Source organism: Haliotis rubra, unplaced genomic scaffold (genome assembly GCF_003918875.1).
Source record: "Haliotis rubra isolate DU_JTF1 unplaced genomic scaffold, ASM391887v1 Scf1, whole genome shotgun sequence".
Classification (NCBI taxonomy): domain Eukaryota; kingdom Metazoa; phylum Mollusca; class Gastropoda; order Lepetellida; family Haliotidae; genus Haliotis; species Haliotis rubra.
In genome coordinates this window covers 6,505,937-6,564,618 of record NW_025764891.1, presented here as the reverse complement: position 1 = coordinate 6,564,618, position 58,682 = coordinate 6,505,937, and the positions used below count along the sequence as shown (strand labels likewise).

The following is a 58,682-nucleotide window of genomic DNA, read 5'->3' as shown; positions in this document are numbered from 1 at the left end:
TTTAGCAATATTCCAGCAATATCACGGTGGGGGATACCAGAAATGGGCTTCACACATTGTACCCATGTGGGAATCGAACCCTGGTCTTCGGCGTGACGAGCGAACGCTTTAACTACAAAGCTACCCTACCGCCGGTTTAAGAAATTAAGAGGTTACGACAATCGGAGCGCTAGGATCGGTTTCCTTTAACTGTTACTGCAACGTTCGCTTTGCTGCTACAACATCAGCAACGACGACTTTTCCCCTTCATTCTGACTGTTCTCTATTACATGCGATAGAGATGCTCTTATGGCTTTCGCATTTGGTACTACCGACTGTTTATTTTATATCCCCAGTTGTTTGTTATGAACTTTGATAAACGTATTCAGTAACTATCAAACTCGAACTGGTACACAAACTAAATCTTCTTTTGGAATGCGGCTCTTCCATACAACAGACAGACAGACGCCCATTCTTCACTCTTGCATTTCCAATGGCCTAGCGTAGACGCAATGCTTTCAATTTCAAATGCAATCAAGAGATATCGAATCTACAGACGGCAGTCCCCAAGAATTAAAGTACAGTTGGTTTAATTCCTACTTGCTCCCAGCCTGTGTGGGACTTCCTGGTCGAAATACGCCCAGTACATCATTCTTGTCAGACTCTCTGACTAAACCGTGGATCGGGTGACCAGGTTGATCGTGGTTTATCGTAATGTATAATGGGATGTAGGTGACGCCATCAGCCACTCGTTTGTCTCTTCCAGACTGACATATTTTCGCGGACAATCTACTTGATTGCGATGTTTGTTAGTTGTTAAATGCCTCACTCAGCATTTTTTCCGGCTAAAAGGTGGCGGTCTTAAAGTAATCGAGTCTGGACCAGAAAATCCAGTGATTAGGAACATGAATGTTAGGCGCTCTTATCAGTTGTCTGTTTCAACGCATAATTATTTAAGCTTTTCCGCCATATAGCTGGAATATTGCTGAATGCGGCGTAAAACTAAACTAACTCATAAGCTTTTGTTTGTTGTTTAACGCCGCACTTAGGCGTCGGTCTGTAAATATTAGAGTTTGGACCAGATATTCCAGTGATCAGCAGTATGAGCATCGATCTACGCAGTTGGGATACGATGACATGTGTCGACCAAGTCATCCAACCTGATCACCCCATCCCCTTAGTCGCCTCTTTCGACAAGCATGGGTTGCTGAAGACCAATTCTAACCCGGATCTTCACGGTTCTCAACGCATGGGCTTACTGCCGTTTTTCAAAGAGTTCTTAGTGCTTAGGTGAAGAAGGTAACTCTCATAATTTAACATAGACTTAAGGCAGTCGTAGCGCTAAAGTGGTTTCGTAAAACTGACTCAGACCTCTGGCTGCACTTGTGCCACGTCATTGTTGTGGCGACAAGGGGCAATTCCTGTCTAACAAATTAATCTTTATCCAAAGGCCCACTTCGGATTTAATTAATGCCCGATGTTCTCACACAGTGAAGAACAGTACCTAACGTGTATATCAAACAATGTCAGACAAATAATAAAACAAGTATTAAAAAACGTCATTTCAGATCTTGCACCTTTAACGTTACAATTCAAACCATTTCCGATTTCGAAGACATCGATACAGACTATTTTATTGGGAGTTTGCAGTGTTCCATTTCATGAAGATGTTACCCGAAGTTGTGTTAAAACCACTAGAAACATGAAATCGCACTGAGTGAGGTCAAATGAGCAATAGGCAGAATGGTGTCTTCACAAGACCAAAGGACGTCTCAACTTGCACATCGAAACATTCTTCGTTTATTGTGTTTACGGCCAAGAATTATATTGAATTGTGTTTGTTTCGCTTTGAAGAAAAATGTGAATAAGACTTCAAGGAATTTATGTTTCATTCCAAGAAATTCTTAACCAGCCACTTCATCTAAATGATTAAGTTAAGTGGAAGAAGCGGAGACGTCGAATCCGCCACGGCGATCTGACGTGGGTTCACAGAGTGCACGTGCAAAACATGCCGAAGGGAATACAATAGGTCACGTGACACTTTATGCGCAGTACTTTGGGCATTTTCAGATGGCGCCCAAGTATGACCTGAGTGAGTGAGTGGGTAGGTGGGTGAATGAGTGAGTGAGTTGGGTTTTACGCCGCTTTTAGCAATATTCCAGCAATATCACGGAGGGGGAGACAAGAAAAGTATGACCTTAGCTACTTCCTTAATGCGCTCTTATAAGCGAGTGGAGTGATGAGTGAGTGATTGAGTGAGTGAGTGAGGTTTCACCTTAAGCCCGCTCTCTCATAAGTAACAGGTGTGACAGTAACAATATATTCAGTAATATTTTATGAACAGGGCATTCACAGGTCTGTTTTAAGATCTACTCGAATGAAAATCGCAGAAAGTATATGATAATAGAAAATATAGAGACTCTCCCAAATCTTCCACCGGAAATCTGTCCCGTTTTTCAGCAGGTCCTTGTGTTCTGTGACATTAGACATTTATTTATTATAAAACACGATCTTTCCATGTGTGGATATTTTCTTCGATTTGCACTTGAGTCATGTGCGCATTCTAAATACGTTTTTCAACAACAATAGAAATATGTTATATTGTCAAGATAAAATATCAACATAGACATAATAACGGCAATGTAGACGTCTTCATTTGAGAGTAAATAGTGTCACGAGTTAGATTTATACGTCAACAGCCCAATAAACGCGTTATGACACAACAATGTCAACTGAAAAGTAAATGTTCATTGTCTTGTGTAGGTTAAGCGACACTATTATATATATGCCTGTCTGCGGTTCTTCAATAAAAGAGAACAATAAAAGTAATTTGTTTGAAAGCCACTGCAAAAAATCTAATACACCATGTACAGTGAAACGGCTCTGGACTGGTTGCTCTTGTGTATTGCGCTGTAACTGTGTGCCGCTGTATTAATCCTGAAAGCATCATCTGTAGATGAAGAAGAAGACAACTTTTAAAACGATTTAATGCTACATAAATACATTAAAATGAGTCTGTATTGTATACTCAGTGATGTTAACATGATAGCGAACAGTGGCATTTACATCAGCGGCCAGTCGCGACCTTGTTGTATATTCTCCTCAGGTACGACTGACTGATCCGAAGATCTAGGCAGTAATCCGGGATTATTAATGCTCATTGAAACCAAAAATACCGTCCGCGGTTCCTGCTTTGTAACCGAAGATCCATTCATTGTGAAAACGTTCAATCCCTTGTACAGAAATCTAAGACCACTCTCTGAAAATAAGATGGTTGATCCTAATCTTGTATAACATCTATCAAGAATGGAGTCAAAGCAACTGCGGGTCTTTGGGGAAAATATATAGCGTTAGTATCAGCCTTTATGAAATTAGAACTATTAGCTGCGGTTACCGTGGTCCCCAGTCCATCCATCAATTTTCTATGTCACGCTACGGATCATTCCATTAGTAAAGTCTGCCACTTCAGTGAGCTACATGTCATAAAATATTGCTAGAATCTACATACTAGCAATTACCTTAATAAGCAAGCAGTAAATACGTACAGTATCCATGGTCGGAAGAGAGATTTGACTACATAGAAAGGAGAAACCGATGGTGTTTGAGCAGAGCATGCGATATCGTTATACTTTTAGGCCCGGTTCTTTTAATGATCTGGGTCCCGATCCGCAAAGCGTTCGTAATGTTACGACCTGTCGTAACTCTATACTTTACCATTGGCTTAGGAATGTCGTAGCGCTACGAGTGCTTTGAGGATCTGGACCCTTGAATCTGTATTCAAGTATATATTGTAAATGTGTCCATGCTAGCTTATAATATTCTGTTTGGGTTCCATTGCTGGTAGTAGATATACCGTTCTTCACCACAGATCTTAGTATGGTGTCCTAACTTTGTCTAATGATGATCTATAGACAGTTTTTAAACAAGTGGCTATTGTGTTGTGTCGTTCTATAGCCATATATTTATAGTGCTCTAATAATAGGTTTGAAAACAAACTGGCATATACCAGTTGCTGTACTTTCCATCATTAAGAGATCTTGATGTACTGTTATTAATTTGTAACGCATTCTAGTCTATATGGCTGAAACACTGTCTATGTGAATTCACATATTTAACCCCGTCACTGACACTCGTAACCAAACGTGTGATTGGGGTTTGTACAGCATTTCCCTGATCAATGTCTCCACAATCTGGTAAACAGGGTGCGCACCCCCACCCCCTTTTGTCCTGAACGTTTGTTAAATGACCATTGAAACTCTCGTGAAAATGAAGTGTGTGCCGACTTCTGATACATTTTTTCCAATATTACAGTGAGTGATTTGGGTTAACTCTGTTTGAAACAGTACTTCATTTACATCATTGCCTGGTCATCAGCATGATGTTAGGGGAACACCTTGAGATGCAGCTGTAACACTTCTGTAACCAGTATAATCCACAGGTATGGTGTTGACACACACTAGGGAAAACTGGATTCGAATCCACTATCACAGGTTTGAGAGCTCCCGAATAACTGCTACTATGCACATTTGATTATGAGGCTCTAGACCACTGGATCAAAAGTATATAAATCATGTTAGTAAATATTGCTGATTCGAAATGGACTGCAGGATAAAACCATTATGATTTGAAATAAGTTTTAAAGCTAGAAATAAGAGACACTTATGTTAAACCTTTCTTAAACCGATCATCAGCACATATGTATCCTCTTGCATTATGCAAAAAAACGCTAATTCTTATAGAAACTTTATCTACAGTTATTTATCTTTGAGCCAAAAACATTTTTTCTGCATCTTGTCCTTTTACTGGTATGGACATGAAAAGCCTTAAATTACAGCTCACAGGAGACAGTTGATTGACAGTGGAATTTGAAACATTCTTCAGACTTAGTACATATTACAAAGCTTACTTCTTTGAACTTTACCAGATAGTTCTGAAAAAGTAAAAATCGAGAGAGTATAATCAGATAAGATCTAGGATTTTGTTTCAAAATGTAACCTTTAGCTTGATGAGAAAAGACCGTGATGTTTCACAATCAAATTGCAGTGCACAGATTTTCAAACAGTTCAAGGTGGTTAATGTCTCTGTATTATTTTAAAAAGAAAAAATCCACTTCTTGCTTCCGTTGAGTAATTAACATCATGACTTACAAAGCCCAAAATAGACACATAAATTACAGACTTCCTTTAATATTTTTAAGGGGATAGAAATAACCATTATTTAATCCTACCGTATGATGAGCATTTGCAACTTTGTACATGTGATTAATAGTAATCTAATGTACATCAGCATTTCGGTAATTGGACCTGACATTGTGTATGTAAACACGACAGGATTTCTGTATCCATCAATTATGACGGAGACTATGTAATTTCTGGATATTTTGGATGAAATATATAACTATCTAATGGTCTGATTGGATGAATTCTGTAATTTGACATCCAGTCTAAAAGCTTTGGCAAAAACATCAATTCTGATAAAAAATGTATGTGTGCTTCCATTTGATATGATTGAATATTATAAGATTGTCGGTTCCCATTACAGAAATATATTTCACGGAGTAATATTTGTGATATAAAGCTAGAGATGAAAGAATAATAACTTGTAGCAAATTATGGAAAATTCAGTGCCTAAAACATATCTAAAAGTTCTATATGTTTTTTTTGGCGTAACAAGTACAGTTAGGATAAAAGTATACAAATTATGTTATCAGTTTTGTTATCAGTTTCCATCAATGCTGAGATGTGATATTTTGTACTGCAGTGATATAACCTATGTTTACCCAGCAGAAAATGGGTACCCAGTGGGATAAGTCATGTGACTATTAACCTTCTTGCGCCTCACAGGCAGCTTGGATTATCTGGGTTAATAATAATCAGATTATATTTTTGAGCTTATCAGCGCTTGTGTGGAGGAAGTTAGCACTATACTAATATTCTTATCATTATTATTAGTATGCACATGAATGCACTGTATATAACAATCTATATATGCTGCATGACACAATGTGCTTTTGTTTCTTGACCTGAACCTGTATCCGTTACATCCCAAAAAATAATTAAGTAATAAATTATTTGAATTGTCGTATAATTATATTTGAATGTTCAATTGACAGGTTTTATAACAATATTTGTTATTTTCCATTTTGAGAACATGTGCTTGTCATTAAGATGGACTGTGCTTAATGGGAACAATAGGAACAGCTGATTATTGTAGGACAATAATTCGGACGGATGATCAGAGGAGCCTGGTAAGACAAGGGAGGCAACTCTACACTTCAAAATCCTGGCTCCTCAGAAACTGGGCTGTCCACAGATCACCAGATCGATGGGATCTTTTCAGGAGATAAAATGTTTTGTAAATGGTTGAGAGGTTCAACTATTCTCACCTTTGGGGAATTCAGATGCAAATTGGTTTTCATTAACCTCATGACTTTTTGCAAGAGACAATTATCAAGTTCTGTGACTTGACTGATTGCATGTGGTTGTACTCAGTGGCACGTGGAACTGATCAGAGTGTCGCTGGCCAGGGTCTCATACTGTAGCTCTCATACCGTAGGTCTCATACTGTAGGTCTCATACCGTAGGTCTCATACTGTAGGTCTCATACCGTAGCTCTCATACCGTAGCTCTCATACCGTAGGTCTCATACCGTAGGTCTCATACCGTAGCTCTCATACCGTAGGTCTCATACCGTAGGTCTCATACTGTAGGTCTCATACCGTAGGTCTCATACTGTAGGTCTCATACCGTAGGTCTCATACTGTAGGTCTCATACTGCTGACAACAGTTTAAAGAACGTTTTGTTAAAGATCGCTTGTCGAAACGAAGTCCATATCATTCAATCCCCATCCACCGGCTACCCGTGAAGATATTCCAGCTATACTACCCATCAAATGTTTAGAGTCACTAGTGTAAATGTAACCATTTACTTGGTCAACTGTTCTAAATTAGATTTTGCAAAATATTTCACACTGTTTAAAGGTATTGTTTACACATGAGCTGATGTCTTGTAAAACAAATTCGTAATGTTGAAAAGATTATTTTCATGAGTTCAATAAATCATGAAACTCAGCGAAATGGGCGAATTCTTAACAAAACTTTACACCAAAACGCACATACTTTTCAGCAATTTGATGCATGATCTTCGTGCAATTCACCTGCATTAAGTTTGCAGTTGGTTGCCCCAAGTTAGTGGAGAAATTCATCTTTGATGTAACCACATATATATATATACAGTTAACTAACATATAGTGAGTGCTTTAAGTGAGTCTAAACCTTTGATGGGTAGTATATATTGAGGAGGTCTGTAAATTATAGAGTCTGGACCAGACAATCCAGAGATCAACGGCATGAGCATCGATCTATTACACAATTCGAATACGATGACATGTATCAACCAAGTCAGCGAGCCGACCACCTGATCCCGTTAGTCGACTTTTACGACAAGCATGGATTGCTGAAGACCAATTCTAACCCGGGCCTTCATGTGTCAACCAAGTCAGCGAGCTGGACCACCCGATCGGTTAGTCATCCGTTAGTCGCCTTGACAAGCATGGGTTGCTGAAGACCAATTCTAACCCGGATCTTCATGGGTAAGGGCATTTTGGAACCACTGAGTCAAGGATGTGCAGTGATTAACAATGTGAATGTACATCAGTGCATGTGTGCATGAGTGCATGAGCTCATGCATGTGTGACTGGTTTCATAGTGCCAGCCTTAGTGTATCATGGACAGACACAGTAGAGGAGGTGTATGATAAGCCCTCACAGTTGTTTGTATAGGGACCAATTAGATTTTATAACTGGAAACATGGACAGGCTATGTTTAAAAACTGAATATGTGATAGTTCAATTCACTCTTCCTCTGGGTCCAGTCCACCATTTCAGGATTTTTCAACCAATAACTGCCTTCAACAGTGAGATCAAGCAAATCCACAACATAGCCTTATAGGAACTTAAGCAACATAATGACCGTCTAGCCCATTCTAAGAAATAATCCCCTTGAAAACTAATCATTACTTGACACTTTTGGTATTGTAGGTAAGCATGAAACATTTGCATACCTTTTTCTTTGAAGAACAACTGGAAGAACAAAAGTCTTGTCAAATTTGTTTGCCTGACAATTACTTGGTGGTGTTTCTACATCACTGGATCCAGTTTCTGAGTGAAACTCAATAAAATTGGCCCCCACAGACCAATAAACTAGACTGGAATGCTCAACCTGGCCAAGTCACCAGCTCCAAATGTAATATTTATGGAATCGGCTTACAGCAGAGCACAATAAGCTTAACTGGAGCTGTTTTCAATCAAATCTCTGACCAAAGACCTTTTTGGTCAAGGGGAACGTTTTCTTGAGGAAGAAAACCAAATTAGGTTTCAGTGTTTAAAGTCTTGGCACTACAAGCTTAACTGCAGCTGTGGGCAATGAAGACTGACCAAGGGCCTTTGTGGTCATTTGAAGGTTTTCTTCAGAAATAAACTTAAATTGGGTTTTAGGTCTTTTTATTCTCAAGTGCTGCGTGGGAGCAGCTGTGGTCATGAGTGAGTGAGTTAAAGCAGCTTTTAAAAGTATTTCAGTAATATCCACTCATCCTTGATAAAGGCATGTGGGAAAGGATAGAGTGAGTGAGTGTGGTTTTACGCCGCCTTTAGCAATATTCAAGCAATATCACAGTGGGGGACACCAGAAATGGGCTTCACACATTGTACCCATGTCAGGAATCGAACCCGGGTCTTCTGCGTGATGAGTGAACGCGTTAACCACCAGGCGTCCCCACCGCTCCTGGGGTGGGATAGAGGTTTCCCATCTGCGAAGATCTTGAAATAAACAAAGCTCAATATTTGACTGACAACCCAAAGATGAAATCAGAAAATTCGGGATTCAATAAATGCATATCTCTTTATACAACCTGTGTGAGTGGTAGCTACCAGTCGCAGAAATGGAAATAATTATACATGTATTTTTAAAACACCTGGTGTCATCACTGATTTTCAGTGATGCATGCATAACATTTTCACCACTGTTTTGCTTTGTACGCCCAATGGAATCTGTTTCATTTCATGTTATTTATTCTCTGAATTAACTTGTTCGATATATTTGAAAATACTCTATGAAGTGTTTGGATCAATAGTATAAACTGTCAAACATTTTTAGAAATCGCTTCTCCACATCCCCAAATTAGATATATGCATGGTGATAAAGAATTTTCCAAACTTGCTGTCAGCTTCCATTGATTGATAACTCTCCAAAAAGGTATATTCAGAACATTTTGAATTTATTCCACCCAGTTGGTCTTAAAAGATATAATGTCAAACTCTTGGAGAAATCGATTAACAAAAATCAATTTCAAAAACAGATAAATTAATTTAAATTCCCAAAAGTTTGGATTATTTGTATTTTATCCCAGATATTCAAGTAATACATATACAATGTGCCATTGCTTTAAGACAAGAAAAATACTCAATAGCAACTGCCCATTGCAAAATCAATATAAATGTTCCAATGCCTACTTCATAGTAATAACCTGCCACGGAGGATGGAGAGACGATGTATTTTCATCTTTTGTCTCAGTTCCACTTGCTAAGACTTCAAAATCCCTGAAGGTACAAATGCTTGGTTTTCAGAAACTGATCTGATTCCAAAATGTATTGGAACATTTGGAATGGAAAAGGTTATGAACTATTCTAACAGTAAAGTTAGAGAAATTTTGAAAATTTAAGTATTGATGAAGCAGCTCTGAAATAATGTCTTAAATGTGGTTATATTTTCATCCATTTGAACAGATTAGTGATCCACCAACCTATTCGGTATTTATTTTTTCATTTTTAAGTTCCTTACTTTATGCTTATTCTTTACAAAAAGGTTTGAAATTGTTTATGTGATTGACATTTTGTGAATTTATTACAGAAAACAAAGATCTACAAAAACTGTTGGGGGAGATAATCAGGAGTGAGTGAGTGAGTTTACTTTAAGGCCACTTTTAGCAATATTCCAGCAATATAACAGAATACTGACTATGCCATAAAATATTACTCTCATTCATTCACTCACTTATCACCTGACTCACTCATTCATGACCTCACTCACTCACTCATGACCTCAATCACCTCACAACCTCACCCACGACCACACTCACTGAATGAGGAATAGTATGGTTCACATCCAGTTGCTTTGTGATGTTATCACTCACTCACTCACTCACTCACTCACTCACTCACTCACTCACCCACTCATACCATGGAGAAAACACTATTATGCATTGGTACTCATAGGTCTTCCCTTCATTTGATGACAAAAAACATAAAAGCTAAAATATTAAAACATCTCCTCCTCCTCACTTATATTCCTAACCAATTTTGGAACTATAGAACTAGTGCCAGTTTCTAAGGCAGTGTATTATCCCGCAAAAGCAAAATCACTGCTTCCTCCTGATTAATGCTGTGAGAATAGATAAAACTTCACAGTGCTCAATACATAGCTTTTTAAATCTTTGGCATTGATTTGTTTTCTGAAGCTTACTGTGGGGCACCAGTATCCAATGACTTTCTGAAACTGGATGCGCAAAACCATTTTCTTAAATCAATTTGAGTCCCCAAGGAATATCACCTTGTAGGATTTTATGATTCTTTGGTGTAGTTGAGGCGAACTGTGGTTTAACGTTGCTTTCGAGATAATTGCACCTATTCAGTAATGTTATTATTCTGTAACACCATCAACAATAGTCCACGATGGCCTTAACGATCAGCCTTGGCAGTGCTAAATGTATAATATAAATCCAGTGACAAATTCCAGCAGTATATTGGTGTCGTCCAGTTAAAATAGACGCATTTGAGTTAAAATTCTATGAAATAGTCACTAAAATTCCATTATGAGTGAGTGAGTATGGTTTTACGCCACTTTTAGCAATACTCCAGCAATATCACGGCGGAGGACACCAGAAATGGGCTTCACACATTGTACCCATGTTGGGAATCAAACCCGGGTCTTGGCATGATGAGTGAATGCTTTAACCATTACCGCCCCTATTCTATTATGACACCAAACAACATATATACATACTGAAACTCACAGTATACAATTATCATCTTCCATTTGTAGCATTAAAAGGAACCATTGTAAAATAAATTCATCAAAGTAATGAAAAACATGTTGTGATTAAAAACATTGTGAAGGTGAAAAAATGTCTTGCTTGACAACGGTATAAGAATCGCTACCGAAACGTCGCATATATACACAAAGAACTTAGTTAAGCACCCCTGACATATCTCACGATTGAATGAGCCCCGATCTTAACCCTTTGGAGCATATCTGGGACATGATTGGTCGTCGTGTGCAACAAAGGGATCCTCCTGTACAGAACCTGGCCCAATTGGAAGCTGCTTTACACGAGGAATGGCGTAGACTGCCCCTTCAGAGGATCAGGAGGCTGACAGGGGGTATGAGGAGGAGAGTGCTGGCTGTCATACAGTCACATGGAGGTTACACTCGGTATTGACCTTGAATCGTGTAAGACACGCAAAATGACATTTTGAATGTTCACATTCACCAATAAATTCAACATTAAACATTCCAGGGCCATACTTGTACAGACATGGGTTTTGTATGAAAATCAGTGTGTTTTTTAAAATGAGCAATTATCATCATAAAATCAACATGGATTCCAATCATTTTGTCGTGTTGAAAACCTTTTTTTATGAGTCAAAGGATCATACGGGTCAGAAAACTCATGTTTTTGATCCATCGTGTCTAGTCACTTACACAAGTTTTATGTACGTGTTGAAAACCTATCATTGCAAAAATACAACAGGGCTTCTTAAAATATTTTCTTTGTGTAGAGGTGCTTCCCTTAGTTGTGCCAGGATCCAAAACTCATGGGTCTGGATCCTGCATTGCCTTCAATATGATCACTGGTGTGATAGCACCATACCAGTGCTGGTTGGTTCTAATATACCCTGCAGTCTTACACCATGCAACTTGTTGCACTGAGCAAACTGAATCAGGATCCTATAGGCTGGAATATGTATTACGATTATTTTCTTTAGTCTGTTGGTGCCATATCTGTCCAAGTTTCCCTCAAAGTGGTGGATGTCTATGATCTGTTGGATTTACCACATATCCTACACACCATGAAACGCCCTGATTGAGTCAGTTTGGTTTTATGCTCGTCATGCCGAAGACCCAGGTTCGATTCTGGTGTCCCCTGCAGTGATATTACTGGAATATTGCTAAAAGTGACATAAAACCAAACTCACTCACTCATTCACCATCAAATAGTGATGATGTAAGGTGTTGGTAAAAGAGTGAGCGTATCCTGCCCCATCAGTGCCATGCATTACAAACACATGCAAAGGCACATCAACTTCACCTGAGCAAACAAAGGAACATATCGTACAGGTAAAAATAAGGATATGAATTGAATAATATATTTGATACTGATGCTTGAGATTCAGGAATGTTCTTAATAAGTCTACCAACTTTTTCAAAGCTCTGTTAAGGCCCTGTATAAGATAAGATGGTATAAGCTGTACCAATGATGGACAAACCAATCGTTTGCATGCTATGATATGGCAGTTTTGTTCCCTGAGGCACCTCTACATCTGTAATACAGATGTTATATAAACTTAAGGATCATTTGTATGATTTCTAATTACTGCTCAGTTCCAACTGACATGCATAGGAGGCTTGATTGACATCATGTCAGTCGATCTATTGCTGATATAAAGCAGCGAAACAGAGAATCATAGACTTTACAAGTCATGTATAGCTTATGGTAAAGAGAGTAGTGATTCAATGTCTTTCCACTGTAACCCCATGTTCTTATAGTCATCAATAGAATGTTGCTGTACATTTGAAACTGACTGAAATAATAATAATAGGGATATTTATAAAGTGCCAGTGTCCACCCACAAAAGCATGCTCATGGCGCTGGGAACCTATGTACAAGGAAAATGAAGAGTCACTGGAAGGCTTTAGTGAAGAAAGGGGTCTTAAGATTTTCTTGAAAGAATCAGTTGTTCTAAAGTTTGAAATGTGGAGTGGGAATGAGTTCCATTGAGGAGCGGAGCAGCATGTTGAAAACTTTTTTTTTCGTAGGAAGAGAGGCGAGCATGTAAATGTTGCATTTGTTAACACAATAGCTCACTACCATGAAGTTTTTCTATCGATTAATGTTTTATTAAAGAGAACCAATTGTAAAATATTTAAAAATTATTCTTAGATGTGAAATGATGTGAATGAGTTTAGTTATTACATTGGCAGTCAACAAGTGCTTGTGGAACCATAAAATGCATACTTCGTTTTATTTGGACACTTAGATAAAATCATATTGATTTAGAAATACTTATCTCAGAAAATGTTAAATATTCCTAATGCAGACAAGTGATTATACAGCTTCTCTAAGGATTAATGGTAGACATATCCTGATGAGATACCTCCCCATTATAAGAAAAATATACATCTTTTACAATTTTAAAAAGGTCTTTTAAAATGCTAGTGCATCCTTTCTAATGCCATTTAAAGTGTGTTCATCTCTGTCAATAAGGCAGCCATGTTTAATATTTAAAGGTGTATACCTTCAGTGCGGTTATATTATAAAACCTGAAACAGGATCCTAACATACAACTCAGTCTTTGAAAGTGTAAATGAATATGTCACTCTATGTAAGTATCCTTTGGACATATTATGAAAATGAGTTTTGTTTACGATGGAAGATGAATATATATAGATGAAAAATAGACTAGCATATATTTATTAAAGAAAAATAAACAGAGAGTGAATGTTTTAACACTGTTTAGAAAATTATTACCATATATTTAACAGAATACCAGAACATGTCTTCTTGATGTGGTAGAAAAGCGTGAAGTGATGCAAGTTTTTAGCCATGGTACTGTGAAGATTCGGGTAGAATTGGTTTTCAGCAACTCATACTTGTCGTAAGAGGCGACTAATAGGATCATTGGGTCAGGTTCACTGACTTGGTTGACACATTTCATCATATCCCAACTGCATCAATTGATGCTCAAGCAGTTGATCACTGAATTATCTGGTCGAGAATTTAATCATTTACAGACTGCTGTCACATAGCTGGAATATTGCTGAGTGTGGCGTTAAAACCCCAAACAAAACCACTTTGGTGAAAAGCACAAGGAAGGCACAGACAAACCTAGAAACATAGTCAGGGTGAAACCAGATTCAAACCCAAGAGCTAAGGGCCACAACTCCGCACAGCACTTAAAATGACTAGGCCATCCATAATCCAAGAAAGAAAAACAAACAAAAAACTTTTGAAAAGTTGTTATGTTTGATAAAGTTTATTTACAGGAACATTCATGTGATATTAAAAATTCAAAAAGCAAGAAGAAAACAGATGATACAATATCCAATGTTGCCTTGTATGAAATGACTGCGTCATTATTTCCTGTTTGTTTGTCCATAATAAGAACAAGCATATTTGTTTCAAAAAGCTTGAATCTTAAACTTCCAGACACAATGTACAATATCCACTAAACAAACCTGCAACAAAACAAAGCAGTTTTAACAAACCTTAACGCTGTTCAATTTACAAAAATAGGAATTCCTCCTAATATTGATACAATTTGTCAGATGAGTAATATATTCTTTATAATGATGGTTGATAATGATCATATATTATTATGAAGATGATATCACATCAACATGGCTGTATAAATTTGATAAATGTTTCTCTGGAAACGTGATGATGGTTATTTCTAATCACAGTTTTGATATTTTGATGCATCCTCATCTGATATTAATGTGGAATTCCCGCCAATATATCAACTAAAGAATAAATAATTGAGGAATTAACTTTGTTTTATCGTCACACCAGTTAAGGGAGAACAAATTACTTTTCCTAAAGGAACATTTAACAAATCTTACACAACCAAGGGGAATATTCACTCTCGAGAGCAGTTGCCATTAATCAACGTCTTGGACACCCAATATATCTGCCTTGTCTATAAGATTGTCTGTCTATAGTGATTAGCTACAAGTGAAAAGCTCGCCACTTCTTCACAGGAGATTTCTGTTGTCTATCTGCTCTGCACATCAATTTGCTGTTTATAGCCCCTGACCTATTGTTGGTTATATAGTTCACAAGCCTGATGTAAAATGGTGACTATTCTGACATGGAGAAGCAGGCATTTTTGCTGACCATCTTGGAATCAGCTGATTTTGAGCAGATTATGATAAATATAATTAGATGAACTGGAATTGAGCATTGAGAGTTGATGAAACATTTCAGTCTTCTCTGAAAGCTGTTTTCTCAAAATACAGTTTGTAAAGATCTTGTTTTAGAGATCCAGCTTCAAGGGAGTAGCTCTCCTCCAAAAAGTTTTATATCTCAGTCCATCTTGTCAAGTTCAAAGGCATCGGTAAGATGCATTATTCAAACTGTTCTTTTAACACAGAGACACACACAATATCAAACATATCAAATGATTCAATACTATTCACAAAGCACCCAAGCTCTTCATCTTCTGATTTCACAATAGAAGGAGCACTAGCATGGCACTTGACAGTAGAACTTGGAACGGGAGAAACTATTCATATTTAAGTAGATTACTACAGACCATGGCCATGATAGATGGTTACAGATCCACTCTTTGTCTTAAATTCTGTTCATAAGATTATGCTCTCTGGATCTGATCTCTCTGGATGTAGGATCCAATCTATCAAAAAGTTGATCTTCAACCGTATTCAGCACCACGGCAGCACTTGTTATCATTGTTTGTGTCTTTAAGCACTTGTAACATTGAAATCTAGGATTTGCTCTAAACAGGAGCTAACCCTGCTATGACACCACAAGTCCATCATTACATGAAGGATTTCGGTATCAGTACATTCTAGGAGAGTTCCTCTCGCGATGAATGGGGACAAGTCCTCTCATGATGAATGTGTATCTGGAAAATATCTTGGTAGCGTGCATGTGACAGTGGCAAGCTTGTCCTATAAATACTCCTTGCAAGCATCTTCATCATCAGTTTCAGAGGCTAAAGAATAGCTACAAAGTGCAGGTAAATATATGTAGGTTCACTTGCAAAGTTGAAATATTTCACGTTGAAACTGTGGATCTGCATCAGATTGCATCAACATGTGTCAACCACGGGGCTTTGCTGAAAGGCAGGATGTGGTCATTGCAATACTCTGACTTCAAGAAGCAGTTTGGAATGAGTATTCCGATACAGTTACACAGCTTACCACTGGTTTATTCACACAACTGAAGCTATGCCCATTGGCCAGCATGAATAAATATATTGTCCTTCCAACACTAACTCTCAGACTACCACGTCACTGTTAAACATCATGTGATCAATGTCTGGCGTCCTTCGATTGGAAGTCAAGGTATAACTCCCCGAAGTTGAACTTCTATCCTCCTCGATACGAATCGGAGTTTCTGGTCGTCCCCGACTGGACCCTGGGACAAAGTCTAAATGGCGAGGTTGAAAGTTTTTGCATTCTGACTTGGGGCTACTAAACGTGTGAAGGACATTATCAGTCTGTGCTGACTTTGGTGGGTGTGGGGCTGTGTTATAATGGTAGCCATTGTCCATTGTTTCAAATGTTCTGGGATTGGATGGAAACTGTTGGGGTTGTGAGCGGAAGTTTTGACTCCTTGAGCCCCGGAGTGTTGATGGTGCTGTCTTGCGACCATTGCGGGATTGACGACCATCGTTGTAGACTGGAACACGACTACTACCACCATGGAATGTCGTAGGGAAGAATTGGCCTGGCTTGGCTTCTTCTGAAAAATAACAAAACAATTTGACATTAGTGCCATATATGATACTAAAAATAATAAGAACAGTAACAAAATCTAACAATCCAACATAAAAATCAAGTTTCAAGTTTTAAACATCCATTCACAGCTTATTAATCATTTTGAAAATAAAGATATTACTTCAAAATACAAATGTTCTGATATTCTACTAAGGTACTAAAGTATTTGTAGTCTTTGGTTACAAAGTGCATTATCGTGATACTTTTAATATTAGATGACAACATTTACAGGGAAAAATATAACCAAAATATCACCAGAATTAAATTAATTACAACATGAAAAATGTACTTTAAAATTGAAATATTTACAAGCTACCACTCCTAACATTCAGTTAATTAACAACATCATAAGTATATACAATATCTCTGATTACTCATTATTTTATATGATAACAGTGATATTTGGGATAGAGTTTCTATCCACTAAAGGTCATGGTTCAGATACATCTGTGAAATGCAATTTAGTATATGAATAAATTATCCAAAATGAATTAAACAGGGGATTATGACTCTATCTAAAACATGATTTTCAGGCATTTGTGAATATGTTCAAAGAGAATTTGATGAACGATATCAAAGTTAGTATGGAATCACAACAGATGAAGGACAGATTACTCATAAGCTGTGAAGATCGTGACAGATTGTACAGGAAATGTTGGTGACGATGGTGAAGACCAACATCAGCTGACATTGACAATGTTAGTGTTTCAATCCACTGACCATGCAGTCCACTCACCTACTGACCACTGGACCAGGTGGTTATACATACCACTCATGGATAAGCTTAGCCTTCTTATCATCTGATAAATACAATGTGTCACTATATTCTATTGGAATATTGTCATATATACTGAGAGAAACAAATAAAGGATCACAGGAAAATTCAAGTGTTAATTTAATATTTTTAAGTTTTCATCACCAGCTTTGAACAGTGCTGTGGGAGGAAATCTCAGAATAAATAAAGGAACACTGCCATGAAGTGGTGTTTCCTTATTGGTTTCCTTCAGTATATTTCAAGCTTAATTTGTCTGTTTTAAAAACCTCATTGAGCTATTCCAGCCGTATCACATAGACTGTAAAAATAATTTTGGACCAGTCAAACCAGTGATTGATATTATGAATAAATTCCTATACAATACAATAAACACAGTCATCACCGAACTTGTATATCCACTCCCAATTCGAATATTACAAAAAGCATAAGTTCCTAGAGACCTGACTCGTGAAGGTCCAGGTAAGAATGAATCTTCAGTAACCCATGCTTGTCGTAAGAGGCGACTAACAGGATCGGGTGGTCAGGCTCGCTGACTTGGTTGACACATGTCATTGGTTCCCAGTTGCGCAGATCGATGCTCATGCTGTTGATCACTGGATTGTCTGGTCCAGACTCGATTATTTACAGAATGGCGCCATATAGTTGGAATATTGCTGAGTGTGGCGTAAAACTAAACTCACTCACTCACTCCTAGAGACCTATTTTAACATTTGATTACCTCTTTGTTCAAATTTTAAAATCTATGATTGCTTTTCTGTGTTTATTACAGGAATACCACTATTGAGATGTTTTCATGCTATGAAGAGTATGATCGCTGTAACACTATTCCCTATCATCAAATTTATTACAGATTTATATTCCACTGGTTTCATTTGACCAAGGAGTTGGTATTATTAGTTTACATAATACTGAACATATAAATCTTTCTGATTACAGTATAGTACTCTGACTTATTTTACAATGTAATTGAACAATATAAAGAGAATTAGACAGCTTCAATCATGTTTTATTATTTAAATAGTTTATGAAAACTGTATTATGTGAAAACAAGATCCAGAACCATATCAGAATACAATGTTTACATTGAATAAAAAATATTCTTAAAATATTCAAGGGAGAATGCAAAACACAGCCGACATCAAATCTTTGAATGGCATTTAGAAGTGATACATGTAAAGGGGAAAATTTCCCCAAGTTTCAAGCTTTCAAAACTGACATGTTTCTTATCTCAAGGACAGAACAACTGACAATGACTTCAATCATTAAAAAAATATTTATGGGAAGATAATAGAGCCTAATGCAAGGTTGAATATCACGATGCAATCACAATTCAATCATGTATCCCACAGTGTTCATCTGTCCTTTTGTGTACTGAACAACACCCCAGTCAGTTCAAAACCACCATTATTTCCCAAAACAAAATACCCATACACAAAGAAGTTAGAAGCACATCTCTTTATAATTAATATGCAACTAGTTTTTAATCTAAAATCAAACATTTACATCTTTCACATAAAAAAACAACAACAAAAAAACATCAGGTTATTTTGATTGTTAAATATGTAGCAACATACAAATCTACAGTACCAAAACAAAATATGTTTATATGTAAAAAGAAATATCTGAAAATACTTTTTCTTATGTTAGAATATATGCATGTTCTTGACTGCAAGATTTACATTGTGGCCTACCACTGATACACACCGAAACCAAAGTTGACCAGTCTTACCTGTTTCCTGTGCTTGACCTGTCTTGGCGTGAAGGTCTTCTTCACTGCCCCCATGACCGCTGTCACTTGTTCCTGTCTCCCCAGACATCTCACTTGAAACATCCATCTCATTCTTCTTAAGTATCTCAAGCAGAGTCCGAGCCTGAAGAAAACAGCATTCAATTTAGATTTCAGTGCCTATATATTTCTGAGCTTATACAGGGGAGGTGGGGTAGCCTAGTGGTTAAAGCGTTCGCTCGTCACGCCGAAGGCCCGGGTTCAATTCCCCACATGGGTTACATTGTGTGAAGACCATTTCTTGTGTCCCCCCAACATGATATTGCTGGAATATTTCTTAAAGTGGCATAAAACCCAACTCACTCACTCACTCTGAGCTTATACTATGAGAGGTTTACAAAATTCAGTGATATTTGTAATCAAAATAGCTTTTGTTACATACTTATTGCTTGTTGTTAACAAATATAAGTTTTTCTAAGGAATACATATCTAACTGGCTAATTGGTCTTCTGACCTTAAAGGAAGAAATGTCAAAAGGTTTCTGAAAAGTTTTGTTCATTATATTCTGGGGATGTAAACATGGTAACCTGCAAAAAGAACAAAACTTAATACACTTGAGACACATTGGCAATGTAAATTTTAACTTTTAACATTTAAATGAACAGAAGAATAGATTTGGAATGTCATTTCATTGTTCCTACTGACCTATTGCTTAACCATTAATGTTAAAACCCTGTCCTTGATATGTAGGCATAAGAAAAATAAAAGAGTAGGCATTAACTATACCAAAGTCAATATGTAGTGATTGACAATTTTTATGCAGGTTGTATTTTTCTTTTATTAGCTACTTTTTATGTATTTCACTCAGCAAGACTTACATCATGCATTCTAACAGTTTCTAATCAATACACCAGCAGTCGTGTTTCTAATGTTTACAGGGATACTATTTGGTCTCAAAGAATGGTTTCATGTCCATGATATGGAAATCATTTCAAGGCTCTGAGCTGTGCTTGTGATGCCAAACAAATTTCATTACTGCTGCCTTCAACGCCAGAATACATGCAGAGACGCTCTGCAACCACCAGACATGAAAATTGGACATTTGCTACAAATAAAATATAAGGTGATTAAAAACAGCTCTGCTTTGCTCGTTTAATGAACGAGTTCATCAAGTCACTGTATGACTATAATGGAAATACCTGTATGTATGTATACACAACTGCACCTCCGTCGATTGTAAACATTCGGGTCAAGATAAAAATAAAAGCAGCACTTTTTTACATCAAGTTATGGCTATCCGATAACATTCTTTATGGTCCAATGACCATTAAAGATAATAGAAAAAATGATGGTCTTTATATTGATATACATCAAGCTGGGTAGAAATATTTCACAGAGAGTCGTGGTTATCTGATGTTTGTCAAATGTCTAATAAGAAAAGTCATAAATTGCTGATGTCTTGCAATAAGGAGATGAACTATTGCCGCCAATTGCTGTTAAAAATGGCTGATATTTCAACAGGATGATGCTGTACACACAAATCATGCGATCTTTGCATCACATTCACACTTTTAAAGACAAAATTCCATTAAAACCTGAAAGTTTAGATTCTGGTAGACATCATTGTTTCAAAATTGATTATCTCTTTTTGAAAGTGTGGAGATATGAACAATAAACTACATGATAAAAAAGATATTGCACAATTTAGTTGTTAAGTTCTTCTCTCTTAAGAGAAACAGAATCAATTTGAAATGAAATCTGTCTGGAATCAAATCATCTAAATGGAATATGGTATTGTCCAAGAACATCATCCTAATTGGTTCCTCATGAATATAGGGTGGGGCAGTCCATCAAACCTGAGACCTGGGTTCTTATTGTGGTCCAGTGACATAAAATTTTCTTCACACTATCTTGTCTCTTTCATCCACTCACTAAGACCTTCAAAGTCTAAAATGGGAACATGTAGTCCACTGGTCCAGAATTTTAGTCCTTAGAGGAGTTGCATCCCTTTATCATGCCAGAATCTGCTGATTGTAGATTTGAACTCAAGATTCAACCCTAATAATGATCCTTGGATGGTTTACACCATACTCGCTGACTTGATTGACACATTTGTATCCCAATTGCACTGATCGATGTTCATGCTGTTGGTCACTGGATTGCATGGTGGAGACTTGATTATTTACAGACTGCTGCCATATAGCTGGAATATTGCTGAGTGCTGCATAAAACTAAACTCACTCACTCACTCACTCATTAAGATTACATGATGTAACTGTAATACTACGCACCACAGCACTTAACCCAACTCTCTCTGAAAGTCTGTCCACCATGACCTTGCTTTTGCATGATTTCTGCGTCCATCATAACACTTGTTCCACCATGTTCAACCTTGCATGCAAAGTCTTTATGCTTCCTTGACTTTTCTTTTTTCAATTTGAAAAACGTTATGAATAATTCTGCAACCCTAAAATTATTCTAATTAAATTAATACTTGTTCTAATCCAACACTGTATTAATTATTCCTGTTCTCTCTGATCACGGCCTTGCATGACATATCCTTGGTATGCATGGGTAGATTTCCGAGTTATCAGTTTTCGTATCTAATCTATTAATTCTGATTGGATAATTTGCTGGCTGGGCATGCCTCTATACCAACATAAACAGACTTTGTCTGATTAACAGATGAACATTTCATCGATTATGTCCAACTTGCATTGGGAACCATACATGAAAGATTATTTTTTTATCCATGACTATTTTTATTATCAATTCTTGAAACCTGAGGAAAATTAGAAATTGCTTTGGGTATGGCTGCTTGACAATTCTCTCAGAACAGTTTTATTCGGCAGAATTCACTTCTGGATTAGCAGCGACATTAGTTTTCCATCAATAGAATCTTTGTAGACACATACTTAAGATTTCAGACAGTTCGGGAAAATCAGTTAATGTCTAAAACAGACTCAGGTTGTGATCAGCATTTTTGATTAAGCATGGTGCAATCACGGCAACAAGTTTAATGGGAAGGGATCTGTTGAGGATGGCTTATCTTAGAGAGGAGTCTTGAAGCTTTAGTGATTGGTCTATCATTACTGATAGTTATTGCATTACTGTTATGAGCTGTGTTTAACACTACTTTGAGCAGTAGTTTGGGCATGTCAGTTCAATGAGTGAGGAAAAATTTAATTGTGAAAGTCAGATAAGTTTTTGTTATTGTGGGGACCAAGGTTTAATATTTGGGGATTTGGGATTAGAACCTGCAGTGAGTAGATCCTGTAGCTGAGGTATTTATAATAGTCCTGTATAACAGCATCTGCATCAGTAGTAGTTTGGTTGTTAAAGGAGCGATGGGGTAGTATAGTGGTTAAAGCATTTGCTCATCATGCTGAAGTCCCAGGTTCGATTCCCCACATGGATACAATGTCATATGGCTGGAATATTGCTAAAAGCGGCTAAAATAATGGTTTGGGTAACAGAAATCTCATCAGCACCAAATTATGTCTAAACATAGTCCATACAGAGTTGTTGCCCTTAACTTTCAATATTTACAATGAATAGTGCTGATTTCTTTTAATATGTTACTATAAAGCATAAAGATAGTCATCAAGTCACACTTAAAGGCTGGAAGACCTACAGTAACACATGACCTTAATACGAGGTAATGAAATTATCTTTTTGCACAGAGCAGCCATACATTATAATTAAACATAAATAGAAAACAACATTCAGTGAGTAAACATTGTACAGTAGGTATTTCTTTCAAATCATAACAGTCAAGCGATGTACGATTTTCTTTTGTTTCTTGTTTAACACCACCACAGTCAGCACCACACTTGGCAATATTCCAGCTATATCGCAAAGTGATGTATGACATGACCACTTGTTGTCTGCCTTTGAAATTTCATGTAACTGATTCTACTATAAAAATTTCATGTTCCAACAAACTTGAGCCAATGGAAAAAGGTTTTACGAACAATTATTTTTACACTTCTAATTTTCTAGGAACACGGTGTTCAGGGAAGCAGTATGCTTTATGTCATGTACCAACTAAAAACAATATTTCCTGCTTTGAAGTTTTGTGATCATTAATGTTCATTAGAGGTAATTTAATTAGTTAAGATACCATTTCATAAACAGCCATCACAGTAAACACACTATCAGTTTTTCTTCACAACCACTTTACTTAAGCTTTGTTGTCAAAGCTTGTGGACGCACATTTTTTATTCAGGCGGAACATTTTACATGTTAACTGATACAAATTCTCCCCAAGGACAAGATCCTTGTATTCGATTGGATTCTTCAAAGAAATCATTCCTCCATGAGGAAATATCAATATTGTAGAACACACAAACAGTGTCAAAAAAGTTTCTATTGAAATTTGCACACTTTGCTAGAATAACTTACTTAAGAAAATGAGAATTTATGCTTTCATGCTCATTATCTTAAGTCAATTTCTCATAAATATTTTACACTTGACTTTAACTTTAAATTAGTGCAATAAACATTTAACTTTGGGTCTTAAAAACAAATTGTGGATTGTGGAGAAGTTGATGGAAGCTTAATTATGTTGTAAATTTTGGTGTGGAACTGTCAGGAATTGTTTTCCAAATTACATTCATTTCTAGTTGTGTGTTTTTCCTCATTTATTATCTATTTCTGTGCAGGTTTTTTGTATTGTTGAATCAATATTCAAACCATCATCATCATCATCATCATCATCATCATCATCATCATCATCCATGACTGAAGTCCACCTTATGTACAGGTGACTTTATGTCATCAATCTGTGACATCATGTACAATTGAATGACATCAATCCATATTGTTTTCAACAATGATATCATTCAACAGGCCAATCAATATTGAGTATCACCAAAATGTCTTTTAAAATTAGGAAGTTGTATTATTTGATCTTTTTACTCATTTGGTTGATACTAACAGATAATGGTATAACCATTTTCTTCTAATATTGTGCAGTGGGGTAGCCCTGTGGTTAAAGCGTTTGCTCATAATGCTGAAGACCTGAGTTCAATTCCCTACATGGGTACAATGTGTAAAACCAATTTTTGTGTCCCCCACCATGATATTGTTGGAATATTGCTAAAAGAGGCATAAAAACTCACTCACTCTAATATCAAATTTAAATTTTAAAATTCTAAAATAAATTTTCTTAATAAATAATCTTTGGTAGCGGAGTTTCAGGGGCTGTTTATTGTGTTCAAACATGGTCATATAACCAATATAGCACTAGGGCTCCATAATATACTAGTAACCAGTTTACTTGTATTTACCGGTCAGACATGGTCATATAACCAGATATAGCACTAGGGCTGCATAATATACTAGTAACCAGTTTACTTGTATTTACCGGTTCAGACATGGTGATATAACCAGATATAACACTAGGGCTGCATAATATAACCAGTTTACAATTTACCGCTCAGAACAAAATGATACTATTGCAATATTTTGACAGTATTTTGACATTCATTTGGAAAACTTTGTAACACTTGAAAATCTTTGAATATTTCCTTGTTTCATTTGTGTCAAATTTGTGCAAACACAACATAACAAGAAATTCAACACAGTTGTTTATTTGTCATGATTAAAAGTTTTTATTAAAGCATAAACAAACATAGTGATTTTGTTGTGTTTTTGTTTTATAAATCAAGCATTAACTCGATTGTAAGTAGTTTTTAGTTTAAAAAACTTCTTGCAATATATTGCAATAGATATCGCAATACATGCTTTCACATCGCAATATATCGCAATATGAAAATTCTCTGCAATACCCACCCCAATATAACACCCAGCAAGAACATCATATGCGGTTATCAACAGTTCTGTCCGGTTCAGTGACAAGAAAATTATTGGATATGTCAGCAGCACCGAATACAAACTAAACACTGTTTTCAACACTATCTTTGTCTAGCCTTGTCTCATCTCCTGTCATGGAACAGAGAAAAACATGCTTTTCTTTTGATCATTAATTAATGATCACTCACGAATATTATATGCCAGTGCTGTACACTAATTAGATCGAAAAATCACTTCTTATTGACTTTTCGAACACACATTTTGATGCAGAAGAATATATTGCGTGTTCAGCAAATGAAATGATTAATGATGAATAGTTTGGATTGTCTCCCTTGGTTTCACAAAATGTAAGATTGAAGATCTGGTTTAATACAATTAATTGAAATTTTATCACAAATCAAATTAAAATTGCTGATAAAAGAATTTGATTAATTTCACTAAGATTTTGCTAAGTCGTCTTTGATCATGAATCATCATTTATTAACAAACTTGAACTTTAACTAAACTTGGAATAAAAGTTGCACCAGTGTCGATCTGTCAGTATGTGCTGATTTTCACCCTCAAAATCAGGCAATTTGTAGGATATGTCAATATTGTGATAAATCTTAATGATTATGAATGAAATATCGTCAGACAGCACTTGATCTCTTGTATAAAATATTGTAATTTCTGACATGTACACTAACAACGGCACTTATGGTGACATAAATATAATTGTATTAATAAGTTGTCAGGCAAGTATGACACAGACTTTGCATCGCTGACCATTATTCTGATCCATCAAGTTGGTTTTTATCTTCCGGTCACAATCGTCCTGGAAGACTGTCAACTATGTTCATCTGACACAAACAGTTAGCCAATCAGCTTTCTATATCCTGTAGGATTTGTTAAGTCCCTATAATCTTGTCATTTCCACTTAGGAAATCCCAAGGGGTAGAATGTATAAAACCTGTATACATATGATATTTGCAAATTTCATATTTGGTATTTGGAAGAAGGAATTAGTTGTCCATGGACTAGGAAAGGGCAGCTTGGATAAGACAGTTTCATAAATATTCATAAGAATTGAACGAAGAAGCAAACACGCTGTCAGAAGCATAAACAACAATTACATGTTTCAAAGGAGAAATGGAATGATTTCCCTTTGTTGATTTAACAGGTGTAGAAATTATTCCACCAGAATCCCTTTTTCGTGGAAATTTCTTCTTTTTGCACTAACCTCTTACCTTTCATCTTGATGAACAAATTCAGGCGATGAAGCTATCACAGACGTCATTAACTATGCTTTTTAAAGTATATCGTTATGTCAAGTTCAAGAAAATTTACATGACTGACATATAACGAACATAGTTATGTATGTCTTTTGAACTTTTCGCCAGACAATGTGTGAAAATTGATTTTGGAAAGGCAATTGCAATAACGTCCACCAAGAACCCATTGATTACATTTTTGTACAAAATGTGGCTGAAATGGAGCCAAAATTCTCCGAAAAGGACATTAAATTCATAAAAGTAATTATCCACTTGTGAGAAGAAATAAACCAGGTTGTCACACACCAATTACATTTCCCGTTTCTTCCTGTTGCAAAGGCTGATGATTATTAAACTTGATTATTTTTTACTCATGATATTTGTTTTCACTGACATCATAATTTTACGGAAATTACACCTATTTGTATTGCAAAAAGGATCATATTTTGAGAAAATGAGCTTTTTATTGGTAGTTCTTCTGTAATATGAAACTTTAACAATTTTAAACTTGTGGATTTATATGATGATAATGTGTACAGAATGTCCTCTGGTCAAATATTCCATTAGTGAGTGAGTTTGGTTTTACGCCGCTTTTAGCAATGTTCCAGCAATATCACGGCGGGGGACACCAGATATGGGCTTCACACATTGTACCCATGTAGCGAATCGAACCCAGTTTGTGTTTCTTGCTTCAGTACTACTGCCGTATGTAAAGCCAACTCACTCACTCACTCTACTTGATCAAGTGTCACTGATAAGCTATGACTTTTAGGGTGAAACAATTTAAGTGGAGGTGAGGTTGTGACATTTTAGTCGGAAACAGGATATTTAAGTACTGACATTAGGGTCCGGGTGAACATATACAACTTGTGGCCGCATGCTGAACACATTTCATTGAGCTGTGAAACATTTTACAGCATATCCAGTGATTTTTTTTATATTTATAAAATTTTAACTATCCAACATTTTCCAGACATATATATATATATTTGATGAATAAATGCCCATAATCAAGAGAACTCCTTCACCCCCTACTAATCCCCTTCTTTCAAATGCTTGGTCCATTGCACTATGAAAGTCTGGCTGCATTAGTGTAAGTTTTTACTCTGAAGACTCACCTCAACTCCATTAGTTGGTGGCACCCATTGTCGATCAGCCTGGTCAGGCGCTGGGGAAGGAATGTCGCTATCACTTGTGGGGATTCCATGACTTGGAGCATCCTGGAGATTATTGGGATCCTGGAATTGAAACACGGTCTGAATACATCGTACATACACAGAGAGTCTTTGGTAATTAACTGACTGGATAGACATGGCACCTACATAGCAGGATTGACAGTTTCCTTGGAGATCTTTCGATCAATTTGAAACATTTCAAGAAAGAAACTGAAAATTAGAATAATAAATGTAGAATTAAAAATTACATGGAATGATAAAAATATTCTGCAACACAATGTAAGAAAAAGAGCATTTGAACATGTCTAGAATATGTAAATTTACATGATTTACATGAAAACATGGAATAAAATGTAAAATATTAAAAAATGATATCAAAATATCAATAACGCCCATGAGACTATCAAGTTGAAAATGCAGATCAGGATTTTACATTTTGACAGATCTGCAAACATTTCAATGTGTAAATGATGGGTATTGTCAAGACTTCATGGCACATTAAACAGATCAATAAACTTTAAAATATGTATTGATAAAAAAGATCATGTTGTATGTAAATTTAGCATTCATCAAAAGAAATGCAAAGTATAATACTCAACATTTACCCTTTTATCTTGGAATGTGTCACAGTGACTAGCCACAGTTCCTAATCAAGATATTAACATCAGACTCGACAACTACCTGCGAAAATTAGAGTTTCTTTTATCTGTAGACTAACGTAACTACATTGAAGTAGCAGAGTAACAAGAGTGCTGGAAAGGTTCATTTTAATAAGTAATGTTATAGCTGTCAAACTTCTTCCTAGATCCGTAGATACAGAAGTCAATACAGTGCTGAAGCAAATACCTCCGTGACGGAACTCGAACAACTAACTCGTAACAAGATTCAGTATTGATGGACAGAGAGCAGGCAAGTCGGAAAGATGAACTTGCTGAGTTTAATAACAACATAAAAGAACATCCCAGTCATTAAAATTTGAAATGTTGGGAATAGAGTTTCTCGTTCAGATGTACCCAAGGGGAATTGCTGGCTGGAAGATTGGCATGCCTTGGGAGACGGAATAGCGTGGTGTTTGCATACAGATGGGATAGGTGTTATTAAGTGCTATCTGCGGACTTGTTTTATGGAACCTGTTGTCCTGACCCTTGTCCCATGGAACGATTTTGGAGTTAAAGCTGTTGTTCTTTACAATAGGATTAAAATATTCATTTGTGCCAACACCTGTGTTGAACAAAACAGTACAAGAGGTTAAAGTCAATTGATAAATGGATCTGCCCAAGGAGTAACTAAGTGACAGTTTTGCATATGATTATGTTTGATATCATTCACAAAGCTGGAAGAAATTTGTTAATTAATTTATTTCATACATTTGGTCAGAATATATTTATTATTAGATTTTCATCCCTATCTAAGTCAATACAAACACTGTCTCACATCATTTTATTGTACCTATGAACATAGAAGTTTGCAATATGTGTTCCCTTCTCAGTAGAATGAGATGGAAATGCAACTTGTACCCTTGAACCACCTCACAGGCAGCTTGGGTTGTATACTCCACATGGAGCTGAGAAAGAAAATCATGTGCACACAGATCTGTTAAGCCATTACCCAGGATAATGATGGTTTTGTGCTTCAAGCATACAGAAGTATTGAGTTTTATCATCATCATTATCATCTTTACATATATTTTTATTGCTATTTATTTCATAAAGACTCTCTAACAGTTAAAGAGCTGTCTAGCACCTTGTACCTGCTAATTCCCATTCCCAACCAGTACAACAAGTTTGAGGTTCTTGATATGTATTCTGCCCAAGAATCTCCACAGGTTATGAATCATGTCATATAACCTATCGCCTTTAACTACACCCATTCCCATAGTGACATATCATGTAAGTATTTCATCTAAGACTTCTTGGACATGGTTATCAACTCTCTCTGAAAATAATCATGAACTAAATCTCAAAACATCCATGTCAGAAAGAAATCAGTCCTGAATATCTGCCAAAACAGATTTCATAGGGTATAAAAGGCCATATAGTGTTATGATAATAATGAATCACTGAAAATCAGTGATAACACAGATGTTTATGAAAAGGGTAACCCACTAACATGATTTTCATTAAACATTAAGTGCCAAAGAATAAGAAGGAGTGAAAACTCCATCGTACAAGCAACATACATCGCAGGGTGCTGTTGTTCAAAACAACCTTAGCGCTAAGGTGATCATATCTCCCATATGTCAACACAGACTTACAACAGTCTTAGCACTAAGGTTGTTTTGTACAATGGCACCCTGATTCCTCTGAAAATCCACCATCACATGTCTGCAATGACTCAACCAGGTCCTTCACTGTAAACCTTGATTGAAAAAGTTGTAATCAAAACATGTCTTTCTGTCAAATTTGAATAAGCATGCATGCTCTTGAGTCTCTGATCATTCCTGAGAAATGTCATTGTTACAAGCCAGGGTTGCTGCCTTGTTGGTAACACATTGAAAAAGCTCTCTCCATGCATATGAGATCCTAGAACTGAGGCATTTAAGACTTGCCCAAAATCTTTTAAAATTTATTCTATTAGGTCTGGGAGACAAACTGTGGGAAATGTTGTTTGTCTTATAGTCTTATTCATCATATACAAGGTTAATAAACTTGAATGTGCAGCATAAATTGTACAGACATTTTGAGATACCATTTTGGAAATCACAGATGTAGTACTTGCTAGGGTTTAAGACAATTTTCAGAGTTCTGACATAACTTTATAACAGTAGAATAAGAAATCATAACAGTAGGTGCACATACTGGTACAAACAGAACCATAAAGAAAGAAGGTGTCTTGAAATATAAAGTATTGATATCCACCTACATCCTCTAGGCCATATTCTGAAGATAATTACCTCCAGCCATAATGTTCAAGAGATGTGAACTATTAAACACAATTCTGTATTCTCGAATATCATCTGACATTTATAAATACCTTTATCTAACCTGTCAAGGAGCATTACATTACATAACACTAAAAGTTTGTTTACAAATACACATAATAATTTGGTCAAAATATTTTTTCACCAGTGGGGGCGGAGGACTGTTGAAAACATGACCCTCAGGTTCTGGGTTAGAAAAACAGACATAATTCCAGATAAAACATACAACCAATTGAGATAATCTGCAACAGATTTCTAGGCATGTGATGGATTTGAACAGAAGGATCTGGCTCACTTTGAGGGTTAGCTGATTGCTTCCAGGGCCGTAGTGGTGATTAACTACTGTGTTTGTAATGAGGCTAAATGGCCACCAGATAAGAACTACTGGTCTCCAATCAACACATGGGAAGACAACTAACTGCTACCCAAAACATCCTAATTCTTGAAATGAGGGTCAGCTACGTGTGTCTATTTCAATCAGTCAGTCATTAATTTCATACTTTGGATCGTCTATTTCAACAGTGTTGTTGCTTGTTGCTGTTTCATGACTTATTGAATTGTGTTGATAGCTCCTATCTCTGCCCTATCTGTGTAATATTAGGTAGGATGTGTTGGTTATAAGAATCATCAAAGGGTTGATTAGATTCACTGCTATAAGTGTTGTTTGTTTGCTGTTTAACAGTACTCAGCAGTATTAACAGTTTAAGACAGTTTACTGAATATACACCCTGGAACAGACAATCCAGTGATTCACATCATGATTATAGTTCTATAAATCTGAGACATCTTTTACAGCCAGCATCGGTTCCTGAATACCAATTCCATCCTTGATCTTTACAGGTGTAAAGTTGTACATTTATCTGAGATACTAAATACAACATTTTTCCAGAAAGACCATTTTTAGATATGCAGTCAGTAACATATCTCTTATCAAAGGTAAAACTGCACTTTTGTTTTTAACAAAGCAAAACAGTTGGGGCTTTTTTTGTTATGCAAATGACTTTCAGAAAGGCAAGTCACGGCAGTTTCATGGACATCTTTTTTGTTTTTCACCTTTACAGGAACTGTAATCAGTTGCTTGCATGTATATGTGTCGCTACCATGCTTTTCTAGCTATGATGCATATTAAAAATAGCAATTCATAGAAGGATATAATTATTAAATGGAATAAAACAGGCTTGTGAATAAAAGATGGGTTTTGTGAGGAGAGAACCGCTGCATCTGTTGAGATATGGGGTTACAGAGAATGTATTTCTACCATTGAATAATTTCTGTCTTAGTATTTTTAGAGTGAGTGTGTAAGTGAGTTGGGGTTTTTTATGCTGCTTTTAGCAATATTCCAGCAATATCATGGTGGGGGACACCAGAAATGGGCTTCACACATTCTACCCATGTGAGGAATCGAACCTTGGCCTTCAGCGTGATGAGCAAATGTTTTAACCACTAGGCTACCCCACAGCCCCTGTATTTTTAGAAACAAAAATATACAGAATATTGTTTTGTGACTTGAAGGGTCAAACATGCTATACAAGTCATACCAGAACAATATCAATCTTTAACATTTTTCTCAAGTAGGTAGTTTTACCTCAACATCAAATGAAACACATTTCTGCCATTTTTCTATACAAAAATTTGGTTATTTTGAAATTGAATTTAAACTTTAACATAAAGCAAATGAGGCCGTTAAAGAAATTACTTCATGCTGAATTTGGACTACTTTTATATCTCAGACAATTAAGCAGCGCCGCGTGTTTCCAAATGCAACTTTATCCATTCAGCACTTTTATTGAAAATGGCGTCACTTATTCTGACACATTTTTGAACTTTTTCCTCATTTTCCTATTTTCTCCTGTTATGTTTTCACACATATATGTCCAGGAGAAAGGTTTATAACAAGGTTCTGACATGATCCACAGAGTCTCTCATTACTGTTACTGCCAAGCACCATCGTGTGACAACACAGAGAATGCGTGTTCCAGTTTGGTTGTCATTTCTTTTGAAAATAGATTTATTCTGGAACCATTTTTGTGAATGCTATTGTCATTTCAATATTTTCTTGGACTCTTGATGCCAAAGGATGAAAAGGGTTGTCACAGTTGGAGAGGAAAATATCATTAAGTTCAAAATAGGGTTTTATAAAATGAGTTATTTTTTTAAATAACGGAAGAAAGGAAACATTTTATGTAATAAAAGAATGGAACATTGAAGTGGCTGAGTACAGTACAAAGGGGCTTTTTGGAGTATGAGAATACTATGCTCATTTCAAACATGCATTCAATAAACAGTTGAGGTACCATGTTCCTGTTAATAAACACCTTGGTCTAACTTTGTTTTCTTTCAAAACAAATCTCAATTGTCTTGCATTCTGATATCACTGATATCACGTGGAGATCTTCAAGTGATCCGTGTGAGGATATTACATGATGATTCTCACTGTCACATGGAGATTTCTGAAATGACTGATCAGATCCACAGTGACCTGGAGCAAGATACATATTAAGATTTCTACCAAATGGAGATTTCTCAAGTGACTTTTACTGAAATATTACATGGACAACATGGAGATTTCTTAAAAGTCTTGTATTAAGATATTACATGGAGATTTCTCAGTAGGCTTGTATTAAGTTACTATGTGGATATTTCTCAAATGAGCTGTACACATTAAGATATTAAAAACGGTTTCTCACCAATCTCTTTTACTTGATATCACAGTGTACCCTAAATGTCTGGATGTGTGTGTTACATATTCTGGAAACTGAATACTTCAATTATGGTGTTTTAAGAGTGAGTTTGGTGTAGAGCTGCTTTGAACAAACCAAGAATCACAAAACTAACTTTCGGATTTGAACTCATGATCAGCTGATCTGGGCATAAGTAAGGGAGACAATTTTGTAAAATGAATTGTCCATGGGCAAATGTCCCATTATTCTAGCTGTATCTTGTGAAAGACAATCAATACCAGGAACATAGACTTGAATTCTGACATTCTCTAACTAAACACTTGGAGACATACCCAATAAGCATGTCCTTGGCCACATATTTACCTTCATTTATCAAAAATCATGGTAGAGGAAACAGCTCTTGTAAAAATTTGGTGTTTGACTTTGAGAAGCTTTAATTATTTAGAGTTTAAAATCTTTATCAATGCATTAATATTTCAGACAGAAAATGTTCGAAATTCCTGACATAATCTTTGTCAATTCATTTCTGTCAAGTGTGATAGCTTTAAACTAAAGATATTGCTACGCATTAATAATGGGTATTGTATGCATGCATTAAGTTGAGTACTAGCTATACAAGAAATGTTCCCCTCCTCTTAGCAAATTATTACCATACTTGAATGGTAATCAGTCATTCTAGTCATGGAATATATTCAATAATATTGATTCTATTAACAATATCATATTGAGATTAATCCATATCGAATTAGGTACCACAAGAAATAATGTACTAGCAAGGTACCTAAAATAACAGAAATCTTCATAAATAATTCTAAAAAGCAGGAGTGATTGTGGCACAATTGATCCAGGTAAACATTCACATTTAACATCATAACGGTTTTTCCTTGTTGAATATTGTGCTCAAAGGGCCTTATTATGCAGACAAGCATGAACATTTCATTCACAGCAGCCCATAAATATACATCCTATGCTGAGTATGGGGAGGTCGAAGGTTAATAGCAACATTTCATCCTACCAGGTACCCACTTACTGCTGGGTGATAAGAGATATATTTTGAACAAAGTCATTGCCAAATGAGACATCGCATGTAGAATGTGATCGTCATTGTGGGCAGAACGTAAGCCTTGAGTGAGTGAGTGAGTGACTGACTTTAGTTTTATGCCACTTTTAGCAATATTCCAGCACTATCATGGCGAGAGACACCAGAAATGAGCTTCACATTTTGTACCCATGTGGGGAATTGAACCTGGGTCTTCAGCATGACAAGTGAATGCTTTAACCACTTTAACCAGATCTCTGTTTTTTAGTTACAAATGTTTCCCCTACCAGGGGTCACATGCTTATCTAATAGGCTAAACAGAGCCATGTGAACAAATCCCAATGATCTCGGCAGTCGAAGTGATCAGTCTAATTTCGAATTCTGACATTTTTCCACACATATTGTCTTGCTTGTCACTACAGAAGTCCACTAAGAAGTTAAATTGTACAAACTTCCTAACTTTGAAAGTTCTAATGTCAGTGAAATAAAGGTGAACAGGTAATCAATGCACTTTACCAGCATAGCATCTCTATCATCTTGACATTTATAGTCATGAAAAATCTTGAGTATTCTTCATATAATATATAATTGATGAAAATTCTACACATTCCAAACCTACCGTAAATAGCTAATGTTAACACGTTAAGTATCAAACTGGAAAAAAACTATCTCTGCTGTTTTCTAAGAGCATACAAATCTACAACTGAAAGGATATATAGACAACATACAATGAACATACATCTTTGAAAATGATATATAGAGAAATAAATAACTTCATTTCATTTGAAAGTGAGCTAGCAGAACATGAACCTGAGGAAATCTAGATGTGTTTCATTTAAAGCAATTGCATTACAGAAAGGGTTGGATGGAAATGAAACAAATGTGGTTGTGTAACTGTGAGACTGATTAATTGAAACATTTTCCTCATTTCAGCAGCTTCATCCATGTCTACAACTTTCATATCAACAAAAGGCATGTGAGAGGTTGTCTTGACTGACTGACTGAGTTTGGTTTTACGCCTCTTTTAGCAATATTCCAGCAACATCACGGCGGGGGACACCAGAAATGGGCTTCACACATTGTACCCATGTGGGGATTCGAACCCGGGTCTTCGGCGTGATGAGCCAACGCTTTAACTACTAGGCTACCCCACCGCCCCGTGGTTGTCTTGGATGCGTCTCTTGGACAAATCAGAAACCTATGATTGTGAGTTTGAATTCCGATTTACCATGATTATGTTTCCAGGATTTCAGTGCCATACCGTATTTCACCAAACTGGAAAACATCTGAGACCTGTGTTATGTCAGACTGTGAGTGAGTGAGTTTAGTTTTACGCTGCACTCAGCAATATTCCAGCTATATGGCGGCGGTCTGTAAATAATCGGATCTGGACCACACAATCCAGGGATCAACAGCATGAAAATCGATCTATGCAATTGGGATACAATGACATGTGTCAACCCAGTCAGCGAGTCTGATCACCTGATCCCGTTTATCGCCTCTTACGACAAGCATGGGTTACTGAAGATCAGTTCTAACCTGGATCTTCACTGGTCATGTGAGACTGTCCTCTGATATGAAGATGACATGCCTGGACATATCCAGAGAATCGTTCAAGGTGGTGCTAAACTCTCCTCTCTCACTTCCATCAACTACCATCTTGAATACAGTGTGAACCCAAGCATAATGCACAGCTCCCTCTAGAGAGGTCATTATTTCTTAAAAACAATTTCGAGTATTATGCACAGAAAAAAAACTCTGATCCCTTCAGCAAACTAAGGTGTGAACAAAAACATAATTTTAAATTTAGTGAATAAAATATTGAAATTTGAGATGAAACATCACAATATACGGAATTACCATTTAAATTACATCTTCAGTTCTGCCAGGCATTGTTTTATTCATATAGAATTCCATTTTGAATACAATCTGTGGTGTTTGTAGTGATGATGTCATTGACCAGATTAAAACACTTTGAGGTCATAAGGTCATGAGACCAACATATTTAATGCTATTCTTATGTTTTTTTATGAAATATAGTGAATGAATCTTGTTTCATTTCTGACCATAATGAAGTATATGTCTTTGTCAAATTAATACTCAATGGATGCATAAACTTAGTAATTGGAAAAAAGACCACCTAATGAACTTGCTTTTAGCATAACATACATCAATGGGGTCACCTAGTCTTCATCGATACAAGTACTCAATAAGTCCCCTAAATTAATCCCAAATTGTTTCATCATTGACCGAAACTTGGCAATGGCAATGTCATTACAAACACAATAGTGTTTGACCCAAACTAATCCATTTATCTTCGGCACTTAACACTTACAACATTGTATTGCATTGCATCATATGTTCCGAATAACAGCTTACTAAATTGAACTTCCATCCAATCAGAACCATGCACTACTAAAATATTGATGGACCATATTGTATTTCATATACACTTGGACAAGCTAATGCAACCGCTCCTGACAAGCCTATTATACTGAGTAACCTTATTGTCAATCTTTACAAAACTACTAACAAAATGTATTTTGTCGTTTATTCTTTGAGAGTTGTCTATTTTCTGCCCTATTATTTCATTGTCAATATAATCAATCCGCCATTTGAGACTTGGCATATGTACCCTGTGTATGGGATTTGAATGACAACAAAATGGCCGCTGAATGAGCGTGCAGAACATTTCCACATGGCTGACCTTCAAATAAACAAAAGCATTATAAATTGCAGTAGACCATCTAGTGCATGTAATTTCATTTGATATTTATTGTCATTTCTGAATATATAGCATGAAATATACAAGCGTCAGTTTCATTCAAGTGCATGCTGTCTGTCATGACATAGGACAGAAGTATTGATTTATGTAACAATTGAAAGCATTGATAATAGGATGAAGATCCAGTGTGTATCAATTTGTATATACAATATGCTTTAATGCTTTCTGCATTTATTGAGTTATTTCAGTTGTAATGACCGATATTGTTCTCAGAATGCAATTGACACTAATGTTACTGTCACTGTTCATGATGTATATATCATGTTTATTGACTTGTAAATTGAAGTTTTCAAAATGTTAACAGCTGATCTAGTTCACATGGTATGAAATTGATGATAGATACTTATTGAGCAATTTCAGTTGTCTTAATGGATAACCTATTTTCATATTGCAGTGTATATTTAAAAAAATATTTACTTCTCGCTTGACAGAGAATATATCAACTTGTAATTTGATTCTGCAACATTTTGTTAATGGTTCATGTATTTCACTTGGAAAGAAATTGATAAAAGATGCACTTATCTTTTAGTAGTAGATATTTTGATGGCTTCTGTATTTGACAGTGTCTCCTCCTCCATGGTGGAATGGATGGAGCATCTTCCCAGAAGTGTTCCAAAAATGGTAAGCATGTTCTGCCCAACTCATACCACCCACCAATCACATAACTGGCGTGAAAAGATACGATACTAACGATCATTTAGATCAATATTAGTGACTGAATTTGAATATTGGTATTGTATGTTGATAACTGATTGATTTCAGTTGGGATGAAATGGACAACCAATCCCATTGATAGCCGTGTTCTGTACATATGAACAAAGCAATTTGTCATGTCCTTTATCACTGACATATGCAACGTAGATATCAAAGAAACAATGAGCATAATGGTTTCACCCGATGACATTGTCGAAGTCAGCTCTGGGATGTTCTCCGGATATGTAAATAGCGCTGATGAAATAAACATGATGGATAAAGTGTCGTAGGGTGCTGTATAATTACTGGTGGAAGTCAGTTACGTGGGCTCAATCACATGTCAAATTGTCAGTCCTGTGTTCTAGGTTACTTGTTCATGGACAGATCAGTAGCAATGAAATTGACAAGCCGACATGGAGCACCTCTCTCAAAGATTAGAGGGTGCTTCACTTGCTCTTCTTGTTGTACGAGACTGTAAACACAATTTGACAAAAAAGAACCTTTTTCCACAATGGTCATTTATTACAGGACATGAGAATTAATTAGAAAATTTGATTTTTTAATTTGGAGGTTGTGGTGTAGAAATGTAGGCATACCAACAAAAAAGCTTCATATGAATTGCTTTCATCCAAGTCCATAGATTCCATTAACAGTTTGTGAAAAAAATATTTGTAAAAAATAAAATAGGTATCATCCGTTTTTTATCTGATGAAATTCAAATACTTTTTGAGAGAGGTCTAAACATGGAGTTTTCTCTAAAAGATATACTTTTGTTTAAACGTGATGCATAAAATATCACCAGTATTCTCAAAGAGGAATTTAATTATTTTCTCCAGAGATACTATTCCTTTACAACTATGACCTACATTTTATGTTACATACCCATAGATCATTCTTCTGGAAAACAAGATGGGTTTTTTTTACATCTCACTCACTTTTTAAGTCACGTTTCTGAAGGATAGTTTGAACAACATATATCACTTTGGCTGATTTTTCACCTTGTTTTTTATTTCGCTTTTAAGAATGTTCTCTACATGTTTAAATCAATAGGATATCCACATGCGTAATCGTGTTTTTGTTATTATATATGGGAGAGAAGTATTACTGCCAGGTCAAGGACATCTCAGTATCATTTTATTTATTATAACCTTCAACTTCAGCATGTGTGGGTGTGGGGTGTGGGTGTGCGTGCGTGGCGTGCGTGCGTGTGTGTGTGCATGTGCATGTGCATATGTGCGTCAGAACATCTGGTAAATTTTGCTAAAATCTGTGGAAGTTTAATCCATGAAACAAAGCAATAAATTGGTCTTGTCTGAATGACTGAAGGAATCTTACCTGTTGTTCAGGATTCTGACATCTGAAGGTTGAGAATGACCCTATCCCAGAAGATCCACTTGTATTGTGTGCCTCTTTGTCCTCGTCAAACGTGAAACTGACTTCTTTTCGTCCATTCTTCTTTTTCATTTCAGCATCCTCATTTTCATTGGAGTCACGTGACACTGAGGAAAAACTGTCCCTCTTCTTCTCATCAAACATTTTCTCATCTTCCCCTTTCAGGACCACTACTTGTGTTCTCTGGCGATCTTTATCAATTCTCTTTATCATACAGATTGTTGTCAAAATGGCCAGTGTCAGAACCACTGTGACAGCAACTAAAATGATTACTATTAGCATGTTGTCATCGTTGGATGAATTTAATGATGCAGCCGTACCATTTGCTGTTACGACAATATTCAACTCAGTGTAGGCAGTTTTAGGGGGATTACCATTATCTTGAACTGCTATTATCAGTTGATGGCTGCCAGCATCAATGGGCAACATCGGACTGGAAACTTCGAGTTCACCGGTCATACGATTTATATGAAAAATGTTCCTGGAATTGCCTTCGGTAATTTTGTAATAGAGTCGACTGTATGTCATATCATCCGTATCATGGGCCCTTACTTGGGCGATGACGGAATGAATCTGTGTGTTGTATGGGACAGACACACTGTTATTTTGTTTACTGGGATACGTTATCATAGGTTTATGATCATTTGCATCCAGGATGAAGACTGAAACATTTGCAACATCTCGGAAACTTGGAACTTGACTATCCTGAACAATGACAGAAAAATTAAACATGTGTTGCTTCTCACGATCAAATTCCTTCAATGTTGTGATGATTCCATTCCAAGTGTCCACAGAAAAGAATTCTGACATCTGCGAATCTGGTGCCATTTTGTAGATGTACTCAGCATTTCGGTAATTGTCAGGATCATAAGCAGATACATTTCCTGCTTTGGTGCCAACAGGTTTGTGTTCTTGGACATAACAGAAGAAAACGGGTTTGGTAAAACGTGGAGGTTCGTCATTTTGATCAATGACGGTGATGGAAACAGCAGAAGATGATGACTTTGGACTTTGGCCATGATCTGTTGCGATGACATGGAAATGAAGCTCTGGGTACCGTTCCCGGTCTATGGATTTGATGGCTTTGATAATTCCTGTATCAGGAATGATGGAGAAGAATTTTTTCCAGGACTGTCCAGTGAGTAAGTCACACGCCCATTCTCTCCACCATCCCAATCATTGGCTGTTACCTGAAGAATTTCTTCCCCTACAGAGTTGTTCTCAATGATTGACCCACTGTAGGAATGACCACTAAAAACAGGTGCGTTATCATTCTCATCCATTACCGTAATGATGAAACTTGTTGAGTTCGACTTTGGAGGGTCTCCTTGGTCTTTACAAGTTATGGTGACCTTGTGAGTCGCAGCCGTTTCATGGTCAAGTCTTTGTGCCAGTACGACCTTGTATATATTCTGTAGGTTTTCATAAAACTTTTCTAGTGCGAAGTGATGATCATTGAGGCTACACATGACAAGACTGTTCATACCAACATCCGCATCCGACACTGACACATGAGCAATGAACTTGCCCGTCTCCATACCTTCAGAAATATGGCTAGCTTCAGGGGCGAGATTGATGCTGATGTGAGGGTAGTTGTCATTGACATCGAGGATGTTGATGATGACAGCAGCCAGAGAACTCAGCGTAGGATTCCCATGATCCTTTGCTTCCACCATGAACTGAAACTTAGTCTGAGTTTCATAATCTATTGGTCCATTTGCAAAAACAATACCCGTCCTCTCGTCAATTGCAAACGACTGCCGCACTGTCTGTGATACACGTTGACTGAAGTAGTATGATATCTTGCCATTATTTCCTGCGTCTTGATCTACTGCTGACACAACGACCACTGTGGAATTCTTGGGTTTGTTTTCCTGGATGCTGACATTGAACGTTGAGTCGAGGAAAGCGGGGCGGTTATCATTAACATCTGTGACTGTGATATTTATGATAGCTGAACCAGTTTTCTGTGGAATACCTCCATCCATTGCCTTGACCATCAACTGGAAAAAGTCACGTGTTTCTCTGTCCAGTCTATGTTTCACAATTATAGCAAGATCGGCACTTCCATCCAGATTTTTCACAACATCAAGACCAAACATGCCATTTCTTGGAATAAGCTGGTACTCTTGGACTGAGTTATTCTGACCCATGTCCTTGTCGATGGCACCACTGGCAAGGAGGCGATGATTGACAGGTACGGATTCAGGAACTGAGAGGTGAATAACTTTCTGCGGAAACATGGGAGTGTTGTCATTGATGTCGTCCACCACCATCTTGACCTGCATCAGCTTGTAAAGATCATAGTTGCCCCGTTTGGGATCACGAATATATACAGCAATTTCCAGCTTCATTTCGCACAATTTTTTAAATGAGCACACTTCTTCTCGATCAATGACTTCGGCAGTCCTTATTGTACTACTCTTCTCATCCATTTTAAATAGTTTCACATACGGATTTCCTTGAGTGAAAAAATTAAACTTCATTCTCTGAAATTCGGCTTCATCAATTGTTAGATATAACGTACTGTCTCGTGCGAGATTTCCAACAAACCATCCAATGTCTTGCTCCTCAGGAATATGATAAGTGATCACAGAATCCTGGGATCTACACAGCACAATTAAACACAACTGCAGGAACAAGACACACACACATTTGGAAACACATTTTGTCGCCATTTTCACAGTCATTCCTAGGATTTCAGTCTTGACAGATGGGATAACAATGAAAAGTTTGTCTCATGGGGCAAAAGATATCCTTCTCTTTATTCATAGGCAACCTGAAACATAAAACAACAGTAAGACAGATGCTTGAAATGTTTCAAAAGTAATACACTCTGATGGCAATGACATAAAATGGCAGTGATAGAGTGTCACAAAAGGGTCATTTCACAGATGAAGGAGCATCTCATTCTTTAATGTAAACTTTGCAACCTGCCTGTGAAAGTTCCATGGTGATTGACAGTCCTGAAGGCCTATTAGCAAGTGTTTGAGAACACCCAAAGCAGTAACACGAATCTCAAATAGAATGATTAACATTGTCTCCCATCGCAAGTCGTAGCCTCATCCATTAAACAGACAAATAAAGGGAGGCCCAATACACCATGATATGTTTTAACTGATTAAAACATAAAAAGGTGCGACAATATTTCCCAATATGGTGCTGATGACTTGTGAGAACCGAAGTTTTTCTGGAACTGCCCAACAGTAATCTAAGACTTGGTGCTCTTGTCATTAAAAGTTAATCCAGTGAGTGTCATTCCAATTTCTAGCCGACTGTGAATCGCCTGGCTTGATTCAGACAAAGCGTAAAATCAATCGACATTCTTGATCAATCGATAAAAAATTGACAAAGCAGTCAATAGAATTCTACCAGCTCTATGCACATTTCATCCAGTATTATAAGAAAACATTAATCTAATATTGAAAGAAATATGAAAGAAATCAATTCTGGAAGTTTTTACAAATTTTCCACCAAATTCATTTACAAAACACCATTGGAATATTACTACACAAAATTAGGAAACCACACTAATCAAAGAATAAAATGGTTAACTATGATATCATGGTGAGTGTATTTCAAAGCTGTTTTCAATTTTTTCTTCCTTCAAAAAATACCGCAATTCAGCCATATGACAAAAAAATGGTTGGTTTGCATTTTGCACAATAAACTGAGAGCCATGGTGGTATCACAGCGGGTGACAGGTAAAAAATACAAAGCTCAATAATATCCAATAAAATGAATAAAAACTTTCGATTGAAAATGAGATGATGATTGATGTCCTATCAATGTGTTTGACACATGAACTGTGTGATGAGTGATGACCACACAACTACTTCACACTCAAAAATTGCCGTCCAAATGCATCTGATCTTCCAAAAGACAGCTTAGCAAGTGCTTCCACATAACAAAAACTAATTGCCGATTGGATAGAAATGAGATATTGGTTATTTCTTGTACAATGGAATCCTGCCGGTAAAACTACTTGGCATTTCTTTACCTGTCCGAGAATTTTCTAATCAATTTTTTTCACTTGATGACTTTTGCAGTTCTATTCAAAGATGCTCCAATAAAACATGGTTGTGAAACTGTATGAATAGTTTTAGCCCTAACTGGATCATATTGCAATTATTTGAAACATTCATTTTCCATCTGAATAATAATCTGCTATTCGTTCAAGCAAGATTCTGCATTCCAAAGAGTTTCTTAAAAATAAGTCAGCTCTATTATAAAAATATGGTAACTTTAATTTGAACAGGTTCATAGCGTAAAATGTTTCAATTAAAACTTAATGTTCACATTTCTTCAAACATATAATCGACCGCCTCCGTGGTGTAGTGGTTAGAGCGTCCGCCTGGAGAGCGGAAGGTCGCGGGTTTGATCCCCAACAGCATCATACCAAAAGATGTTAAAATCTGGTACTTGTTGGTCCCTGCCTGGCGCTCGGCATTAATGGGTACAACAAGGACTGGTCGGCTCGGAGTCAGTATAATGTGTCTGAGTGGGGTATCCATGCTTCACTGCGGCATGGTATCTCAGTGGGCTAGCACTATAAAACCAGCTTAAGTCTGGGCTAGTACAAGCAGCCGCACATACACACACACGTGCATGCACGTCGTCATATGAGCGAAATATTCTCAAGCACGACGTTAAATCCAATTTCACCACACCTCACCTCAAAGATATAATCATAAAAACAAAACAAATTTAACACTACCAGAAATAACAAACTATATTCCACCCAGCAGCCTGTAAATGAAAATGAATATCTTGAAAATATTTATCGAGTTTGCTACAATCAGGCGGAATGCAGAAACCATTCTAATACATCATTGTGCTTGGTGTAACAGAAAAATGAACAACGCTAAAGGCATGGAGAATAAATACATGCTATTTCCCTCACCAGAAGAGAGCATGCATGATAATTATCCCAGAAAATCATTAAAATTATCCCATCACAAAACCAATATCTGCATGCATATATAAACACTGATGAAGAAATGCTCCGAGGAAAAGGTTGCTATTCTTCATCAGCTGACAGCGCAGTAAATGACCAGTGCCTGAACGTCATTAGTTAAAGTGTCTTTTGCTTCTTGAGAAAGCTGTTAGGAAGCTATGATCCATTTCCTTTGAAGTTTTTCACCATGCTGTCAATATATTAAGATTAGAGGAAATATGGAGTGGAAGATGATCAGCATTGTCAGTGCTGCAGTCAGTTTGATAAGCCTGGATGTACTGAAATGACAAGAATCATAAGATTTTGCACCAAATACAAAATTGCCTGAACAGTTCTCAGAAGAAATCAATGTGTGAAATCAGCAAAGGAAATTATTTGATAAACTTTGTGCATATATTCTTTCTACTAATACTTACACAGATGTTATTGATATTTTCAGTTACTGTGATAAAGGGACTGGCTCTAAATGATGGCACCAGATGTTAACTGACTTCAAATTAACATCACAAAACAGTCTTTTTACTGGTCCCATTAGTGAAACGGGCATGATTTTTATTGTAAGATAAACATGTACAGTCCCAGTTCTCACCACACTAATCAACACTCAAACAGGTCGTCTAATGAGCAAAATCTAATTTGTCTGGCTGTCAATTAACATCACAAAGCTTTGCTGTGTATTGAATAAACACCAGCACTCATCTATTTCTTTAAGTCTGATGAATAAAGAGAGTTTGGTAGTGTTTTGATAAGGACTATAAACACAGATTCTTGATTAAAGGGTTCATGAAATGTACGACCTTCCTGAAATGTACATGTGTGTATTTCAATCAACAGCATTGACAGATTAACCACCATCACCCACACTATGTTTATTCTTGTTTTCTACAGGAACCAGATCCTCAAAGGGAATCTCATTCCCTTTATTATGCCATAAAGAATGCAACTGTTTTGATACTGTATTAAATCCATTCAGCTTGTACTACTTATGTCTTCGTGACATAATGACGCTTCTAATTGAATTCGGCATGTGTCTGACTCGAATGACCTAATCAACATGAAAACCTCATATCAAATTATTAATCCAGGGTCTGTGAATTCTTGATTAGCTTTCCTACTGGGACAAAGACATTACTCAACCCTATGTTAGTAACACTTGACTGACAAAGATCAATATATACAGCTTGACAATAATTATAGTGCTTTTATATGACATCTGTGTTGTTTGAAAAACAGAACACATAATGTCTTTGGGATAAAAACACAATGGTTAAGTTTAGTGAGCATGAGAATTACGATGAGTGACTACAGTTAGTGCCACTGTAAACCTAATGAAAACTTTAACCAACTTTAAACATTTTTATTTAGAGGCAACTTATAAAGAGCCATGGGGACACTGTTTAAACAAAAGACAAAAAATTCATATTCTTTAGTACGCAACAAAAACATTGTCAATTATTTACAGACTCCATGGTACAATCAACATACAAGTAAAGGGGTTGTCGAACATTTTTTTTTTTTTTTTTTCAAATAACATGTAAACATGTAAAATTTTGTGAAAACAATTCAATTACTATCCTTGGAAATGTCTCCACATAAGATCCTATTTCGAAGCAGTTTCATCACTGTCTGGATGTTTTAGGAGCTCATCTTTACTGCTTCAGAGGGAGCTGTCAGACATTTACATCTCTGAACACAGACTCTGTCAAGGGCCACTGGATCTAAGGGAATTCTTTGCCAACGCAAGTAACTCGTATAACAAAAGTCTCCTTTTTTATCTATTCCCACCCAGTTGCTCTTGTCAAATAAAAAACATGAAAAACGCACTTGTAAATAACATGTTATTCAGCAGGGAAAAACTCCATCAAAACATGGTATGTGCATTTGTGTTGTTTTTTAACACTTTGAGGAGTTTAGATGGATTTGTGAAATTGTTTATTCATATATTCATATCTGTTGATGTTGCAATATCTGACACTGATGAGAAATTGTATCTCAGGCAGATAATATTAACACTTAACAATCAAATGATGAGTTGAACTTTATTAAACATTCAAGGTTACCATGACCAGGCTTGCACGTTGATAAACAGAAGCTAATGTACTGATCATTTACTCATAAAAGAACGAGAGGACTTAGGAATATGTTTGTCTGTTTTTCATAATATTACTACAGAATTCCAAATAGTTTGCTCATCAGGATGTTAGCAAATGTTATCAAATTTTATCAAAATTTAATTACCTGTCCATTTTGTCCATGTTTGTGTGAGTTCCTACATCTGTATGTTCCCACATGCAACTTACGCTCAAACACACAAAGTCTACTGATCATCCCATCCTATAAACTGAAATCCTTTGGATACCGATTGTTCTCTTACTCTGCACTGTGCTTTGGAACGCTCTCCCTTGTGCCATTAAAGCTCTGGCACAATTGACATTTTTACGTCCAGACTTAAAACCCACCTTTTCTCAGCATATTACTTATAATTTCAACTGTAAATACTCAGGTAAATATCCTGTGGCGCTTTGAGCATGCCTTCGGGTGTGGAATAGGAGCATTATAATTATGTATTTATTATTATAATTTGAATATATAAGGAACACAAATCATTTTCATAGTCATAAGAAGTATCTGCTTTAAGCAGAGTCTATTCCACAAATCCAAATGTATCATAAGCATGTGTTTATTAATCTCTATACAATAGTCATAATAACAATTAATCACTAAAAGTGTACCCACCTTCACTGGAAGCATGAGGCACAAAACACTATATATAGGACAACTTATTACACTTATTTGTAGAAATGCTCTTGATATATAAAAAAATAAGCAAAACATATGTCCTATGTAAACATTGTACATACCTCAGGAGTGTATTCCATACTGCTTCCTGTTTAGGAGTTTTTCCATCTCACATGTAACTGAAGTTGTGTCATTCCACCCACAGGGAATGTTAACAACATTCAAACATCAAGCTATTGATCCTTCCTAATTGATTTAACAGGTTGGCAAACTAAGCATATTAATGTCTTCATTTCATTGTATCCAACAGCATTTTCAAAAACCATATTGTCTCTGGACAGTGGAAGTACATGTAACTAGTGTGGTACCTTTGCACCGACTGACCACACAATTGCCATCTTAATCAGCGGTCATCCAAGCCTGTCCTTTGATCTCGATAGAGTTCACTGGTCAGTTTTAATAATTCACCACTATGTAATTTTTGAGCCCTGAGGCAATTAATAAGATTGCATGACAAAAAGATTGAATTATTCATGAGCAGACTTAACATGGAGAGCACAAATGTCTATGCTGTCTTCACCAGGTGTTCGAAAAATTGAACATCAGCATATCAAGCTAGGGACACCAATGTGTTGGGTCGTGGTCCCTTGTTTTCCGACAATAGCTGTGCCTTCTGAAGCCTATTCCAACTCCTTATGAATATTTAAAACTCACCAAATAAGTTATAGTGCTCTCCCTGTCTATATAATGAAAGTGCATGCAAATTAGAAGTCCTAGAGTGTATTTATTACACTTGAATGTTCAGTATTATTACTGGGTAATCATATTATAAAAACACTGATATAACAATAGCATCATTTTGTTATCGTTACCCCATACAAAACTCTCATATTATAAATGTCAGGGGTGTTTTTACAGATACTTACTAAAAGAAATGTTTGTAGATTTTGTAACTGTACACATTGAGCTAAAATTAAAAGGATATTGAAGAAAATGTAGTCTTGTCATCAAGTTTGAACTCTTTGCACAACATAAACGTTCAATGATTCTTAGGGCTTATCTCCTTGAAATGGCTTTGTTCACACATATTGTGTTCAGATAATGCTTGCCTGAAAACTATAAAGCTCCTCTCTTGAACTTTAATCTATGTCATATCATCCAAACAGAGAAATATTTCATGAATATTTTCAGAAATGACTGACATGAGCTGCACATGCTGAGACACATCAAATCATTATTTATCAAATTTTATATCATTACCTCTAAGTAAATCATATGCTTAATACCAGTTGTGCAGAAAATACTATTCTTTTATACTATTAAGAAAATGAGGTTCTTGAGAGGCATATAGAAGTTGGTATTCAAGTATAAGACAAAATATTATGGTGAAAGACGAAGGGGCAAGGAAAAGACCAGAAACGTTGTTTAAACAATAAAGAAGAAGTTGACATCCGTAATATTTTGTCTTATATTAAGAAAATATCTACCTCTTTTAAATATACTATTGCTTACTCTGTTTCGTAAGTCTCAATTTTTAATTAACTAAGTTTTAAGTAACATAATTCGGATATGACATTAAGAGACAGTATGTATCTCATAGAGACAGCATTTCTTTCAATATTTAACGGACCTCAGAAAATTGATTTTGGTCATGCAAAATGAAAAGATGTTTGATGTCTTTCCCAGTTGTAGTCTGTACCAACCGCTCTGTCCAGAAGTCAGGTGATTGCATACTTTGGCAAATCCATTGATGTTTGTCTCTGATGGTTAAAAGTATACACGCTTACAAACCTTTTGCTGCTCCCTGAACGTGATTGATGATGTGCAAGGCAACCATTAGTTGTAATGAGTCAATTGATTGTTACCCATGCTCTTCTATCTCATCCAAGGAAAGGTCTTAATCAAGTTTACGTCCAGTCATTTTAAGACCTGACTCACATTTACACAGCAATGCCTATGGAATGTTATGGGAAGATTGGGTGTATGTTTTGTTTCAAAACACAGTGATACGTTTTAAATCCAGACAGTTTCATTCCAAATGAAACCGCCTGGATTAACAAATTTCCAGATAAACAATTATGGATGATGTACCATCTTTAAATCATTATTACTGAAGGAAAAAACAGAAAGGATCATGAATATTTTTTCTCTGCTACAAAAAAGTATTTCCCAAATATTCATGAACCCAAATTTGTTTGGTTTACTGTATATTATGAAAGTTTTAATGCGTAAGGTGTGGTTTGACCCTTTTACAATAAGATCTTAGAGCTTTGGTTGTCATGATAGTTTGTTACAGGGTTGGAGTCATGATCAACTTAGAGCTAAGATAGTTTAGGGAAACTAGCCTCTGAGCAGCAATGTCGGGATTAACAGTTTATCATAATATATCAAATTCTACAGATACGATCTTCTTTTTAAGAAATTGAACTACATGCAACACAAATTGCTTGTCCTGGGTTCAGCAGCATTAACAGTTTATCATGATATACCAACTTCTCCATATATGATCTTCTTTCTATAAGAGGGATGGGTAGCCTAGAGGTTAAGGCATTCGATCATCATGCTGAAGACCCGGGTTCGATTCACCACATGGGTAAAATGTGTGAAGCCTATTTCTAGTGTCCCTGCCATGACATTGCTGGAATATTGCTAAAAGCAGCGTAAATCCCAACTCACTCACTCACTCTATAAGAAATTGAACTACACACACCACAAATTGTTTGTCCAGGGTTCATACATGAGTGAGTTAGTTTAACGCCGCACTATTCCAGCTATATGGCGGCGGTCTGCAAATAATTGAGTCTGGATCAGACAATCCAGTGATCAACATCATGAGCATTGATCTGTGAAATTGGGAACCGATTACATGTGTGAACCAAGCCACAAGCCTGACCACACCCGATCCCGTTAGTCGCCCTTAAGACAAGCATGGGGTTACTGAAGATTCATTCTGACCTGGATCTTCTTGGGTCATACAAGAATGAACTAGATCATACATTATATGATGGTGAGGCTACAAAGTGCTCTTCATCAGTTCAAGCTACACGTGAATATAATATAGCAGTAAAAATGCTATAAATGAAACTATGGAAGAAGAAAGGAACAGAATAATGAGCAGTGCACACATAAATCATATGGAATATGATATGAATATCGGAAAACAGAGTAAATCTGTCAGTGGTCCAAATGCAACACATTGTCAGTGACAGGGGTTACAATGGTGCTCCACTAACTTTAACACTGCACTATTTTCTCCTTTCATACTGAGTAATTGTCCTAATTAGTAACCTTTTTTGCTAATGGAATAATGACAGTAATTATATTGGACACTATAGATAATTGCTGCATCAATATATGTATAGAAAATCCCACCAACTCTAAAGAGGTGACAATGTCACATGCCATGCTCATAATTGTGGCAGCAATGGTTAACCCCTTCAGGGCCATAACTCTGTCATCCTGGTTTGGTGTTGGACTAATTTATGTTTCAGGGAAGAATTGGTCATTTATGTTGCAAATTATTGGTTTTGAGTAACTTTGATGAATGGCCAATTGGTAAGAAATCATTAATTGTAATCATTGCCTTTTTAGGGTTAACATATAACTCTAATAAATCCCATCTGTGATGATCATAACTAATTTCATATATGCCATAAATAAATTTGTGTGATTTATGTGACACTGTTAATGACGGTACATAAAATGCCAATCATCTTCTGTTTGCAGGTTAATTTTGTTCCATAACCTGAATAGGCTAAATGGCCATGTGGCCTAAAGTGATGCAGTTCACTCCCTTGGTCATACCAAGATCCTAAACTGATTGAATCCAAGATTCACCCTGTGATCCTTGAAATGTGATCACCAAACCAAGGTTGTAGTTACAGGTAGATACTTGGGCTGACAATCTTTTAAATAACTGAAATACTGTTGAAAATGTCATCAAAACACTCACTCTGGAAATCTCTTTTTCACCACTTGTGTTAACACATAGGCTACAGAATGAAAAATGCTCATAAGTAGTTTGTGATTTTGATATAAACTTGATACAAAGAATCATGAATGCAATAACAAAAACTAGACCAAATCAATAAAAGTGAAACATTTTTGAAAAAGTACTTTCTTATCAATGGACAAATGACAACGTTCACCGAACACCCATATGTATTCAAACGCATTCAGTCACATTTAATTTTTCTTTGAATCTACGATTTTCTTTGTGTCATCTTTTAGAAGAAAAAGGGTTAACAAATACACATTATTCCCTAAACTAGAGAAGTCTACAACATTACCTATGAACCATAAGCCAGGGATTTCAGTAATTGAATTATCATGAAAAATCAATGGCGTTATTTAGCTGGAGGGCCAACCTTGGTAAGTGTAAAGTCTCAATTATTATTTCATCAAAAAAGTCTGATGCACATAAGTAGTTGATACTTCTAGGTTAGCGTCCCTGAGGAAAGAAATGTTCTGAAAAGCAATTTGATTTTGTAGCACAAGGACAGCCATTTATAGAGATGTCAGAAGAGGAGACTATTCATATCATAGTAATTTGGCACTGATCTGTCAAACTGTTGTACATGTCATTTGTTCCAATTGTGTTCATATCAGTCATCATGGTAATGGTGTTATATGCTACACAGTGTAACAGTGTTCTATATCACACAGAGATAGTGTTCTGTGTTTGCAAATAGTAATAATGTTCTACGCTGTGTATGACAAAAGTATTATGCTTGGTAATAGTGTTCAAAGTCATACATAATAATAGTTTTCTATGTTATGTATGACAAAAAAACACTTTTGTCATACATAGTAATAGTGATCTATGTCATACATAGTAATATTGCTCTGTGTTATACATTGTGAGTTTAGTATTATATCGCATTCAGCAATATTCCAGCTATATGGCGGCAGTGTCATACATAGTAATATTGCTCTGTGTTATCCATTGTGAGTTTAGTTTTATACCGCACTCAGCAATATTCCAGCTATATGGCGGAAGTGTCATACATAGTAATAGATAGAGGATATGTTATTAATGTTGTCAAATAACATATATATTTCATCTCGTGGTCTGTCAAAGTTGATATGTTCACTCATGGCTGTGTTTTGGTGTAAAGTTTTGTTAAGAATTTGCCAATTTTCACAGATTTTTATCATTTATTGAACTCATGAAAATCTTCTTTTCATTGTCACGAATATGTTTTACAATACATCATTCATGATGGCTGCGCAACCGTGAACATATCAACTTTGTCGGACCACGAGATGAAATATACAAGTTATTTGACAACATTAACAAAATATTCTATTTATAATATTTTGATCATTGCTTATAAATAATCGAGACATCAAGTAAGTCTGCATTCTATTACGCAACCCAACTACAGTCTAGCCCTTGAGCAGAAAATAGTTCCAAAAGTGATATTCTACTCAGTGAAATAGCATGTTATTCTACTCAGTGAAAATACCATTTTTATTTTCAACAATATTTACAGTATTTCACCCTTAAGAATATAATAATGTTTAATATCATACATATTACATACATAATAGAGTTCAGTGTCATATTTAGTGAAAGTGTTCTATGTTATGCAAGGTAATAGTGTTCAATGACATACATCGTAATAGTTTTCTATGTCATATTTAATGAAAGTGTTCTATGTAAGACATAGTACATGTCATACTGTGTCATACACAGTAACATACACATACACAGCATTCTCTTACACAAAGTAATAGTCTTTTGAGGTATTCTCTATGACGCATAGTAACATTGTTCCTCTTATAAGGTGATACAGGTGTTCTACCAGAGACCATAGAATGGCCTCTGGTCATACATAGAACTAAGAGTGTCCTATGTCATACAAGATGTGGTGTTTTTGTCATACCAAGTTGTCTATATATTTCATGACAAAATTTAAAAGTTATATTTCTGAGTGTTATGACTGTGTTCATGGTCACAGAAATTAATATTGGTAGATGTCTGCCAAAATATTTGACATTTTGACAAAGTACATTGCAATAAAGTGTTCGCGATCGCCAACAAGACGCATAATTCTAACAACAATCTGAAATAGTAATAATAACAAATGAGATCTATGTTATTGAAGAAATTAGCAATAAACAGTGGCATTTATGTATCTCCCAGTAGAATCCCAATATTCCTTACTCAGTATGAGACTCTGGATTGTTGTTCTACAGAAGCCGATTCAGCCATCACCCAGCAGACAGTCATTGTCAACAATTACCACATTCATTATACTCTCCTTCGTAAATTGACAGGGTGTGAAGGAACCAATTCTGCTTTCCCACAATGCTCTTTGACATGCCTAGTACCATGTGGTGAAATTAACACATTTCCTCAGTCATTGTATAATTGTTCTACTGATGCTGTAAAACCCACTGTTCAAACAGCTCTTCTTATTACGCTGAATCAAGTTCCAGACAGAGTAAAATTTAACTCGAATTCTTCCCGACCAATAGATCATGCTACCAGACTTTATTGTTAAACCTTAATTTGTTGGCTTAAATTGCTGTCAGTAGTGAGTCAAGTCTTCTCTCCCTTCCAGGTATTGGCTCTGGAATCGGTGCGCAGCGACAACACCTTCCACATCAGGATTTGGATCAGACTCGTTAGCTGCATTAATTAGAATCAGAGCTAATTAACCCAACAGTTGCCCAAATCTTGAACAGGGAGGACAAATCTAAAGCTGGTGGTTTGGACTGTGGAGTATGGTTGGGAAGTGAGGACAACACAGCAGTCATTATGGCAGGTAATTAGCACCTCGGTTCCAATTCTGTCCCTCGGGATTCCCCCATTCTGATTGATTCCATTAATGAGCAGGACGAGGAGTTTGGGGGAATACAGTTTGAGGGAGGGGTGCCAAGAGATGAATTGTGATTGGAATTGAAATTTCTGTTTCAATTGCCAATGTCTTACTGTCAAGGCTGTGTGAATGATTTTGCTTGAAATTTAATGAGTAATTTGTCCTGTGTATAGTGAAACCTTGTTTATGTGGATTACTGTTGCCTGTGACATTTACTGTCCATACAAACAGTTTCAGGATAAATGACCATTAGTACAGAGGAATGTCCCTGAAATCATATATCAGCTCATTCATGACAAAAATCAACCTATTGCCAGAGAAGCGTTAACGTCATCCCCAATAATAGATATGATTTAGTCATTAACATGTATGTGTATTTAAAAAAAAATAAATCTGCATATAAGTCTAATAATTTCAGGAGATTCTGATATTTTTGATTAATGCTGTCAAATAAATGTCAAACAACTTTTCCAATTTGATACAAGTCGGAAAGGCTTATAGTGGTCAGACAAAATGGTGGATTCTGTATCACCTCAGGCTTTCTGATTGGTCAGTCACGTTTTGACTCACAGGTGACTTAGGTGAATTGTCTTGAGGGTGAGATTCCAGACAAATGGGTTTCACTGTATTGGAAATTTGGATCAGTGCGGATGTGTACTAGCTGGTAATTCCAAATCAGTAATAGGATTAAATGTTTGTGGTGTCTTTGGGGAAAGGAGGATGGATGGTGAGATGATATCTCTTAAAGCAGATATTTATATCTGACCACCAATGTCCAACAGTCAGCATGACCTGGGAATGGGCTAGAATAAATATGATTGTAGTGTGGCTATGTTATGTTTGTCTTTGAGAGGGAGGAAGGGTCAGGGGCATGGGGGTAGGGATGGAGTGATGGAGGTGGAGAGGAGGATGTAGGGAGATATGAGGGTCAGGGACAAGGGGTATGAGGGTTGAGAGATGGCGGTAGGGAGGGGGATGGAGCCACAGATGTGGGGGTAGGGAGATAGAGGGAGGTCAGGGATGTTGGAGTATGGAGATGATAGGTGGGGACAGGGGTGTGGGGGAAAGATGGAGGGATTTCCGGGATGTGGGGGTAGGAAGATGGATGGACGGTCAGGGATGTGGGGGTAGGGAAATGGATGGAGGGTCTAGGATGTGGGGGTAGGGAGATGGTGGGAGGTCAGGGATGTGGGGTAGGGAGATGGTGGGAGGTCAGGGATGTTGGGAAGGGAGGGGGATGGAGCCACAGATGTGGGGGTAGGAAGATGAAGGGAGGCCAGGGATGTTTGGGTAGGAAGATGGATGGAGGTCCGGGATGTGGGGGTAGGAAGATGGAGGGAAGTCTGGGATGTGGGGGTAGGAGATGGAGGGAAGGTCTAGAGATCTTTTCTAGAATCAGTGAATGTAAATGTGTCTGAAAGCAGACATGGATCACCTGCTGAGCTGTACAGAATTGTGCACAGAAAGAAGCTTTGATCTGTTGTATTGGAATTACAATGAATGATTGTTAGCTGAGGTTATTTGGGGACAGGCTTAATAGCCTTGGATCCTTGGAGTGTATGTGAATTGTCTGTTTTAGGCCATAACCGTATACAGAAATATTTGTCTAGTGATGGTTTCCTACATACTTTGGACAAGTTCTTGACCAATTTGGAGAGTGTGTTTTTGTGTTGCCATTGGTAACAGGCTCAAATTACTTTGTGTTAATTCAGGTGATTAAAGCCACAAAAAATTTAAAAGTACATGTGGGCTAAAATCCTTTCGGATTGTGATACAAAGTTAAAACAAAGAATCTAAAGAATAACACCCAGATCAACATCTTACTGCTTAAACCAAATATACATGTATTCATAAACATATTCACCTTTTAAAGCCCCAAAACAACATGTAAAATCAGTTCCAACAGTATACAAATATTCCTGGGGTTGTGCCAGATGTTCAAGCTGAGTCTTGGCATTAGCAAGAAGATGTCATCTTCCAACACAACCAAAACATGTTTGGGATCAACAACACAACCAGTCCGCAGAACTGGAGATTAAAACAGGAAGTTGGGGCTTCCAATTATAATCACAGAGATTCTTATTCTAAAATGATACTTCTTCTGAATCATATATGAACCAAATCCTGTTAAACTGTTTCCATGGACAGACGGAAACAGTAATTATCATATGCCAAGACCGACACAGACGCACTGTCTGGGAACAATTTCACACTTCCAATTTTGCTCTTTGCTGTTTTGACAGGTACAAATATTAGGGGCCTTAGTAGTAATTGGCAGAGTTATGAATCATATTTCTGTCAATTTCTGCTCTTTGCCCTCATATCATTAATGACATGCCATGGCGTTGCCTCTGATTTCTCTTGGGGAAATGGATCTGTTGGTTCCATACCATTACACCCTTCAGTTCAGATCTTGCCTACATGCTGGCCAATTTGACTTGGAGTCGTGGGAGTTTGCAGATCTACATGAGAAAATGATAGGCTTTAGCATCTATTGCTTTTACAAAACAAACGTATACCACCTGTTTATTCATACAATCCTGGACCTGAAGGATATTATTAAACATAATGCAGGTCTTATGAAAATAGAGCTACTTCAACAGAGACTATTCATTTAGGAATGATGCCATCATTCGTGAATGTATGGCAGGTTCCAACTGTGGTATATATTCCTTCACATGCCAACGATTCCCCTGAAGATTACATGGAATCGGTTTGTCTGTCTCTGTGTGCTGGAAGACCTCTCTGACCTTATAGACCCCACATAGCTGAACTTGCTGTATTTAAAGTTAATAATACTTAACAGATGGATATTTAGAAGATTCCTGTCTGAAGAATTTGGATATTTCTTTGGAATTTTTTTCAAAATTATTCCAATATTTTTGCAGTTTCCTGATGAATATACCAGATCATGTATTTTTGTTTACTGTTTATTGTTTAGTATTTAATGTTGTAGTCAGTATTATTCCAGATATGTTGCAGTGTCTTGTACATAATCTATTCTGGACAAGACAATTCAGTGATTGATATCATGAGCAACATCCAAGCCTATCTGGTCATGCTGCATCTCCTGTATTAGTTCAGTGTATCTGAGTGAGTGAGTGAGTGAGTTTTACACCACTTTTACCAATATTCCAGCAATATTACAGTAGGGGACACCAGACTGACTGACTGACTGAGTTTGGTTTTACGCCGCTTTTAGCAATATTCCAGCAACATCACGGCGGGGGACACTAGAAGGGGACACCAGAAATTAACTTCACACATTGCACCCATTTGGAGAATCGAACCCAGGTCTTTGGCGTGAAGAACAAATGTTTTTACCACTAGGCTACCCCACCGCCCCTCTGAAACCAGGAGCACATGGGGAGGACCATGAAGCAGGACATCTTGTCCTCCTGTTCATTACGGTATATATAAGCTCAATGATAAAGCAACACATGGGGAGGACCATGAAGCAGGACATCTTGTCCTCCTGTTCATTATGTATATATAAGTTCAATGATAAAGCAACACATGGGGAGGACCATGAAGCAGGACATCTTGTCCTCCTGTTCATTAGGGTGTATATAAGTTCAATGATAAAGCAACACATGGGGAGGACCATGAAGCAGGACATCTTGTCCTCCTGTTCATTAGGGTGTATATAAGTTCAATGATAAAGCAACACATGGGGAGGACCATGAAGCAGGACATCTTGTCCTCCTGTTCATTAGGGTGTATATAAGTTCAATGATAAAGCAACACATGGGGAGGACCATGAAGCAGGACATCTTGTCTGCCTGTTCATTAGTGTATATATAAGTTCAATGATAAAGCAACAAAAGTATGCTGATTGCAATATTCCAACTTTGAACATAAATAGTTTGGAAGATCAAAGCCTTCCTGTAATACAGAAATAGACTACAATGACACATTCAAAGGGACAATGATATGAACCAAAAATATTATCTTTGTATTCACTTATAGACAAATTCATCAGTGACTCCATCCTTATCTGTTTGTGTGATCTCCCCCTCCTACAAACATGCCCAATTCATAATTGTGAACCCCCTTTTGTTATCATGCAAAAATATTGTTTTAAACTATAGAGTCAAACATAATATAAGGTCCTTATTAAAATTCATGCAGCTTCCTTAAACCTGCTTCAGGTGCTTAATGTTTGCCCATTAGCATCTTGAACTCTTACATTTTAGGTCCCTTAATAATCTAATCCTAATTAGTATTTAAAGAGTTACATTTGCCATCAAAGTGACCAAATGTTGGCCAACTAATGACCACTACATTAGTAAGCCTGGATAACATTGTGAACTAGTTGGTGGCAAAATGTCAAACTTATCCACATGAATTCTCTCCGGCGTTGTATCCACAGCAGGAAGTTTTATAATTATAGCCCGACCAAATCAGGCTTGGTCCGTCCATCCCCGGGCCATGATTGATTTCATTAGCTGGACAATGGTCTGAAATGACCGAACTGGCTGTCCAACTCCTGACCTTGCAAGATGCGGTACGACAGAAGGAAATTTGATCCAGACCTACTCACAAGACAGTCAAACAAATCAAGATCATAGTACCTTCCATCTGTGTTGATTTTCCAATCAAGAAAACAATTATTTGTAATTAAGAATTTGATAAACTTGAAACAGTATTTCCTCTGAGGAAATCTGTGTCAGGAAGATTAACTGTCTGTATCTTCACAACAAGAGGTGTTAACATCTTCTGACCATACAAAGATAATTAGGATGGATATGGTTACACTCAGATTTAATGATATTGATTAAAATGTAATTGGATCATTAATCTATAATTATCTTATTCTACATAAATCAGACAACAATCTATGTAATGAAACAGAAGAAGAAGGTTGAACTTACCAATACCAGTGCTGAAGTTACGGTACCAATTTCAGGAATCTACATTTCTACATCAGAGGCTTGTAATTTTCGGATTTGTATACATTTATTCAGAGTTCCTCATATCACATGTTCAGCTCTGCTGAAACAGTCACTCAACAAATACTCTTCAGACAGCTCCTCCGGCAAAACGACCATTTCCTCCCATTTTTTTTATTTATTTGCATACAAATTTAAAATCTTAGTGTTGCAGAAAATTACAAATCTGGGAATGTAGTGTT

At 36.6% G+C, this 58,682-nt stretch overlaps 1 pseudogene; it reads right to left on the bottom strand.

The window, feature by feature from the left end:
• Positions 1-14,271: 14,271 nt before the first annotated feature.
• LOC124276086 lies at positions 14,272-46,908 on the bottom strand (annotated as a pseudogene).
• Between the last annotated feature and the right edge of the window lie 11,774 nt (positions 46,909-58,682).